The sequence below is a fragment of the Molossus molossus genome, unplaced genomic scaffold, assembly GCF_014108415.1.
Source record: "Molossus molossus isolate mMolMol1 unplaced genomic scaffold, mMolMol1.p scaffold_m16_p_14, whole genome shotgun sequence".
NCBI lineage: Eukaryota > Metazoa > Chordata > Mammalia > Chiroptera > Molossidae > Molossus > Molossus molossus.
In genome coordinates, this window is record NW_023425349.1 from 36171535 (window position 1) to 36238380 (window position 66846).

The 66846-nt window shown below is 40.3% G+C and overlaps 2 protein-coding genes and 1 non-coding gene across 3 annotated transcripts; 2 read left to right on the forward strand and 1 right to left on the reverse strand.

Moving 5' to 3' along the window:
- The first annotated feature begins 4408 nt into the window (after positions 1 to 4408).
- Positions 4409 to 27128, forward strand: SMU1 (SMU1 DNA replication regulator and spliceosomal factor). The gene is made up of 12 exons (XM_036261464.1): positions 4409 to 4537; positions 10188 to 10398; positions 11915 to 12067; positions 14223 to 14333; positions 16511 to 16639; positions 16856 to 16975; positions 19613 to 19729; positions 20346 to 20473; positions 20992 to 21118; positions 22546 to 22713; positions 25083 to 25235; positions 26929 to 27128. The coding sequence occupies exons 1-12, from the start codon at positions 4512 to 4514 to the stop codon at positions 27025 to 27027; spliced, it is 1542 nt and encodes a 513-aa protein (XP_036117357.1). The 5' UTR covers positions 4409 to 4511; the 3' UTR covers positions 27028 to 27128.
- LOC118630320 lies at positions 19218 to 19320 on the forward strand. Its single transcript, XR_004959566.1, has one exon. It is a non-coding gene; the product is annotated as a U6 spliceosomal RNA (small nuclear RNA).
- Positions 27129 to 32107: 4979 nt separating the features above from the next.
- On the reverse strand, positions 32108 to 46351 carry DNAJA1 (DnaJ heat shock protein family (Hsp40) member A1). Its single transcript, XM_036261648.1, has 9 exons — positions 46219 to 46351; positions 45020 to 45161; positions 44704 to 44881; positions 42317 to 42421; positions 40827 to 41054; positions 37047 to 37161; positions 35661 to 35776; positions 35002 to 35102; positions 32108 to 34178 (listed from the first exon to the last, which is right to left on the reverse strand). The coding sequence occupies exons 2-9, from the start codon at positions 45149 to 45151 to the stop codon at positions 33960 to 33962; spliced, it is 1194 nt and encodes a 397-aa protein (XP_036117541.1). The 5' UTR covers positions 45152 to 45161; positions 46219 to 46351; the 3' UTR covers positions 32108 to 33959.
- Between the last annotated feature and the right edge of the window lie 20495 nt (positions 46352 to 66846).

A 66846-nucleotide genomic window follows, 5' to 3' on the forward strand; every position in this document is an offset into this window, starting at 1 on the left:
AGAGGTCAGCAAGATGACGAAATTTTATGTTTTGTGTATTAAAAGGATATAGAAATTGATAGGTTCTACAGTTGGGATACAGAAGACATGTGAGCAGCTAGTTTAGGGGGGAAACCTTCCTAACAAGGTAAATATTGCAGTTTCATTACATATGGTAACAAAAATGTCATATTTAAGTCAGTTATTACAGAGGAAACATGGATGAGGAGATTTTGTGATGCCAGGGGCATTGTCTGCCAGAGACTAAAAATCCAGTACATCTAAGAAGCAAAAGATAAAGATACATCTGTGGATGCCAACTATAATGATAAAGTTTCATTTCTCAAGAATGATGTCTGATGATCTGACTGTCATGAATACATAAACCACAGACACAGCTTCAAATAACAAGTTCTGCCTTGAAACAGGCTACTTGGCACCAGGAATTGTCTCAAGCAGCAAGCAATGCAGATAAGATACAGTTTACACCCTGCCACCACCATTTATTTTATTTTCTTTAAAAAAAGTTGTATTGAGTTTATTGGGGTGGCATTGGTTAATAGAATGATATAGGTTTCAGGTGTACAATTTTATAATACATCATCACCCAAGGTCAAGTCTCCTTCCATCACCATGCATCCCCCCTGTACCCTCTTTTACCTCCCCCACATCCCCTTTCCTGCTGGTAATCCCCATACTGTTGTCCCTGTCCATGAGGTTTTTTTTCCCTTAATCTCTTCACCTTTTTCACCGAGCACCCCCCCAAACCCACTCCCCTCTAACAACTGTCAGTCTGTTCTCTGTATCTATGAGTCTGTTTCTGTTTTGTTAGCTTATTTTCTTCTTAGATTCCACTTATAAATGAAATCATATGGTACTTGTCTTTCTCTTACTGGCTTATTTCACTTAGCACAATACTCTCCAGGTTCATCCATGCTGTCACAAAAGGTAAGATTTCCTTCTTTTTTTTTTATTTTATTATTTTTTTATCCTCACCCGAGGACATTTTTCCATTTTTTTGTACAGATAGAGTGGGAGGGAGAGAGAGGAAGAGAGAGAGAGGGAAACATCGATGTGAAAGGGACACATCGAGTGGCTGCCACCCACACGACCAACCAGGGCCGGGGACAAACTGCAACCGAGGTACATGCCCTTAGCGGGAACCGAACCCGGTTCTCTCCGGGCGGCAGGCGGACGCCCTAACCGCTGAGCCAAACCGGCCAGGGTAGATTTCCTTCTTTTTTATGGCCAAGTAGTATTCCATTGTGTAAATGTATTGCAGCTTTTTAAAAAATCTGCTCATCTACTGATGGGCACTTAGGTTGCTTCCAAATCTTGGCTACAGTAAACAACACTGCAATGAACATAGGGGTGTATATATTCTTTTGGATTAGTGTTTTGGGTTTCTTCAGATATATTTCGAAAAGTGGAATTGCAGGGTCATAAGGCAATTCCATTTTTAATTTTTTGAGGTAACTCCATACTGCTTTCCAAGTGGTTGTACCAGTCTGTATTCCCACTAACAGTGCACGAAGGTGCCCTTTTCTCCACATCCTTGACAATACTTGTTTGTTGATTTATTGATGACAGCCTTTCTGACAGGTGTGAGGTGATATCTCATTGTGGCTTTCATTTGCATTTCTCTGATGATTAGTGACATTGAGAACATTTTCATGTCTATTAGCTACCTGTATGTGCTATTTGGAGAAGTTCAGGTCCTTTGCCCATGTTTTAATCAGATTAGTTTATTTTAAATCCTCACACAAGGATATATATATATATATATATATATATATATATATATATATATATTTTGACAGAAAGAAAGAGAAATAATGATTGGTTGCCTCCTGTACCTGCCCCAACCGGGGATTGAATCTGCAACCTAGGTGTATGCCCTGATTGAGAACCGAACACACAACCTTTTGGTGCATGGGACAACACTTCAACCAACTGAGCCACCCAGCCAGAGCAAAGAGACATTGTCTTCTAAAATATCTTTCTAAGGTTAAGCCCTGGCCGATTTGGCTCAGCTGTTGGAGCATCGGCCTGCTGTCCAGAGAGACCCAGTTTTGGTTCCCACTAAGGGCACGTTTATCCCCGGCCCTGGTTGGGTCATGCGGGTGGCAACCACTTGATGTGTCTCTTTCACGTCTATATTTCTCTCTCTCTCTCTCTCTCTCTCTCTCTCTCTCTCTCTCTCTCCCTCCTACTCTATCTGAATAAAAAAATGTCCTCGGGTGAAGATTAAAAAAATATATATCTTTCTAAGGTTAAAAAAAGAGAGTAAGAAGAAATAATAAGAGATTGGAGTTACTATGTTGGCATCATTTCTAATAAAGATGTTCCCAACATGTTTCAAGTACAAATTAATTCAAGGCCTTCCAGATATTTTACTTATTTTTTATCCTCACCCGAGGGCACTTTTGCATTTTTATTTTCAGATAGAGCAGGAGGGAGAAAGGAAGGAAGAGAGAGAGAGAAACATCCACGTGAGAGAGAGACACATCGACTGGTTGCCACCCGCACGATCCCAACTGGGGCTGGGGACAAACTGCAACTGAGGTATGCGCCCTTAGCGGGAATTGAACCCGGGACTCTCTGGTTCATGGGCCGATGCTCTAACCACTGAGCCAAACCGGCCAAAGCTCAGGTATTTTGTATTTTCTTTGGTGTCCAGAAATTCATGGATAATATAATCTACTTACACAGATATGAAAAAATCAATACAAAGCCTGACATATAAAAATAAATGTTATAAAATATAGTAATATGTATTTCAATATTTAAATCCTTTGGCATTACTACTAAAGACATAATGAGGCAATGGGATGCTTGCATCTACATATAATGAATAAGTTTAGATTTAATAAGAGTTATAAGAAGAAAAGCCATTCTATTCAAATGAAAGCAGAGGTGTGGTGGAAACTAAAATAAAACCTGGTTTTTAGTAATTATAGAGAAGATATTTGCATAAGTGAAAAAGGGAAGTAAACTTAATTAAAGTAAAAATAACATTACAAGTACTAGGTAGAGAAAATGAAGGTATAACTACTGTTGAAAATTAGCTGGCTCTTCTTTTAAGGAGGATGTTATAATAATTTTCTATATTGTGTCATGGGGTGGAATAATGAAAGAATATCCCAGAAATCATACACTCATCTAGATTATTTCACCACATGTTGGAGCAAACATTTAGAAGCCCAGAACACTGAGATCTTGGAGATCATTTCCTTAAAGAGTTGATGGGAAATATCTATATCTATATCTATATCTATATCTATATCTATATCTATATCTATATCTATATCTATATCTATATCTATATCCACACATATATGTCCTCATGTATATGTATATATATATTATATATATATATATTTTTTTTTTTTCTCACCTGAGGATATTTTTCTATTTATCTTCAGATAGATTGGGAGGAAGAGAGAGAGGGAGAGACAGAGAAAAATCCACGGGAGAGGCACACATCCTCTGGTTGCCTCCTGGACGACCCCAGGGGTTGGGACTAACTGCAACGAAGGTACCTGCCCTTGACAAGAATCCAACAAGCAGCTCATTGGTCTTCGGGCTGAGGCTCTACGGCAGAGCCAAACCAGCCAGGGAAGAAATATTCTTAAAAACTAAGCCGTATTTAAGAGGTTACAGAGAAGTTCTGTGGTCGATTTTTGGGGACAGTATCAGATAAGACTGAAAACCAACAGGAAATATCCAAATAAATAATTCCAATGAGTAATTTTCACAACAGATTTCTTATCATTGTGCTGCAAATATTTTTAAAATTTATATAAAATAATTTAAAAACTAGCCTTTATTTATAGAGTTCATTGATATCCCTCCATTTCATTTGTCTCTACTAATTTAATAATACGCAGTTTAAAGTCTATTAAAAGGAGTCTCAAATCTTCCTGTAACATTTGCATTTGGTTTCCTTGTTTTTTCAGTTAACCATACAACGGAAGTGAAACCCATTCCTACTAAATATTTAGTTGGAAAAGCCAGAAGTAATTTAGCTCTTCCCATTAGGGGTTATGAAAATCCTATCTGGGTTCCAAACTTTTCACAATTAATCTGATTAAGCTGTTGTGGATTCAAAGTAATTCATTCATTCATCATACTCAATGAACTTGACCTGCCAGTGTTGTCTACTGTTCCATTGCTTTCGAATGTATTAACCTCCCAGTATTGTAAACTCAATCCTGTCTTTAAATCTAACCAACTAATTGCACCAAACGAAAGCAAAATTTCCAGACAAGTGCTTCTAGCAAGAATTTTCATCAAGGAAGGCGACTGGAATTTCCTGGCGCAGGCGCACGAACTTCCGCTTTGACAGCCTGTAGAGGCTCCACCCCCAGGTACTCAGGGCCCCTCTTCCGTACACACAGCCTCCAGACGGGCGTCGGACGTCAAGCGGACGTGACGTAGAGCGGCCGCGACGTAGAGCGGCCGCCGCAGGAGTCAGTTGGTGTGTTGTGTGGCTAGGCCGAAGAGGGGCCTGCGGCCGGGAATATAGCGCAATGTCGATCGAAATCGAGTCCTCGGAGTGAGTCCTGAATTGGCGGGTGTATGCGAAGTGGCGGGGGCCGGGTGGTGAAGGGTGTGGAGTGGAATGTGCTCAGGGAGAGGCGTCCCGTAGGCTGGGGAGTGGAGGGACGTTTTCTTGCCCACAAAGAAGTTTCTTGGATCTGGTTACCTTGGAGGCGCCGTGGGAAGGGGTGGGGGGTCCGAGGAAGAATTACCTCGAGTTCTAGCCGTCGCCCACTTCTGGCGCGCTCTGTGGCTGATCAAATTACCCTTCCACTCTGGGCTCCAGTCTGATTATCTGCACAAGGGGGCTTGACTCTAAGGGTTTCTGCTCTTCCAGCCCCGGTTAAACAAGTGTGATTCGTGTCCTCTGTGCTTACATGGCCCTTTGCTTTTCACTGCACAGCACTTAACCCAGTATGGTCACCGTTTCTTTGTCCACCCCACTAACTTGTGTGGGCGCCTAGACTCCTTTTTCTCCGCCCCCCCCCCCCCATTTCAGACAAAGTGGGAGGGAGGAACGGACAGACAGACAGAAAGACATGGATGTGAAAGAGACACATCGGATTGGTTGCCTCTCGCAGGACCCCCACCAGGGCCGGGGAGGAACCGCAACCGAGATAGGTGCCCTGAACCCGAATCGAACCCGCGACTCTTTGGACCGGGGGCCCAGGCTCCAGCTGCTGAGCCATACCGGCCAGGGTGAGGCTCCTTTTTTTTCTTATAGCCCCAGTGACTAGCACACCCTAGTTGCTAGATCACTGCCTTTGCAATCGATGAAGGACAAGCTATTTTATCAGGCTATACCTGGTGCTGAATTTTGGTTAGTCTTTGAGATCTGTGTGGCCACAGAAGAAAGACATAATCTGGAGATTGGGCCAGAAGAATGATAGATTGGGGCAAGGAAGTCTTTAGTTAACTTTTCCAGGACATCATCTTCCACCTTGCCCTTGTCGACACTTAATTAAATCATCAGACATAACATTTGTATTTTGAATGTAAGTAAGGGAGAGGACTTTTCCTGAAGACCTACCATTGGATGAAAGGAGGTTGATTATTCAACAAATACTGAAGTTTACTATGTGGTGTTCTAGACTCTGGGGGATACCGTAGTGAACAAAACAAAGATCCTTGACCTTATAGAATGTACATAGTGATTGGGGAAAGCAAAAACAAGAAGTAAACTATGAAGGTCAACAGATGGTGATAGGTATTGTGGAGAAAAATAAAGCCAAGCGGAGTGATAGGTAGTGCTGGAGTTAAGAAAACTTAGTCAAGGGTAGGAGTTGGAAAGGATACCATGATTTGGGACCTGAATAATAGTGGACACTGACCATTCTCCCAGTCTTGGGCTGCTGTACGTTTTTGTTATCAATAATAACTACTATTTACTAAGTATTTTCCATGCTAGTCATGCTATACGCAATATAGTCAACCCTTTCACCAATCCTACAAGGTATGTATTCTTAATAGATGAGGAAGCAGGCACAGAGATAACTGACTTGCCTAAGCTCACAATTAGTAAGTGACAAAACTCTGATTCAAATCCCAGCCGATCTCCAAAAGTTTTAAACTCTTAATGTATCACATTGTGTTTGAAGGAAGTAAATTTGGTTTTGCTTATGCCAAACAAGAGGTCTTTACAGGGAGAGTGTCTTATTTGGGAGTGCAAATGGAGTGTGCTGAGGAGGACTTTAACTACTAGAATAGCAGGGATCTTAACTTGGATATCTCTTAAAGGAGCTATGAGAAAAAAGACTACTGCAAATAGCAGTAATCAGTTTCCTTCTACAGGGGATTTTAAGAAGAGGGTGTTTAGTTTGCTTTCCTGTCAGGGATATATGTCCAAGAGCCACACTGCCAATTTGAAACTTCATTTACCCACTTATCTGTTACTTGGTGAGATCTTCTTCTGTAAAATGGACATAATAGTAATAACCTACCTTATAGGATTGTTTTGAGGAGTAAATCAATTAATAGTTCTAAAATGCTTAAATTACTACTTGGTATTCTCTAAACACATACTAAACATTGGTTATTGTGTTACATTATTATCTCACCCCATATAGAATTGACTAAATTCCAATCTGAAATCCCTTCCCCATGACAGTCTGACCCTCTATACTAGTGCTGTCCAGTAGAACTAGTGTGAGCCACATATAAGGAAAGAGGAGAACAGTATATCACAACATCATACAGTGAACTTTTACAGCATATATGAATAGATTCTTCACTAGACTCTTGAAGTCCATAAACAAGTTTTAACTATAAACATATATTTAACTATAAATAATTTATAAGTTTTCTGTCACATGTTGAAAATGGTTGCTTATTCTCTCAATATTTGGCAATTACCTGACTCCTCTTCCTTGGGAAATTGAATTTATATATATATATATTTTTAAACTTACCTTTATTGTTGAATGAATTACAGATGTCCCTCCTTTGTTCCGCCCTTGACCCCCTTCTTCCCATTCCCCACCCCCTGCTTTCCCCACACTATTGTCTGTTTCTATTGGTTATGCATGTAAGTTCCTTGGTTTCTCTCTTCCCGCCCCACCTCCCCCCTTCCCTTTGAAGTTCCTTAGTCTAACAAACAGTTTGTACTTCCGAATTCCTTCATCTTTTTTTCCCTTCCCTTCAACCCCCCTTCATCTGGCAACCTACAAAAAGTTCTCTGTATCTATGAGTATGTTTCTGTTCTGCTTGTTCATTTTGTTTGTAGATTCAATTGTTGATACATATGTATCTATTGCCATTTCATTGTTCATATTTTTTATCTCCTTCTTCTCCAAGAACACTCGTCAACATTTTATACAATACTGTTTGGTGATGGTGAATACTGTTTGCTTTAGCTTTTCCTTGTCTGGGAAACTCTTTATATGGCCATCTATTCTAAATGATAGCCTTGCAGGATAGAGTAATCTTGGTTGTAGGTCCTTGCTTTTTATCACTTTAAATATTTCTTGCCACTCCCTTCTGGCCTGCAAAGTTTCTTTTGAAAAATCAGCTGACGGTCTTATGGGAGCTCCCTTGTAGGTAACTGTTTTTCTCTTGCTGCCTTTTAGATTCTCTCTTTGTTTTTAATATTTTGCATTTTGATGATGATGTATCTTGGTGTGGACCTCTTTGGGTTCATCTTGTTTGGGACACTCTCTGCTTCCTGGACTTGTATGTCTGCTTCCTTCACCAAGTTAGGGAAGTTTTCTGTCATTATTTTTTCAAATAGGTTTTCAATTCCTTACTCTCTGCCTTCTTCTGGCACTCCCGTGATGTGAATATTGGTACGCTTGAAGTTGTCTCAGAGACTCCGTATACTATCCTCATTTTTTCTGGATTCTTTTTGCTGTTCTAATTGAGTGGTTTTTTGTTTCCTTTTATTCCAAATCGATGGTTTGCTTCTTGGCTTCACCTACTCTACTATTGAGTCATTCTAAATTATTCTTTATTTCAGTTAGTGCCTCCTTCATTTCTGACTGGTCCTTTATTATGCTCTTGAGGTCCTCACTAAGTTTCTTGAAATTCTCACCAAGTTCATTGAACATCCTTATATGCAGTGTTTTGAAATCTCCACCTATTAGATTGCTTATCTCCATTTTGTTTAGTTCTTTCCCTGGAGTTTTGCTCACCAAATTTTATTTGGTGATAAAATTTGGGACATGTTTCTTTGTCTCCTCACTTTGGCTGCCTCTGTGTTTGTTTCTATGTATTAGGTAGAGTTTCTATGTCTCCTAGGCTTCCTAGGGTGGCCTGTTGCAGTAGGTGTCCTGTAGGGTCCAGTGGCACAGCCTCCGTGGTTACTCAGCTGGGCCCTCAAGGTGCACCCCTCGTGTAGACTTTACACCATTGTGTTGTAATTGCATCTTGATTGCTGTTGGCTCATCAATGGGAGGATTTTACTCAGGCCGAGAAGCTGCAAGGACTGCCTGTTCCCACTGATCACTGACCTCTGACTACCTTGGATGATCAGCTAGCTGTGCATGGCCCCATGACACAGAGCAAGACTTACTTCAACAGGGCTCTGGTACCCACTGAGTCTATTCCTTGAGTGTGTCACTTGTGGAGGTGGTTGGGTAGTGGTGCTTTGATGTGGTCTGAAGCTGTCCACTGGGTGTGCTGGCTCTGGGGCAGGGTCAGCCACTGCCTGTGTTCTACCGGGGGCCCACCAGGCTAACCTACAAAGCGACCAGCTGATGGCTGTTTCTTGTGCTGGGCTTGGAGGTGCCCAGGCAAAGCCAAGCTGTGAACCAAGGCTGGCTGCTTCTAGTGCCAGGCCTGGGGCCACTTAGCCAGAGGTATGGGGTTCACTTTAGCCAGATACTGCTTGTTTGAGAGAATTTAGGAAAAGCTCTTTTTTTGTGTGTTTTTTTAAAATATGTTTTTATTGATTATTTTTTTAGAGAGAGAGGAAGGGAGAGATAGAAACATCGATGTGAGAGAGAAACATGGATCGCTGCTGCTTCCTGCACGCCCCTCCTGGGTATCAAGTCCACAACCTGGGCATGTGCCCTGACTGGGAATCCAACCGGGACCTCTCAGTTCATGGGACGACACTCAATCCACTAAGCTGCACTGGCCGTGCTGAATTTATAATGTTTTTATTTCACTTGTCCTGAAAATTTGGTGATAAAGGCAGTAGGTAGGCGTTATTTTTGCAAATGGGGACACATGTCCTTTGCTTTACTTTTTTAAAAATCTGTTTTTATTGATTTTTACTAGAGAGAGGAAGTGAGAAAGAGAAAGAAACATCAGTGTGAGACAGAAACATTGATCAGCTGCCTTCTGCATGCCTCCCACTGTGGATCCAGCCGGAAACCCAGGCATGTACTCTGACCAGGAATTGAACCACAGCCTCTCAGTCAGTGGGATGTCTCTCAGTCCACTGAGCCACACTGACTGGGCTGCTTTACTTTTATATACAGTACAGCTCTACTTAATTTGTGTTCAGCAAATTCTTATTTAAAAAATCTTAATTCATTTTTTGGTTGTCATTGAAAAATAAAATAAATCATCCTACAAGCGTTTAGAGTATTTGTGTGGATGACTAGACCAGGTTTAAATATTTCACTAAAGACCCGGCTGGTGTGGCTCAGTGGTTAAGCGTCACCCATGCACCAAGAGGTTGCCAGTTTGATTCCCGGTCAGGGCACATGCCCAGACTGTGGGCCAAATCCCCAGTGGGGGGAATGTAGGAGGCAGCTAATCAATGTTCTTTCTCATCGATGTTTCTATCTCTCTCTCCCTCTCCCTTCCTCTCTCTCTAAAATCTCTAAAGAAAATAAATTAGCCCTGGCCAGTTTTGCTCAGTGGTTAGAGAGTCGGCCCACGGACCAATGAGTCGTGGGTTTGATTCTGGTCAAAGGCATATGCCTCAGTTGCGGTTCATCCCCAGCCCTGGTCGTGGTCATGCAGGAGGCAGCCAGTCGATGTGTCCCTCTCAGGTCGATGTTTCTCTCTCTGCCTCTCTCTCCCACTCTGTCTGAAGATAACTAGAAAAATATCCTCAGGTGAGGGTTCAAAAATAATAAAATAAATAAATAACATAAGTGGAACGTAGGAAGTGAAGGGAAGATGGTTGAGTAGGAGAAATAAGCTGGGATGGACTTTTATTTTGTGCCTCTCTGGTAAGTAAGGACCCCTGAACTGGATGACTTTCTTTGTTTTTTCAGTGTGATCCGTCTTATCATGCAGTACCTGAAGGAGAACAGTTTACACCGGGCGTTAGCCACCTTACAGGAAGAGACTACTGTGTCTTTGAACACTGTGGACAGTATTGAGAGTTTTGTGGCTGACATTAATAGTGGCCACTGGGATACTGTTTTACAGGCTATCCAGTCTCTGAAATTGCCAGACAAAACCCTCATTGACCTCTATGAACAGGTAAGTTTGGAGGTGATGCTGATTCCTGTGGGTTAGTTTATTGTGGGCACCCCGACTGGGAAGCATTAGTGAGTATTCCTCAAGCACCGTAGGGCTATAATATCCCTTAAAATATACACTGTCAAGGCTTGAATGCTACTTGTTTTTTTTCTTCTGTCTTCTTGGAAAAGCCAGGAGTTTCCTGAATTGGAAGTATTTCTTTAGTGATCATTAAATGAACTGTTCTGACACCAACTAGTGTACCGCAATTCAGTTCTGGCACTGACCACCCAAAATTAGCACAGACCCCATAAGTTAAGGGCCCAGTTCTCTATAAGATTGCCCTCACTTCAGATGCCAGTTATACTTTGGGGTCTCAGGGCACCCACAGTTCTAACAAACTAGCTATATATTTGGAGGTCTCAATAGCCCACCATTGGAATTGATAACTCACTAGAATGATTCACATAAGTCAGGATATATTATGACTGCAGTTTTATTATCAAGGATACAGATTGGTACCAGCCAAAAGAAGAGACATGTAGGTTGAGGTCTGGGAGGGTCCTAAACATAGAGCCTCCAGTGCCTTCTCCCTATGGACTCAGTGTCTTTCTCACCTGGCATATTAATGTGTTCACCAACCAGGAAGCTCTATTGGGGTTTTCATTGGGGCTTCATTGGATCTGCAGCTACCTGGAGATTGGGCTAGCACAAAGCCTCAACCCTACAGTCACATGGTTGATCATTCTGGTAACCAACCCCATCCTGAATTTTTTTTTTCTTTATTGATTTTATAGAAAAAAGAAGGGAGAGTGAGAGAGAGAGAGAAACATCAATGAGAGAGAATATTGATTGACCACCTCCTGCATGCCCCCCATTGGGGTTCTGGCCCATAACCTGCCCTGACCAGGAATTGAACCGGTGACCTCTTATTGCGTAGATTGATGCTCAACCACTGAGCCACACCGGCCAGACCTGAATTATCTTTTTAGCACAAACTAAGGTATGATGCAGGGGGCTCATTAATAACAAAAATATACTGATATCACTGGCAAAATTTTAGGGTTTCTAAAAGCTCCATGCCAGGAAACCGGGACAAAGATCATACCAGTTACATAGAACAGAGTGGAGTCTCTGGAAATAAGAGTGTAGTGTTATTTTTAAAAAATAGGGTAGTTGGTTTGTTTCTTTATAACCCACATGAGTTCAGCAGTTCCCCATAGAAAATTTTGGTACCTGGAGAAAGATTTCTCTGAAGTCCATGGAGATAGTCCCATCTTTTCATTTTCTTCAGCATCTATACTCTGAACAAATGGCTTGAGAGGAAATGAGATTGGTAGATAAAAACAGAGGTTGGAAGTTGAAGGGTTGAAGTTACTACGAACAATTATTTCAGTTGTCCATCTAAAAAGGAGAAGGGGTATTTCGCAATATAGGAAATCACTTTGAAAGGCCATTTCTGCATAAGAAATTGTACTGAGGAAGAAGTGTTACTAAGACAATGCATTGAAACATCCATTTTCTTTCTCTTGCCCAGGTTGTTCTGGAATTGATAGAGCTCCGTGAACTGGGGGCTGCCAGGTCTCTTCTGAGACAGACTGACCCAATGATCATGTTAAAACAAACACAGCCAGAGCGGTATATTCATCTGGAGAACCTCTTGGCCAGGTCTTATTTTGATCCTCGTGAGGTATGACTGTGGTAACAAAAAATATTTAATTTTGCAAACATGCAATAATGTATTCTTTTTTATTTTTATTTTTATTTATTTATTTTCCCTTTATTGATTTTACAGAGAGAGGAAAGGAGAGGGAGAGAGAGATAGAAACGTCAATGAGAGAAAACATCGATTGGCTGCCTTCTGCATGGCCCCCACTGGGGATCAAGCCCACAAACTGGGCATGTGCCCTGACCAGGAATCGAACTGGTGACCTCTTGGTGCATGGGTCGACGATCAACCACTGAGCCACACTGGCTGGACAATAATAATGTATTTTTAAACCATTTCATTGGATGCTTTTTGTGATTTTGATTGAGTTGTTGATAATACTTTTCTATTTATGTATGTTGGTTGAAATTTGCATATAATAAAAAGATTAATACACTTGTTCAGTTTTTTAAGTATTGGAGGGTCTTGCCTTCCCCACATAGCACATTTTAGAGGCTCGTGTGTCAGTTAGTAAAGAAGCAGAAAGTTTATTCTGATAAAATGTTTTCATTAGCCTAAATACTTGTCAGGCCCCAAAGTGCTTCCTGACTGCTGGCATATTCATGTGGACTTGTGTCCCTTGCTCCTGACAATGGCAGTTTCCTTCCAGCTCTTTCTTTCTCAGCTCTTAGAAGCTCATGTTTTTATTTCTCAGCTGATTATGCTTACTGGTACAGCATGGTGACTGATACTCTTATTTTTCAAAAACTTGTGTATATGTATGCTTTCCTTCTTTCTCACCCAGCCTTTTACTAGTCTAAATGGGAGAAAGAAATTTTTGTATATATTTTATTCATTTATTTATTTTCAGTTTACTAGATGAAACAGAATTGCAACATAGTCTGCATGAAAGCAAAATAAGCCATCTACAGCAAGTGATAAAGAAACTGGGCAAAAAGAGAAAACTGGGCATACAATGGGAAAAGAACTCTCTCGAAATAAAAAAAATCATACCATTATTATAAAGGACTTTACCAAGAACTGCTATATTTTCCCCACCCCATTTGCTGGAAAGTTAACAAGAGTATCTAGCACTTTGTGTTCATGTCAAATGTCAAATCACAGCATCCTAACGAAAAGCAAAAGGAAAAAGAAACAAAAAGGAAACCCCATAGCCACCCCACTCCCCAAACGATAGAACAGTAAGTCAAGAGTTCAAATTCAAGAGAAAGTGGTAATTGAAAGAGGTGATGGTGGCAATAATCCTATGGGGAGAAATAAATTTTAATAGACACTGGATAGTGGAAAGGAAGGGTAAACTCAAAGAAGCCATGAGGATAAAGGATTACCAAAACAGCATTAAAGTTAGAGTGGTTAAGAACTTCTGGGCTGGAGTCATTTGACTGAAAGAAATTACCAAAGGATATAAAAGAATCCTTGGCTCTGCAGATTTTTCAAAAACTGGGAAAACAACCCTGGCTTTGACGAGGTTTACTTGGACTCTTTTCAGAAATAACCAATGTGGATTGGCTGACCTCATTTCTCTCCCATCTTATACTTTTGAAATGCAAGGGGATTGAATTGGGAAGTCATTTTTTTTATCTTTATTGATTTCAGAGAGAGAGATAGAAATATCAATGAGAGAGAACATCGATTGGCTGCCTCCTGCATGCCCCCCACTAGTGATCAGGCCCACAACCTAGGCATGTGCCTTAGGAATTGAACCTGTGACCTTTGGTGCATGGGTCGATGTTCAACCACTGAGCCACCCCGGCCGGGCAGGAAGTCATTTTTAAAAAACGAATTAATTTAGCCCTGGCCGGTTTGGCTCAGCAGTTGGAGCGTAGGCCTGCGGTACAGAGACCCGGGTTCGGTTCCCGCTAAGGGCGTGTACCTCGGATGCAGTTTGTCCCCGGCCCTGGTTGGTCGTGCGGGTGGCAGCCACTCGATGTGTCCCTTCACATCGATGTTTCTCTCTCTCTCTCTACCTTTCTCTCCCTCCCGCTCTATCTGAACAAAAAATGGGGGGGGGGGACCTAATTGATTTAATTAATTATTAATTAAGAGGGTAGTTTCTTTTCATATTTTTCATTTTGAGTGTTTCAGCTTGATAGTTGTTGTTATTTCTTAATTAAGCATGCTCATATCTTGTAAACATTTCTTGGAAATGATGCTACCTACCCCATGTCCTTTTTAGGCATACCCAGATGGAAGTAGCAAAGAGAAGAGAAGAGCAGCAATTGCCCAGGCCTTAGCTGGGGAAGTCAGTGTGGTGCCTCCATCTCGTCTCATGGCATTGCTGGGGCAGGTAATTAAAGTTTGTGGAACTGAAATTACCCTTTATATAAACTATATGTACAAGTTAAAGAAATCTGATATCCTGTGTATTGGTGACTATCTATGGAGCTGCTTGTACTAACAGCTGTAACATGCCATCCTCATCTTTGCTGGGAGAGGCAGTATAGATGAGTGGTTAAGAGCATAAGCTCTAGAGTCTCCCTCTCCTGTCCTCTCTCTGAAATCAATAAAGAAGAAAAGGAAAAAAAGGCAGATTGGAGAAAAAATTCTTTTTGGCAAACATAAATAACAAGTAACTTGAGCACATTAAAAGCTCACAAATCACTAAGAAAAATAGTCAGTAGACCATTGAGCAAACAACATGAATGAATGGTAAGCAGAAGAGAAATTATATCTAGTTAATAAACTTGGAGAAACATTCAGATTATCAAAGAACTGACTAAAGCAGGCTATAACTTTCCACTCATTAAATTAGCAAAATTTTAAAATGATATCCAAAACTGTTGGTTTTCCTTGTATAACAAAGGGAAAAGGGAATACACATTGGCTGATGTGCCTTTTATATAGACTTGACATATATTATTTTGTTGTATTCTTTCAGCAGCTATAGGAATTAGGCTTTTAGTTTGTTTAGTTCATGAACTTGGGAGTCAAAATAATATTCGGCAAATGATCAGGACTAGGGCCATCTGTCTTCAATGTCCATGATTTTTTTACTCCTCATCACATATTGTGAGTGCTATTGAAGTTACAACTTTTTGGGAAAACAGTTTGTCAGTGTATATCAAGAGCCTCAACCATTCATGTTCTTATTTGGATTCAATAATTTCTATTCTAGGAATCTATTCTAAGGTAGGAATATCTTCAAAATAGAAAAAGCCTTATGTCCAAAGATGTTTGTTTAGATGAGTGAAAAATTGAAAGTGTGTAAATGTCCATTAATGTATAAATTAAATAAACTGTTAAACATTTACTGGATAGGATATGTTTTACAGCCATTGAAATGATAATTATGGGGTGCTAAGAACTCGAGTTCTCAGGTCTGCTGGTGTTGGCATCCCAGCTCAGATGTCCAGGCCACCACTGTGGTGGAGGGCACTTTCAAGGAGGGAAACTTTCCGACTACAGACTACATGGTCCTCTTTTTCTACCCATTGGACTTCACTTTTGTGTGCCCCATGGAGATAATCACTTTCAGTGAGCATGCCAAGGACTTCTGAAAGCTGGGTTGCGAGGTGTTGGGGGTCTCTGTACACTCGCAGTTCACCCATCTGGCTTGAATCTTCTTCCAGCTCTTATCCCACCCAGGCCCACAGGGGGCCTCTTTATCATCGATGGCAAGAGTGTCCTTTGCCATATCACCGTCAGTGATTTGCCCAGTGGATGAGGCTCTATGGCTGGACCAGGCCTTCCAGTACACAGATGAGCATGGGGAATTTTGTCCCGCTGGCTGGAAGGCAGGCAGTGAGTGACATGATCAAGCCTAATGTAATGGCAGCAAGGAATACGTCTCCAAACACAACTAGGCTCACAGACAGGCGCCAAGCTTGGGCTCTTGGCCCCCACCTGCGTGTCCTGTGCTGGCCCAGAAGAGGCCAGACCTGCCCCTTCCTATTCCACAGTCCTGGCCCTGAGGGGTTAGGCCAAGGGCTTCTCATATTCCTAGCTGAGTGGTGAATAGCAATCTATCCCTGGGGCCCTCCAACTGGGCACAGGCCTACAGGTGACCAATAAAGTATTAGGGACAGAAAAAAAAAGAAATGGTAATTATGGCATAGCATGATCTGATGTTAGGCAAAAACAGATTATAAAACTTTACATATAGTATAATTACAGCTGCATTAATTAAACACGTGTAAGGGGAGAAATACTAGAAGGTAATGTATAAAATGTGTTTTGAACTATGGGAGATTTTTTGTTTTCCAGATTTTATTTATAATAAAAGAGTCATACCTATGAGAAAATAGGTATGGAAAGATGGACCTGTTGGCTCTCAGAGTTCCCTTCACCCTGAGATCAGCCTGTACACACAGGCTCTGACACACAGAGTAGCATAGATTATGTTGTATGTTGTGTTTAGATGACAGAGATGGTTGGATCTAGCTAGCTCACAGTTTCCTGTGAGACTCAATCATGATAAGATGTTAAAGCACCCAAGTGGGTTACCATGCGTTTCTTTTTTCATAGGCACTGAAGTGGCAGCAGCACCAGGGGTTGCTTCCTCCTGGCATGACCATAGATTTGTTCCGAGGCAAAGCAGCTGTCAAAGATGTGGAAGAAGAAAAGTTTCCTACACAGCTGAGCAGGCATATTAAGGTAGGATCTTTAGTTTCAGCTGAGAGCCTAGACATAGAATTGGTCAGAGAAAATAAACCCACAACTTTCCTATGTCCAAGTACAGAAATGTCCGTTCAGTGCTCCATAAGAATAAGCTAGCTATGACTCTATGTTAAGGCAGGATTTCTCAAGAGATTTAAATGGGTATTGCTTTAAGGCCACTAGATAAAAATGTATCTATTTCATTTGAAACAGTTTGGTCAGAAGTCACACGTGGAATGTGCTCGATTTTCTCCAGATGGTCAGTATCTGGTCACTGGGTCTGTTGATGGATTCATCGAAGTATGGAACTTTACAACTGGAAAAATCAGGAAGGTAAAGTATCTAAAACATACTAACTTTTCCAGTGAAAGAATGATCTACAATTATATTTTTAATTATTTGATATTTTTACACTTTAACTTTATTTTTGGAATTGGTGATATGTACATCTGATACCATATTTTATAAAATAGATAAGTTGTTCAGTAAAGGGTCATATTCCCCCACTGTCCCGAAGCTGGTCAGTTTCTTTCCTTGGTCCACCCAGGTTACCAGCTTCTTGTGTAACCTTACTGGAATATTCTAGGTATGTATGTGTAAGCAATTATTTTTTATTCCCAATCTAACCTAATTGTAGTACTAATTGTGTTTCTCTTATTATGAGTAAGAGAATATCTCTTTATATGTGAAAACCCACCAATATTTCCTATTCTGTGAAGTCTGTTCATATCTTTTGCCCATTTTTCTTTTGGATTGTAATTATTGATTTGTTGGAGCTTTTTAAGGTTTAACCAAATCAGCCTTTATAATATGTATCACAAATAGTTTTCAGTTTTCACTTGTGTCTTTTGATTTTGCTTATGGATTTGCTTTATAGACTAAAATCTTTTGTATCATCATATTTATCCATCTTTTCTTTTTTTTTTTTTCTTTTTTTTTTTAATCCTCACCCGAGGATATTTTTCAATTTTTTGTACAGATAGAGTGGGAGGGAGAGAGAGAGAGAGAAACATCGACGTGAAGGGACACATCGAGTGGTTGCCACCCGCACGACCAACCAAGGCCGGGGACAAACTGCAACCGAAGTACGTGCCCTTAGCGGGAACCGAACCCGGGTCTCTCCGGATCGCAGGCCAACGCTCTAACCGCTGAGCCAAACTGGCCAGGGCTATCCATCTTTTCTTCCACAATTTCTTCTAGTTTTTTTTGTTTTTTTAACTTTTTTCTTTATTGATTTTTTTTTTTTGAGAGAGAAGAAGGGAGAGGGAGGGAGAGAGAGATAGAAACATTGATGAAAGAGAACATCAATTGGCCACCTCCTGTATGCCCCACAGTGCTAATTTGGCCCTCAACCTGGACCATGTGCCCTGACTGGGAATCAAACCAGCAACCTCTTGGTGCATGTGTCAGTGCTCAACTACTGAGCCATACCAGCCAGGCTCTTTTATTCTTTTTATGTTACATTTTATGTTCAATTTTTGATCCACTGAGAATTTGTTTAGGGAAATAAAATTGTTGTAGATCAAAGTTAATATTTTCCCCAAATAGCTATTTATTGACTATCCACTGATTTAAATTATAATCTTTTTCATAGAATACTAAATTCTACTTGAGTAGTGAAATTTATGAGTGATTTTCACTTTCTGCTTTATATCTTTTATTATAGTTTGTTTTTTTTTAAACCATGAAGCCGTCTCAGTTTATACTTAGAACAAAATAGATACTTCTATTTGAACAATAATTGATAAAATAAGCATCACAAATAAATCTATTAGTACAGTACATGGTTTGAGGAAAATAGCCAACCATTTAGAAGAAACATTACTTTCTCACATTATACCCCTAAAATAAATAAATTCAGATGTATGAAAGATATACAGTATGAAACTGTAGGCATAGCCCATGGACACAGGCAACAGTGTGGTGAAGGATAGGGGACCGATGGCGGGGACTGGGTTGAGGTGGGCAAAGCGGGGGTGAATGGCGGATGTCTGTAATAGTGTCAACAATTAAAAAAAAATAGTGAGCACTGGCTGGTTTGGCTCAGCAGTTAGAGCGTAGGCCCGCGGACTAGAGAGTCCCTGGTTCAGTTTCCACTAAGGGCAAATACCTCGGTTGTAGTTGTCCCTGGCCCCAGTTGGGGTTGTGCAGGTGGCAACCAATTTATGTCTCTCACATCGATGTTTCTCTCTCTCTTCCTCCCCCTTTCCCTCCCATTCTATCTGAAGATAAATGCAAAAATATCCTCAGGTGAGGATTAAAAAAAAAAAACTGTAGGGAAATTTTGCTTAGAAAAGATTAGTAAGTGTGCTTGCTTCGACATGACATATACTTTTTTTTTTTTTTATCCTCACCTGAGGATATTTTTCCATTTTTTGTACAGATAGAGTGGGAGGGAGAGAGAGGAAGGGAGAGAGAGAGAAACATCGACGTGAAGGGACACATCGAGTGGCTGCCACCCGCACAACCAACCAGGGCTGGGGACAAACTGCAACCAAAGTACGTGCCCTTAGCGGGAACCGAACCCGGGTCTCTCCGGACCGCAGGCCGACGCTCTAACCGCTGAGCCAAACTGGCCAGGGCGACATGACATATACTAAAATCGGACTGTGCAGAGAAGGTTAGCATGGCCCCTGCGCAATGATGATGTGCATATTCATAGAGTGTTCCATATTTTTTCATGTAATAAAGGTGTTTATTCTTTTTTAAAAAGGGGGTGGTGACAAACAAGATTAGTAAGCAAAAGATGTAGGCTCTTATGTTGGTGTTCTTTCTAATGTTTGAATTGTGTAATTATTTATTCCCAGCATTATCAGTTGTTCATTAGGAATGTGTGTGCATGCCACTACTATTTGCTTTGGAGAGTTAGAGTATGTACAAGCCATTATTCTGCTTTCAGAGAGTTAGCAGAGATCTGGGGAAATTGGATTGTGTGTTGTTTTGATAACTGCTTATCATTGTTTCCTTTAGGATCTTAAGTACCAGGCCCAGGATAACTTTATGATGATGGATGATGCTGTCCTCTGCATGTGTTTCAGCAGAGATACAGAAATGTTAGCAACTGGGGCTCAAGATGGAAAAATCAAGGTATGGATTAGTAGCACAAATTCCTCCTGTCTTTAGAGAGTTCTATAATGAGGTCGTGTCCTACCTATGATATGCAGCTTAATGACAGCTACTGTTTATTGAGCATCAACTTTGTGCTATCACTTTACTTTTTCTTGTTTAATCCTAATAACAACTCTGCCTAGTGAAGTTTAATAATTTGTTTAAGGTTACACAGTGAATAACAGTTCTGGGACTTCAGATCTGCTCATGCCTTTTCTGCTGCACCATCCTTGCTCACTTAATATGATGTGTTTGTTGTTCTTTGTTTTTTTAGCAAATGGATTTTTTTTAGGGAATGGGATTGTCTGCAGCTGATTAGATGTGGCTTGTATTTAATTGCTGGTAAAATGCCCCGGGCTAGGTAAAATACAGAAGTGGTCTCTGCTAAGTAAACTTAGAGTCTAAATTTTTGTTTTAATAATTGATAACTTTCAAAGGATTCAGTTATCATTGTACTGTGTGAACCAGACAGATCATATTCAGCTATTAGCATGCATTTTTTAATGCTATTTTAGTACATTAGTGAGCGTTGCATTTTGCTTGGCTCTGTGGACACTCTACACATTTTTACTATTCTTTTTTGTTTTTTATAAAGGTATGGAAAATTCAGAGTGGACAGTGTTTAAGAAGATTTGAAAGGGCACACAGTAAAGGTGTAACCTGTCTAAGCTTTTCTAAAGATAGCAGTCAGATCCTTAGTGCCTCTTTTGACCAGACAATTAGGTATGTAAGAATCCCCAAACTGTCCTCATTTGGGTTTGATGTGATGAAGCTTTAAAGGGAGGTACTAGTGATTCCTTATATACTTTCACCAGGATGGTATTATATGAAGAGTGAGGGTGTGTGAGATCTCACTTCCACAGTCAGAATACAGCTGACACAGTGCTATTATTTTTGTCTGTGTGAGTCTTTACCCACCTGCATGAGTCATGTTCAAGGACATATAACAAATACAGATTGCTGGGATCCAGCCAAGACCAGAAATCTGTCCCTGAACAGAAACCTCTATGGTATTATTGGCATATTTTCTTCTAGTCTCTGTGCCGAACTTTTGTTTTGGTTTTGTTTGACTGTTCGACATAATGAAAATTATGCTGCATGCATAAATGCATTGCCCTGTTTATTCACTTAATATTATAATAAGAGATTCTCTAATTCATCTAAAATGCATTCAACACTTGGTTTCAACCATACTATGTAGAATATTAATTGTTCTTTTTATTACCTTTTATGTGTGATAGAATTCATGGTTTAAAATCTGGGAAAACCCTGAAGGAATTCCGTGGACATTCTTCCTTTGTTAATGAAGCAACATTTACACAAGATGGACATTATGTTATTAGTGCATCCTCTGATGGCACTGTAAAGGTCAAGTATTTGCTGCTGGTTTATTTTGGGGTGTCCCATTTTTGCCCTTTGAGGAGTTTTCAGTGGCGGTAATGGTGATATTTGTGGTGGAGTAAACCTGTTTTTGAGCTATTTTAGTTATCATTGAGGTGAGTCTGAGACTATAGTAATACTCTGTGGGTCATTCTATTGGCCTAGGAACCTCAAATCTCAAACCTACAAAATCAGATTTTAGCATGTGTAGGAAAAGAGGAAAGGTGTGGAGTTTTAAATTTAAGTCATCCCCCATTTCCAGTGGTTGAATTTGATCTTGCCATAGGTGTGGTCCACTAGCAACAAATTCACAAAGGGCTTCGTGGCCAAATAGCTATCGTTTTTGTTGCGCAGCCTCATCCCACCCTGACCCCCACATTTAGGGCCTTCCTAGTAGCATTTCTAGAGGAACAGAGAAGTATAGAGCAGAACCCCTAGAGGAAGGGAAGAAGTATAAAGTAGAACTAAGCCTCTCTCAGATACTTACTTAATGCCCTCAGCGCTCAGCTGGAATTAATGGATCTTCAGTACCTTAAGAGAGGGCCTCATTTCCTAGAAAAGATGAGAAATCCATATAGTAAATTGCTGAGGATCTTTGAGATACTCCATTTACATTCTGGTCCTGCTTTTAAATTGCCTTGTGCAAGTGAGTGCTTTGTAGCAAAAGGCCTCCGCGTTTCAACACGAACACCTAGAAGTCAGACCATGCTCTCAGGTTTGTTCTGGCTTGGGAATCGAACCAGAAACCTGAGGGTAGGAGATACACTTTTCCTCGGGATGGAGGGGGAAATACACAGCGCTCTTAGTACTTTAGTCATGGGATTTGCCCTCTTTGTGCCATGTATAGGGCCTCATAAGATGTAAAATGGCCATTGGGGGGTGGATTATCTAGGCCTCTTTGTTTTGAGGTCTTTTCCTTTAGTTCTGCAATGTATGGGGTAAAGCATCTCACTGACTTTTTGGACAGAAAACACTAAAAGCCTCAGAACTCTTGCTACCCAAAATGTTGATGTCTCTTCTAGGCAACTGGGCTTTAGAGAGCGGATTGGGACAGATGATTACAGTGTTTATTAGGAATATAAATAATAGGGCAACTTGTGGGTAACTGTTTCTTCCTGTTTATGAGTGTTCATTATCTGTTTTGTGCTAAGCTCTGTTGAAGGCCAGAGAAGGCACAACATAGTCCATGCCTTTGAGGCTTTTATGCTTCATTGAGTGGTGTCCAGACAAGGCTTATGCTATCAATACTGGGTCCATCCCTTCTCTAAGTGCATCTCAGCTATTAATAACTGTTTCTTTTCTGACTCAATATATTCTTTTTTAGTCATCTGATTTTCATTGTTTTAAACTCCAAAACTAGAAATGTTTATGCTTTAAATTTATGCTTAAAAAAAATTTTTTTTTCCCGGTCATAGATCTGGAATATGAAGACCACAGAATGTTCGAATACCTTTAAATCTCTGGGCAGCACTGCAGGGACAGACATCACTGTCAACAGTGTGATCCTGCTTCCTAAAAACCCAGAGCACTTTGTGGTGTGCAACCGATCAAACACAGTGGTCATAATGAACATGCAGGGGCAGGTGAGTGCTCAGGAACTGCCTTTGCATGGGCCATTCCCAAATCAGCATGTCTTGGTCTTGCTTTTCCAGTAACCAAATATGGGTTCACCACTCTAAACTATATACACTGTATTTCTTATTCAAAGGCTTATTTACACTATATTCTTTGGCTTTGTTTGCTTTTAAATCCTCACCTGAGGACATTTTTTTCATTTTTTTGTTCAGATAGAGTGGGAGGGAGAGAGAGAGAGAGAAACATCGATGTGAAAGGGACACATCGAGTGGTTGCCACCTGTACGACCCAACCAGGGCCAGGGACAAACTGCAGCCAAGGTACGTGCCCTTAGTGGGAATCAAATCCAGGTCTCTCTGGACTGCAGGCCTACGCTCTAACTCCTGAGCCAAACCGGCCAGAGCTATACTCTTTGGCTTTTAAAAAGTTATCTCCGCCCTGGCCGGTTTGGCTCAGCAGTTAGTGTCGGCCTGCAGTCCAGAGAGACCCGGGTTCAGGTCCCGCTAAGGGCATGTACTTGGGTTGCAGTTTGTCCTGGCCCTGGTTGGGTCGTGTGGGTGGCAGCCACTCGATGTGTCCCTTTCACGTCAATGTTTCTCTCTCTCTCTCTCTTCCTCTCTCCCTCCTGCTCTGTCTGAATAATAATAAAAAAAAAAAGTTACCTTCTTTCCCCAGGGTTTTGTATATTCTCTTTCTTTTGCATCCTTTATATAAATGAGGCTCTTACCTGCCCTTAAGCCTCTACAGAATCTCATTGAAGGTTTTAAGATAACAATTCTTGTGTGAGGGAGATAGTATGTCAGTTACCAACTTGGGATATCTAGCTACCACATGATGTAAGGTAGAGCTCATAGGAGAAGGGCAAGCATGCCATAATGTGTATTTGTAATCAGCATATTTGCAAGGTTCCCAAGGAACCTCACTTTTCTAGTACCAGGGACATTCAAGATTGAGGTTCCCCGCCCTGGGAATATGTTGTGGTACTACTGAAATGTTGGATTGGGCATTTGATATTCTGCTGAGCTTGGAGAACACTGGTATATGGAACTCTCATTCCTTTAGTCCCTATAATTGATTAAAATTAGTAGTTTAGAACCCTTGGTTGTGGTACAACCCGTAGTCTGTGGTATCTGCTGGGTCCTGCGTAATAACTATAGCTGCATACTTCCTAGTTTTCTGCTTGATTGTGTGTGTGTGAATCCTCCCCAGAGGATATTTTTTCCCGAATTTTTAGAGCGGAAGAGAGGGAGTAGTGGGAGAAAGAGAGAAATATTGATGTGAGTGGAACACATCTATTGGTGCCCTCTCACATGACCCCAAACAGGACTGGGAATCAAACCTGCAACCCAGGTACGAGCCCTTGAGTGGAATTGAACCCAGGACCCTTCAGCCCACAGGCCAACATTCTAACAGCTGAGCCAAACTGGCCAGTGCTCTGCTTGACTTTTTAAAGACTTTTTATTAAACAAAAATAACTTTAGATTCATAAAGGAGTTGCAAAAACAGTACTGTGTTCCTGGGTACCCTTTCCCCAATAATAACATCTTACATAACCATAGTGCAATTCTCAAAACCTGGAAACTGGCATTAACATGTTACCCAGGTACTTGTTTACTCAAGTACAGCCTTACATTCACCAGTTTTACATTCATTCATTTTGAGGCAAGAAGTTAATAGTTCTATGAAATTTTATCACATGTGTAGATTTATGTAACCACCACCATAATTACGCTACAGAACTGTTTCATCATCCCCAAAGAAACTTCCTCATACTACACATTTATAGTCAAACCTCCCCATCAACCCTAACCGCTACTCTGTTTTCCATTATTATAATTTTGTTATTTTGAGAGCAGTGGATAAATGGAATTATGTAATATGTAACCTTTTATAACCTTTGCTATTTGTTTCTGTCAGATTGATTTGTGATGATTTTAAATAGTATATAAAATAGAACAAGCAAAGTCTTAAAGACAGAGGTCCAGCCTGCATGGAGAGAGCATCACATTCTGTTAGAAAGTAGAAACTGGGGAGTATGATTCCATAGAGCATTGAGAACCAGTGGTATATTGACTTCAAAATTGTTTTATTGGTGGTAATGAATTTGCTTCAGGGTACATGTCTCAATAGACTAAACACCAGGATTGGTAACTTGGGACATATGAAGTCTAAATTTCTGTCTGCCAGTGACTTTAGATAGCCTATTTGTTGAATATTTCTAAGACAAGAGGATTTAGCATATAATGAATGGAATTGGTGAACTAATTATAAATGTCAGTAAACCAAAGTAAAAAATAACAATGTAAAGATGTCCATTTAAACTTCTGCTAATCCAGATGTTTGTGTTTTTGTTTTTTTTATGTGTGCCTTGATCTAGATTGTCAGAAGCTTCAGCTCTGGTAAAAGAGAAGGTGGTGACTTTGTTTGCTGCGCCCTCTCTCCCCGTGGTGAATGGATCTACTGTGTGGGGGAGGACTTTGTGCTCTACTGTTTTAGCACAGTCACTGGCAAACTGGAGAGAACTTTGACAGTGAGTATTACTGACTTAAGGCCATCTAAAGAAATTTCATAATGCTTGTTTCTCTCTGAATTCTGAAGTAAACATTTTCTTCACTGCTATCATTGTCAACCTTGGTATAAAGAATATAAACGTTTTATCACTAAATAAAATAAAGGGCCCACAAGTAATTGTATGGAATTACGTCCTCTTTTGAGAAAAATCTTCTTTCATTGAGCCCTCAGCTTCAAGTGGATAGGGTGGATAGGTGTGCATAAAGCAGAGAAGAAGAAAAGGAATGTGCCTGTCTAGCCAGCTAGATCAGCCAAATGTTCCTCAGAGGGATTGGAGAGTAACAGATATAGCTGGTTCTATTCATGTCTTTACAAAGGCAAATTACTTACACATTATTCTATCAAATTGATTTGATTGTGATGTTTTGTTTTTTAATCCTCACCCAAGGACATTTTTGCATGTATCTTCAGATAGAGCAGGAGGGAGACAGGGGGGAAGAGAGAGAAAGAAACAGCAATGTGTGAGAGACACATCGACGGGTTGCCACCCTCACGACCCCAACCAGGGATGGGGACAAACTGCAACCGAGGTACATGCCCTTAGTGGGAAGTGAACCCAGGACTCTCTGGTCTTCAGGCTGATGCTGTAACTGCTGAGCCAAACCAGGCAGAGCTGATTATGATGTTTTTAAACAGCTTAGGTTGTAAGAGTCAACACAGGGAATAATTCATTCCAGCTGTTGTAATAACCGGCCCTCAAATTTCAGTGGCTTAAAAAATCAAAATTTATTTCTTATCAAGTGCTATGAGTTGAATAGTCCTCCTTCATCTTTCAGCTGTGTCATTTGGAATATATGGTCCCCCAAGCACTCAGGAGGACAAAAGATAGGTGAAGGGCTATATTGTATGTTTTTAAGACCCACATCAGGAATTGGCTTATATTACTTTGTTCCTCGTTCATTTTTGGTTAGAATTCAATCACATGGCCACACCCAAATGCAAGAGGGCCAGAGAAAATGTAATCTCTCTGGTCCAGGAAGAAATGGTATGGTGAACATATAAAATATATACATACCCATGTTATGAATAATCTCTTGTTTTCTATCAATCTTGAGTGAACTTTTGGTGCACCTGCTGTGGGAACTCCTCCACTACCTAAGAAGTGAGTAGAACAGGGTGAGGTGGAGTGCCCTCCTAGCTGGACGGCCTGGACAGTCCAGATTCACGGAGTTGAAGGAATCATTTGGTCTCAGCCATTGTCTTGGAACAAAGTGTTGTTTACACATTGTGAAAAACAGTACAAAAATATGAACAGCAGTGTAAGAGCCTCGTTTGAGTTTTTGGTTTGTGTGTTTAGCCCTCATTGAGCCTGCCTTAGGCTTGATTCCTTTGGTTAATTCTCACACAAGCATATTTTTTTCCATTGATTTTTTTAGAGAGTTGAAGGGAGAGAAGGAAGGGCTGGAGGAGATGGAGATAGAGAAAAACATAGATATGAGATAGATACATTGACTGGTTGTCTTCTGCATGCACCCTGACCAGGGCCAAGGATTGATCAAACTTGCAACCCAGGTTCATGATCTTGACTGGGAATAGTACCTATGACCCTTTGGTGTGCTGGTCAACACTCTAACCACTGACCTACACAGATCAGGGCAAGAGTGATGTTTTATAGATCTATGTGCCCTAACCCTGTGCTTTACATTTTCCAGGTTCATGAGAAGGATGTGATTGGTATTGCACATCATCCCCATCAGAACCTGATTGCTACCTACAGTGAAGATGGACTCTTAAAACTCTGGAAACCCTAGTTTCTTTAAACTAACTTGAGAGCATGTACTTAAATGAAGACATACTCATGCGTTGCTTTCTGTGTGCGGCTTTTCTGAGTAAATTGTCTGAATTAGGCACAAGTATCATTTTGTGAAAATTAATGTTTTAAGTGGCGGTTACCCTTTTTTTATATATTTTTAAAATATTCATTTGTCATTTTCTAATTGTGGTGGTCACTTAACGTTTTTAGTAATATTTTACCTGGAGAGTGAAATAATTGATGTTTCTGAAAAAAATTACAATCCTTTGATTATTGAAATGCTGATTAAAATGTGGCTCCTTGCAATAAACTTGTAAATAAGGACTATCTCATTGGCTATTTCATCTTTTTGTTTTGTTTTGTTAATAAGATGCTAATAAACTTTATATCTTTCTGGTGGCTTTGTTTTTAAATGTAAAAAAGTACTCATCTAGTTAACATATTTACTGAGAATCAAGGTGGGTGGGACATGGATATTATTATGCCTGAATCCTAAATACAGTAGGAAGTCAACTCTTGGGTGGGAGAAGAGACTGAATGTGAAAAGGTTGGATGTTGCATAGGATCTCATTTCACTGCCTTGACCCTTCCACTCATTCTCACTAGCTGTGCCTTCTCACATGTTCTGGCCAACTCCAGGGAATGTCATCTGAATCTTCTGGATAGGACTGGTTGCAGGATCCATGATAAGAATTCAGTTTTGGCCCCTCTTTTTGTCGAAGGAGGGTTTAGCATTGCAAGCATGCTGTTGTTCTGAAGAAAAATTAGAAAAGGACCTGAGATGTAGAAAAGTCTCTCTTGCCTTGTGCATCATCACCAGTTAGCCAAAGAAAAAAAGTTAAAAATCAGTTAAATCCTTGAAAATAGTTTGCATGAGGGTATTTCAACCAGAGCTGTTGGAAGATGGAGCATCTGTGTTGATGTATGAAGGTAGTATGCTAGATACTATTTCAAGAAAGACCTTATTAGTTTGTGTAGTCCTTTTATGCCCCTGCGTACTTTTAGCATTTATTAGGTACAAACTAGTTGAGTTTGGAGTATTTAAAAAGTTCTACAGTCTTACAATCTACCTTTGATTGTAACAGCCTAATCCTGTGACTAGCAAGTAATCATGTTCCATGTTGGCTGAATTAATTTTAACAGCAGTAAGAAATTCCTCTTTGCAGTCATATTCCCCAAACTAAAAATTTTTCCTGCAGCCTCAAAACCTGTGGCTTTTTTTTTTTTTTTTTTACAGAATGTCATATGCTGCCATTCTGAGATTTGAAACACGGCCATAAATCCATGAATTCATGTGATCGTAGCCTGCCATCACTATGAAAAGAAGACTTTGCTTAGGTCAAAGAAGTTCAAAGTAGAAAATAAACAGCTTATGCTAAAATTCCTCAGAAAAATCTTCAAGAAATTGGGTTTTTTATTTAACCCATGGCCTCATGAACTTGCAATTGTGAGATGCATGCCTTGTGCCCAGGCTCAAGGAGGGCAAGGGTCCAGTCAGCACATGTTTATCCCTTCTAGGAGTTTTTATCAAACATCACCTTCTGTTGCTGCTGCTGCTGCTGTTTTAAAAGGACCAGTTTCTGTCATAGGATAGAGAAGAGAAAAGCAAGTTAAAAGGAGTGATTAAAATAGTGAAGTAAGAATGGGAGGAAGACACCTAATCCACTCCTACTGAGTTAGGAAAAGCCTCCTGGAGTCGAGTACAAAAGGATCATCAGGAGCTGGAGGTAAAGGGGTCTGGCAATCCAAGGAGGCGTCTTTCTAGGCACTGCAGTATGGCATAGGCATAGTGGCAAAGAGTGTGCTGGACAAATGGTAGTGTCAGGGGAGACCAGGAAGAGAGGACAGGCCCGGGAGCCATTAAGGATGTATTTTTTCCTTTTTAGTAAAGTTATGCTTTAGAGAAACAAGTAAATGCAAAGCTGAAAAAGAAAATGAATTCCCACTTTTCCCAGTAACCCTTAAGGCATCTGTCCTAACCGAAAAACAGTTACTTTTATTCAAAAGTGTAAACACGCGCTTCCCCTTACTGTGCATTTAAATTTTCTTATGACCCATGTGACCATCTCTCCAGTAAGGAAGGCAGGGGGCGCCCCAGGGACAGAGGCCCAGGTGTGAGAAGGGCAGACCGCACGACATCTGCTGGACTGCTGCTCTCTGGGCAGGGAAGGGAATGGCGGCGGAGTGCCGGCGCATGCGCTAGGTCCCTGGTGCGCCAGGGCGGGGGTCCCTCGTCTGGACCAGGCCGAGCAGCACCAGCGGCGACCCTTACCAGCTGCCCGCGCTCCCTGCACCCTCGTTGGAACCAGCCGTCAGCGCTGGAGGGCGTCGGACTGCGCCAGTGGGCTGCTATTTACGTTACATATCAGCAGTCGGAGATCGTATTATTGGTTTCTCTTACCACAGTGCCAGTAGCAAAAGCTGATCCAATGGGAGCTGGATGCCCATAATCAGTGGGTACTCCCTTGTGAAACTAAGGAGTGCGTCAGGTTCCTAGGGAGGCGCTCTGCTGTAGCTCGCCGAGTTCACTGATACTGCTCTTTACATCTTCAAATTAAAATACCTGGCATTAAGGTTAACCCCACGAGAGAAAGGACCTGTGTTCCTATCTTCCACTCAGTTGTTGAATTAATAACTCTGGAAAACACCCAACTATTTTTTTCTTTCTGTATCTTCTTCAGACAGATTGAAATTTTTTTCAACTTGTAGTACTAGCACTAATAACCAGTAGTTATTGAGCCCTTCCTACATAAACATCCTTATTTAATTCTCAGAACCACTTTGTGAAGAACACATGAAAAAACAGGTTTCTGCCCCTTGTTCACGAAGCTCATACTGAAAACCAGGTGTGATGGCCAAAGCTCAGTTTTCCTCTCTTTGAATCAAACTGCTGTCAGTTTCTTCTCTAGGTTTGGGCAGAGGTGAAGAATCTATGAATTGTTTCTCCATATTCTGTTAAAACTTGTTTAAATTGGTCATAGGCAGTGAGATGAGTAGAAAGAACTAAATAACAAGAATCTGGATTCCAGTTTTGCTGTCATTTGATGTGTTTATTTTTTATGCCTTGCTGAAACAAGGCCGCCAAAAATTTGTGGGTGCGAAAAAAACGGGGGGGGGGGAGAGAGAGAGAGAGAGAGAATCATTGATTTATTTTTACTTGGGCCAGAACAATGGTTTTGTTACTTGGTAACTTGTATTAAAAAGCAAAATCTCAGGTCCCACCCTAGACCTACAGAATCAGACACTGACAGTGGCACTCAGCAAGCACACACAAATTTGAGAACCAGTAGACTAGAGAGGGCTGTTTCCTCACCTATGAAGTACAGCTGTCCCTCCGTGTCTGCAGGGAATTGCTTCTCAGACCCCTGACAGATACCAAAATACAGAATATGCCCAAGACCCTTATATACAATGACATTTTCACATAGACTACAGCAGGGTATACCTACACATCACATCATTCTCGTGGCAAACTCAAGTTTTCTATTTGGAACATCCTGGGATTTTTTCCCCCTGGATATTTTCAGTACAGTCTCTTGAATTGTGGATGCAGAACCTCAGAATATAGAGGGCTGACTGAGTTTCGATTCTCGTTCTGTCAGTCTCACAAGGTTGCTGAAAACAAATTAAGTGATAAAGGTACAAGACTCAGAAACCCTTGAGTGTATTTGTACTGCTGTAGCTTACTAGCTTTTTCATTCTCTGCTTTTAGAGCTTATGCTTCATTTTCCCACACTATTTTGAAAGAAAAATTTGAAGTGTATGTGTAAACTGGGACACTCTCTTGGTCTGAGCTTCAAATTCTTACTTGCAATAAATAGCAAGGGCTTCCATTACCTCAACTTCCACATTAATTTAAGTGGCATTTCTGTCCTAAGTGGTTTATACAAATGCCCCCATGTTAGTAGTGTTGAAACATGGCTGTACCTAACCATCCAGATGCTTCGGCTACACCCCAACTCAGTTACACCAGAATCCCTGAATGGTAGAACTCAAATCAATTTTATAGCTTCCCAGGTAATTCCACTTGTAGCCAAGGTTGAAAACCAGTGCCCTATGAAGAAAAGATCTGATGTTAATTCCACGTACAGAAGTTCAGGCACCATGTTACCCAGCACCTTCAAGGGACATAAATGGCCTCTATTCTTACTCCCTCAATGTGTGAATGGCTGGGGGTAAGCATCACAGAAAATACAATAGTATTGGGGCCAGGAACTTCATTTGCGTGGATAAATTTTATTTCTGATTACGGTGGTCAGTGTTCTAATAAATTATTCTTTAATAATTTTTTGATTTTAGAAAGAAAGGGAAAGCGGGGGATAAAAACATTGATGAAAGAGAACATTGATTGGCCGCCTCCTGCATGCCCCCCCCTGGGAATTTGGCCCACAACCTGGGCATGTGCCCTGACCAAGGAATGGAACCGGCGACCTCTTAGTGCATGGGTTGATGCTTAACCACTGAGGCACATTGGCCGGGCCAAGAAGCATTTTTTTAAAAAAGACTACAGACTTTTCCATTTCCGCTTCTCCAGGGAGGCTATAACTATTTTCTTTTAGTGATTTCTACTTTCTCTTAAAAGTTGTCTTATTGTGGTAAGATATGTAAAATAAAATTTATTTAGTTATTTTTAAATCCTCAACAGAGGATATTTTTCCATTTATCTTCAGATAGAGTGGGAGAGAAACATCGATGTGAGTGAGACACATTGATTGGTGGCCCCCTGAATGATACCCACCAAGGTGAGGGACTGAACCACAACCAAGGTATGTGCCCTTGGCCGGAATTGAACCTGCGACTCCTTGGTCTGCAGGCCGATGCTCTAACCACTGAACCAAACCAGCCAGGGCAATAACATCCACTTTAAATCATTTAGTAGCATTATACTACAACCATCACTATTTCCAAAACTTTTTAATGTATTTTTTAGTCCTCACTCAAGGATATTTTTTTCAGATAGAGGGAAAGGGAGAAACATCTATGTGAGAGGGACACATCCATCAACTGGTTGCCTCCTACAAGGCCCAGGGTTGAGGACGAACTGCAAGCGAGGTATGTGCTCTGACCAGAATCGAACACGTGACTTATTGGTTCGTGTGCCGATGCTCTAACCACTAAGCAAAACCAGCCAGGACAATTTCCAAAACTTTTGCACTGCTCCAGAAACAATTAAGCTCAAACTTTTTTTTTTTTTGGTGGTACGTGCCCCTAGCGGGAACTGAACCCAGGACTCTCTGGTCCGCAGATCGACACTCAATTGCTGAGCCAAACTGGCCAGGGCAAACTCGAACTCTTTATTCCTTTCTCCCCTAGGCCCCTGGTAATCTCTCTAAATCTGCCTAGATATTTCACATAGCCAGAAGCATATAGTATCTGTCCTTTTGTGTGTCGTATGTAGGGTGGGGAAAAGGTTTAGTTGTTCACATGAAAAATACAAATAAAAAAAAACTGTTTTGTGTAGTACTCACAACTGTAAACCCACTTCTGCTAACCCCTGTATACTATGTACCTCATCTCTGTTGGACACATGTTTTCCCTTTGGCTACTGTGAATAAAGCTAGAATAAACACTCCCATGCCAAGTATCTGAGTCAAGGAGTGTAATTACTGGGTCATCTCATAATTCCATGTTTGGCTTTTTCAAGACCTGTCCAACTTTTCCATAGAGGTGTACCATTTTACATTTCCACCAGCAATGTACAGGGTGCCAACTTCTCCATTCTTACTTGCTTTCATTTTGAATTAGATTTTTGATTACTTGATGTTTAGTAGCTCTCTGATTTTGATTTGCATTTCCCTCATGACTGATACTTTTTACTCTCCACCCGTTTAAAAGAAAACATTTAACTATATACAGTTAAAGTTACCGATCTCCATTAGTAAAAAGCTAATGCTTTCTTCTGGGTAAAAAAAGCCTGTAGTGACACACTGGAAATGCTTTGTAATCAGTATATTAAGGAGCCAATTCATACATTTCAATTGCTTAAATTCTGATACCCAGATTTAAGCTTGTGAACATATGATTTTTAAACATACAATTAAAACTATTCATAATTTGCTACACTACCAACATTAAATTACAGTTACTTTGGAGCATAAGTTAAATGGTTTGAAGTAAGCCTGTAACATACCTAAAACACCTTCCTATTTCATACATGCAAATTACTTCTCCAGGTAAAGGTCTCATCACTCAACTTCTAAGTTAGCCTGCTCCAGAAGCCACTACTCTAAGGCTTATGGTCCAAAGAGAAGGAAAAAAATGTAACCAAGGATTGATATATGGTTATATATATATTTAAAAAAAAATGGCATCGCAGAAGGGAATGCAATTCTACAAGCGCAAGCCCTCAAGAAGCAGCTTATTATGATAAACCTCTTCTTTAGAAAAGTATCTTTTCTATCACTGATACCACAGGTTAAATTATATGGCATGCCATCTTCAAGTAACAGTTGAAGCAATAGAATAAATGCAGAGACATCACAATGAATCCCACTTAATACAACTATACAAACTAACACTTCTCTACAAATTAAGTCCTTTGCCAGTTAAATACAGAATTTTAACTTCATAGCTTAACAATTAAGAATCATACACCAAAGTCAATACACATACCTAGCATTTCAGTCTAAGCTATTCCAGGTACACAGCTGACAATTAAAAAGTACAGCCTAACAAATGCTAGGGGAAAAATTTTTTAAGTCACTTTTTACAGGTATTGAACTTATCTTGCACACTTAAGTCATCATACATACAGGGCAAAGTCAGAGCTTTTATATTTGAGTTTATTCTTCATTTAACTTTTAAAACACTACTATAGTTGAATATTAAAACAAAAACAATAGCAAGTAGTGAGCATACTATGATTACAGTCCTTCACTCGTTCACTACTGTATATAAAATGCCAGGAGTGAGTGTTATTCACTGGCCCCATTAAGAGGTCTGACACTGAACACCACCCCTAGGATGATGTTCATCATCCTCATACGCTTCTCCATTGTAATGGCGCCGTCTTTCTTGATTCGGATCAAAGTCCACCAGTTCTACCTGGTCCATTTCATCAGTCTCTTCTACTTCCTTCCTTTCAGGTAAGAGTTTTTCTAGCAAAGAGAGTTTATCAGGAGAGAGAAAGCCATTCTCAGGAAAGTTTACCTACAAAAAGAAATTTTAACTGTTAAGTTCTACTTGATTTACTTCATCATTCGCTCCTTAAATTAGTTAACCCATTTCCCCCAGAAAAACACGTAACCACACAATTTTTCTGTGTATTTGCCAATCCCAGATTACAACACTTTTTAAAAAAAAATTTTTTTTCTTTATTGTTTAGAGAGAGAGGAAGGAAGAGAGAGAGCGAGATGGAAACATCGATGAGAGAGGACAATGACTGGCTGCCTCCTGCATGCTCCCCAGTGGAGACTGGGCCCACAACCTGGGCACGTGCCCTAACTGGAATCGAACTGGCAACCTCTTGGTGCATGGGTGAGGCTCAATCACTGAGCCACACTGGCTGGGCAGAACACATGTTCTAAAAAGGCACAGCATCTAGTGCTCTAGAGTTTAAGGCATATGGCACAAGTAAAATTGCACTGTAATAACCATTGTTCTAGTCAGCAAGTATGTTATAGTAAAACCCTTCCTAAAACACATTTCATGAACCACCCTATTAACAAACCAACCATTGTAGTATTTTGCCAGAAATCCCGTTATTTTACGCCCTCCTGCTGAACTTTAAGATCAGTTATAGCCTTGCAAACCCTCCCCCCACCAATCTTTAAATAGTCAAATAATGATGTGAACAAAACCAATCCCAACTTGTTAACAATGATCAACATGACAGTAGTAGTAGTATTAGATCAATGCATTTCCTCTTGAACAGGGGAGAATATAAATTTGATTTTTCTTGACATTCAGCAAATGTAACTGTTATCGGATTTTAGTAATCACTCAAATATCCCTAGAGTACTTTATAGCTTACCTTAAATTCGATGATTAGGCGACCCTTTTCATATGGTCTACGATAAATTGGCATGCCTTCGTTTAGCACACACTTGATATCTCCATGCTTGACAATCTGACCTAGAAACATTGAACCCAAGTTCTTTCTTAAATACAGCTACATTTTCATGAAGTAGAGAAAATAAAGAATAGAGGAATGTCCTACACTGACAGGAAGTTATGTGAAGCAATCCTTTACTTTTCTTGTTTTTTGTTGTTGTTAATCCTCACCCAAGGATATTTTTCCATTGATTTTTAGAGGGGGATGAAAGGAGGGAGGGAGGGAGAAGGGAAAACATCGATGTGAGAGTTACATCAATTGGTTGTCTCCTGCACCACCCTGACCGGGGATAGAACCTGCAACAGGTACATGCCCTTGACCAGGATCAAACCCATGACCTTTCAGTCCACGGGCTGACGCTCTAACTGCTGAGACAAACCAGCTAGGGCGATCCTTTAACTTTTTATGTATAGATTTTCTATGGACTTCCAAAAGAAAGCCAAGACCATACAATTTGAACTCAGCTCATAAGGATATGTAACTGAGCAAGTAAAATACCTTCTTGCTTTGTGCCTATCTGCAGACTATGGAAATAAATTACTAGAACAGAAAGAGAAGCCCATCTATCATTACCATACCTGGATGAGAGGTGATGACTATGGTCCGATTGTCAAGAGTAGCTATTGGCTTCTGGAAGCCACACAATGCTTCAACCAGCTGTATGTCCATACACATGAAAAGGTCTTCTCCTCGTCTGCATTAACATAAATATACCACATAGAGCTTTCAAATTACCAATGATTACAAGTACCACAGCAGGCAATGCTGTTTTCTTATCAACACCAAGATATCTTTCACAAAGGTGCCCTTTCTTCCCCATTTTAAAAAGAGCTGAGAACTGGGAATAGCAAATATATGGAATCTGTCAGCCCCACTTCCTAGACAAGGCTTCAGAATCCTTCCACACACTCTAGGTTGTCTCCACCACCTATCATCCCTGAATTGTTTCATCACTTAATTTTAAATCTAGTTTCTCACAAAGAGAAGAAAATATTCTCACAACAGTGAGGTTAAAAGAAAAAAGCAAACATACACACATACATAAAGGATAGGACATTAAAGTGTAAGTTGAACAGACTTCAGCAGGGTCCTGAATTATGGGATCTCTAAAATTTATTGATGTACATAAATTAAGTAATATAGTGCTTGGCACATTATAAACACAATCTTTTATATTTAATAACAGCTGATATCTTCCTCTTCATGTTTAGACTTTCTTCCTTTTCCAATCCATATTAGTAACAGAATACTTTCCAGAAAAACTCCTGAGAATTTACCTCAAATGATAGATAGCATTAAAATACTGAGCTTGACAGCATTTGCCATTGTTGGGACACTTGGGGGATGTTCTATTATAATTCATTTAAAACCAGTTCCTTCAGATATCATTCCCAATAAGATTAGAACCCTAATCCAGTCCAAAGTTTTAAAGTCAGCTATGGGTATATATTTAACACACATTCACTGTTACCATCAATTTTTCTTGTGCTTATTAGTTCGTGGTAAATTTCATTAACTATTTTGCAGCAATAGACCTTAATTTATAGTTTTTAATAGAGATGGTTCTAGACACTTATTTACAATAAAAAACAATTGAACATAGCATGAACTCAGGGCTGAAAACGGTGAGAACTTTAGGGCAAAATTTTGTCTAGGCAGGTTTCCCCTAATCCACCTGTTTACTATAAAACATCAGATTAGGTAACAATTTACCTAAATTTAGACAAAATGCAAAAATCTGATCCCTTTTTGTTTTCAGCCTCTTTTCAGATGGAAACATTAATGATTAACAACACTTTAAAAAAGGTAATTATACACAACCTAACCCTCCCACTATATTTTTCCAGGGTGTTTCTAGGAAATATGTTCTAAGAGTTAAGGAAAAGCTCATTTAAATTTTTAGAAAACACTCCAAGTATGCAAGATGCAAGATGCCAGTTTGAGTAGTTGATTAAAATTTTTACCGAGTGAAAACAACATGGTCCTTCTGATCTAGAACAATGATAATATCTCCTGGCTCCAGTCCTGGTTCTTGGTCTCCTTCACCATGGAATGTTATCTTCTGGCCATCTTTCATACCTAAAAACAAAAGGTTTTTATACTCTTTTCTTTAAAAAATAATTTTCTTTATTGATTTTTTAGAGGAAGAGATAGAAACATCAATGAGAGAGAACACTGATTGGTTGTCTCCTGTATGCCCTCCCCTGGGGATTTGGCCCATAACCGGGCATGTGCCCTGACTGGAAATCGAACTGGGATCTCAGTCTATGGGATGATGCTCAATCCACCGAGCCACACTGGCTAATTTTATACTCTTATTAACATCTAACTAAGGTTAGATTTTCAATCTATTAAGGAACACATATAAACGTGTGTGTGCACTTAAAAAAAGTTCAAGTTTTTGTGGATGCTATATAGCTTACAGAGATGACTAAAAATGGCATGATTAGATCAGTCCAATTTCTTACTGAAGAAAGCTATCACGGTGGAGAACGTAAACTCTAAAGGAAAACAGATCAGGCCTCAAGTCTCAGAGCTGCTATATACTACCAGCTGGATTATCCCAGGGGAAGCAAGTTGCATAACTTTCCTAAGCATCAACTGTCCCAGAGACCTACCTCATCGAGACTGTCGTGAAAATTCAATAAAAAAGCCCATGCTGGCAACAAATCAGTTGACTGGCAAACACTATAACCATAAATGTTAACTATTTCAATTTCTTCTCTTCTCTTTTCTTTTCATCCTCACCCGACATTTTCCACTTTTGTTCAGATAGAGTGGGTGGGGGAAGGGTGGGGGTAGACATCGACGTGAAAGGGACATATCGAGTGGCTGCCTCCCGCTGCAACCCCAACCAGGGGCAGGACAAATCGCAACTGAGGTACATGCCCTTGACCAGAATCGAACCCGTGACTCATCGGTCTGTGGGCAGATACTCTAACTGCTGAGTCAAACCTGCCAGGGCATTATTTCAATTTCATTACTTACTTAAAAGAACCCATATAAAATTATTCTTATTAAGCCTAACAGTAACACAAACCAAGACTTTCTTCTATTGCATTAGTATTTACCTGTTGGAAATCCATATATAAAACCTAAATAATTGCCCTGGCCGGTTTGGCTCAGCGGTTAGAGCATCGGCCTGCGGTCCAGACAGACCCAGGTTTGGTTCCTGCTAAGGGCGCGTACCTTGGTTGCAGTTTGTCCCCGGCCCTGGTTGGGTCGTGCGGGTGGCAGCCACTCGATGTGTCCCTTTCACGTCGATGTTTCTCTCTCTCTCTCCCTCCCTCCCACACTCTAAAAATGTCCTCGGGTGAGGATAAAAAAACAAACAGAAAAACTAAATAATTGAAAAATCTGTGTCTTTCTGTTGAAGAATGATTTACTTTAGCACCCTTAAAAAAAAAAAAAAGGATAGCTCCTTGACCTGCCCGGTTTTGCTGAGTGGTTAGAGCATCGCCTGCAGACCAATGCGGGTTCGATTCCAGTCAAGGGCATGTGGCTTGGTTGCATTTCATCCCTGGCCCTGGTTGGGGTCGATGTGTCCCTTTCATTTTGATATTTCTCTTTTTTTCTTCCTCTCCCTCCCTCCCACTCTATCTGAACAAAAATGGAAAAATGTCCTCAGGTGAGGATAAAAAAATAAAAATAATAGCCCAGCTGGTATGGCTCAGTGGTTGAACGTTGACCCATGCACCAAGAGGTTACTGGTTCGATTCCCCATCAGGGCACATGCCCAGGTTGTGGGCCAAATCCCCAGTGGGGGACATGCAGGAGGCAGCCAATCGATGTTCTCTCTCATCGATGTTTCTGTCTCTCTCTCCTCCCTTCCTCTCGCTCAAATCAATAAAGAAAAAAAAATTTTAAGAAAAAAAAAAGGATAAATATGCGACACTCCCTTTAAGCCTGTGTGTTGTCAAAAGTTTAAGTATTTTTCAACAGGCAAAAATTTCTTAAAGGCCAACATATTTTACTGAGAATCCCTCTCTTCTATCTCTGGCCCATCAATTTAAACTTAACTTATGTCATGTGTTTGCAGATTATACTGCAGCAGCATACCTCCTGATAATTTCCTAAACTAATCAACAAGGTCACTCAAAAAAGAGCAACTTTATTTCACTTTGTTATGGAAAATGTTAAACCTATATAATATACATACACAACCAGTACAATGGATCTCTGTATCTCCATCAATCTAGACCCAACAGTTACTAACACATGACTAATATTTTCATGTATTCCTCCACCCTTGTCCACCTCCCAACAGCTGAAGCAAAACCCAGACATACAAAAATTAGTCCACAAATACTTTACCTCTAGAAAAATAAAAACTCAAATCACAGTACCAGATTTATACAATGACAAAACTAAACATACTCTGGCTTTAATCATCATGAGGCAATGTGATTGTCTCGCAAACTATTTTTAACAAACTCAGCTGTTTTGCTGGTTGTTTTGTTACTATAGAGAGCATGGGTAAGGGCAAAATAAATGGCTTTACTCAAAATTAATGCTATTGATAACAAGGGGGACATCTTACTGGAACAAAAAAAAACCCCCAAACCCTACTAAACATGGGCCAATTAAGGGAGGGATAAATGGAGAGAGGGCAGTATCATGACTCACATGTGAAAGCACTATTGTAGGGCTTAAGTAATGTTGATCTATGTATTAATATGAGATGTTCATGATATTAGTGGTTCCAAATTTACGTTCAGTATAATACTAGTCGCAAAGTCTGAAGATTACCATGTTTATTATTTCAGAATAGCAAAATTAGAGACTTTAATTTTCTCTGGAGTTAATATACATTTCAAAAATTTCTATAATAAATATGTATTGCTGTAATAAATTTGAAAACTTTTAAAAATAAATTACCCATCAAGGAATTAACAAAATAACATGAAAAAAAGTTAGAGTTACAATCTAGAACCCCAGAGTCAGAAACTGACAGGTAGGTTTAGTCCATGAGAAACATTTTTAAAAAGCAATATTCTTTTTTCTTTTTTTTTTTTTTTTATCATCCTCACCCGAGGACATTTTTCCATTCTTTGTTCAGGTAGAGTGGGAGGGAGAGAGAGGAACAGAGAGAGAAAGAAACATCGACGTGAAAGGGACACATCAAGTGGCTGCCACCCACACAACCCAATCAGGGTCGGGGACAAACTGCAACCGAGGTATGTGCCCTTAGCGGGAACCGAACCCGGGTCTCTCCGGACCGCAGGCCGATGCTTTAACTGCTGAGCCAAACTGGCCAGGGCGAAAAAAGCAGTATTCTTAATCTAAGTTCTTACAAATCAATTAAAAAATAAATCATTTCATTAGTTTAGGAAAATTTCAAGAAATATTAATTTTAACAAGAGCTCCCAATTCACCTAAATCCCTTCCTGCCAAGTCCTTGAAAGTACACATATCCCTTAACCTAGCAGTTCCTAAGGAAAGTACAAAAGTTAATTACAATTTAAAAAGAGGAAGAACTAGTAATTTAATGGAAGAGAATTAGGTTTAGAACACAATCATTTACTGATATTACTGTTATATTAAGAGGAGAGTCCTAATGTATTCCCTACAAATGTGCAAAAAATATCCAGATGGAAAAAAAATTTTCAGTTTGTAGCTAAGATATATCTGGGTGATAAGACCTTATCATACATATAACCCTATTGAGAATCATTTTTAACAACTATAAAATGTAAATATTCTTGCCGTAGCACTCAAGAATTCAGAAGTGACTGAGAACTTACCTTTATCAATATGAACTTCTAGAATCTTCTTCTCTCGAACTATCTTCCTTCCATTGCAGCTTTTACATCTGTCTTTAGGACTGATCCGTTCCCCATGGCCCTGGCACTCCATGCACACAGACTGAATTTGCTGAACCATTCCCGGTCCTATCTGATGAATTCTTATTTGCATTCCAGTACCTCGGCAATTGGGACAGCACTCTACTGCTCCTTTCTTTCCACCTCGGCCTAAACAGTATAAAAAAATCAAGTTTGAACTTAGTGTCCGACACAGTAATGAATGTTTTAATAAGACAGTTCCTAAACACTGCATTTTATCAACATTTACAAGGTGTGATGAAATGCTGCCCTTAACAACTATAATTCAGCCTTTTAATTTGATTAAAAAAAAATACAGCTGCAGTCAGCTTTAGTTATCTATAAACATATTAACAATGACTACTATTTTCCCAAGGAATCATTTTAAAATTTACAATTTTAAACATGAAAACTGTGAATTTTAAATCACAAGTCATGACATACTTTATCTGTGAAACGAGAACATTAAGGAGTTTATTCTCTTTAGAAGATACCATATTTCCAACAAATAACTTGTACTTATAAAAAGCTTACAGGTTCATAGCCAGTAACTTGTCTCTATGTGAAACAGGTGAATGTCCAAAAAGAGGACACTGTTTAAATCATACTAGATTATGAAGCCATTGGAATGATTATGTTTTAGAGATAATATGAAATGCTCATTTGAACAACGTTGAGAAAAAGGACAGTAACTTGGATTGATTCCAACAGCATTTAAAATATACACATAAAAAAGTGCTGAGATGCCCTGGCCGATCTGGCTCAGCAGTTAGAGAGTTGGCCCGCAGACCAATGAGTCGTGGGTTTGATTCCAGTCAAGGGCATGTACCTCAGTTGCCTTTGTCCTCGGCACTGGGGGGCGGGTCATGCAGGAGGCAACCAGTGGATGTGGCTATATGTTGATGTTTCTCTGTGTCCCTCTCTCCCTTCCTCCCACTCTATCTGATAAATAGAAAAATATCCTCAGGCGAGGAATAAAAAAAAAGTGCTGAGCTCTGGCCAGTTTGGCTCAGCAGTTGGAGCATTGGCCTGTGGATCATAGTCACAGGTTCAATTCCAGTCAAAGGCACGTCCTTCAGTTGTGGTTGGGTCCCCTGGCCCTGGTCGGGGTTGTGTGGGAGGCAACCAGTCAATGTCTCTTTTGCATTGATGTTTCTCTCTCTCGCTCTCTCTCGCTCTCTCTCCCTTCTATTCTCTCTGAAAATAAATGTAAAAAGACCCTCAGGTGAACATTCAAAAACAAAAAAAAAAAGTGCTGACACTTTGCTAATATTTCTCTAGATGGTACGTTTAGGTGGTTTTCTTTATACTTGCACTCTTATACTTAGGCAGTGTACCATTTATCAGTTTCATATCTCCAGAAAGGTTTCAGTTCCACTTTCAGGTATATTTAAGATGTTGAAAGACCATACCTTCACATTTGTCACAAATCACATTCTTTTGCAGAGCTAGTTTTCTTGTTGCACCATTATATAAATCTTCTAAGGTTACTGAGAGCTGATGCACAACATTTTTACCTAGAACAAAACATTGCTCATTAAAAATCTAAGATCTATCTTATTTGTATTCAATGCACCATAGAAACAGTAAAGAATAATGAAAGATGAGGCTCACAGGGTACATCTGTTGAGTACCTGTTCTATACACAGAATACTGGCCACATGATCCTCAAACTGTAATGTAGTTTCCGATGAGAAAAATTGGGTGAGATTGAGTAATTTGTCTAGGAATGTATTTGTGGCAATCTTACGAATTTGGCAATCAAAAACATTAACTGCAAAATCACTTGAGAGAACCAATGCCATTTACATAGAGGCACATTTCACAAGAATTACTCCAAAGTGCATTTCCGTTCAAATATATTCTTTGAATCTTTCACTTACTAAGATATTGAGCAACATGACCCATTACTTCATCTGAACATTCTTCAGTACACTAAGTTCCAAGTTACAATCAATCAAGATTAACCAGGGAAGTTGATATATTTATTCAGTCTCCATAGAATACCAATTCCTACTTCTACCTGAAGTAGGAATAGCACACATTTAATGCTTGGCCAGCACTAGTTTTATTTTGAAGACTAGATTTCTCATATCCTTTATCATAGTGTTGTCCAAAAAAACTTTCTGCAGTGATAGAAATGTTTTATGTTCGTGTTATCCAACACAATAACCACAAGTCACACGTGGTTTTTGAGTACATAAATGTGACTATTGCAGATGAAGAACTGAATTTTGGTCTTTGTTTTGAATCTAAATTTATTGCGGCCAGTAGCTACAAAGGAGTGCCACATCTCATTTCTGAATGGAACATGGAAGCTGGGGATCATATGAGGACACTGAGGCTACAGAAATGAAGTCACCGGCCAATGGTTAATAAGTTCCTAGCTAGTGATTCTTCACAAGGACTTTATTCACCATAAAACAGTGTTGCCTTATGCCCAAGTGAAATAATTCTCACTCTTATCTGTACAATACACCTGTTGTGAATATTTTTAGTTTCCAATGAAGTATGAAGTTACCATTAACTATATCCTTTTCCTAGCTCCACCTTTGAGTTCTATATCACAGATGTAGTCCCATGCAGTTGGTTCCAGCACGCTGAAAGCTGCCTTCTTACTTTAGCTTTATAGATTCGAGAGTATAAAGACAAGACAAAAAAGCTTCTTAAGTTTGGTTAAGCAAGTATTTTCTGGTATCCCACATACAGACCTTTTATTGATCTAAATCACACAGAAAAGTTTGCCAGTTAATTAATTACTGAAAAAATAATTAAGCCCTGGCCAGTTTGGCTTAGCAGTTAGAGCATCAGTCCTCAGATTGAAGGGTCTCAGGTTTGATTCCCAGTCAAGGGCACATACCTGGATTGCAGGTTCAATCCATAGCCCGTTAGGCATGCAGGAGGCAACCAACCGATGTGTCTGTCTCTCTCACACCGATGTTTCTCTCTCTCTCTCCCCTCAACTCTTTCTAAAAAAACAAAACAAAACAACACTACTACTTTTCTTCGGAACAAACCATCCTAAACAATTGCTTTTGATTGCAAACCATTTTAAGGTAAATTTCTTTAAATAAAAACATACACCTTTCCTTTTAGGAAAAGCTGAGGAAACAATTTCCAGTCTTTCTGAATTTAAAAATGTTCAATGCCTTCCCTATTCCTTCTAAAATGGACCCTACCCATTGGCCCTTATTTGTGTAAACTATCTGGGAAACAAGTGAGATTGACTCTGACCTGAACATGGCTTTCCTGTGAAGAATATTTCTATAACCAGGAAATGACATTTCTGATAAATAATAAGGGCACATATTTTGTTGTAATAAAGCTGAAGCAAAATTAAACATACCTATTTGGAAGCAATGAATCTATGTTACAATCCTGATTACTGATGCCTTGCTGTATTACCTGGAGGAAAGTTAAGGTTTCTGAACTTTAACTCACTTTCAACTAAGTACCTCCCACTGGGTTGGGGGAGGGGTGTCAAATAAGATCTGTAGAAAGAGCTTTGAAAATTATGTTCCTATACTTAGTTCCTTTAATTAATGCTTGACAACCTTATTGAAGTTTGTGTCCTACTCCAGGAGCTTTAGAAGCATTCACTTGTTAGCACTTGATTGCTTTAATTTTAGTTACATCAAACCTCATCTTAAAAAAACTATACCATAAATCAAAGTGGCAGTTTACAGTTTGCAAAATTATACCAACATGTAAGCCAACATTTAAAATAGGTTGATTCTCAAGAATTTGCTTTGACCAAGGGGCTACTCTGAATTGTTGCATGTGGACTAATTATTCTTACCTCTTCTTTCTCTCTGCATCCTTCCTCCTCCTCCAAAAAACATATCAAAGATGTCCATAGGGGAGCCAAAACCACCACCTGCTCCACCTTCTTTAATTGCTTGTTCTCCTCCTTTGTCATATAATTCCCTTTTCTTTGCATCAGAGAGCACTTCGTAAGCTTGAGAAATCTGTTTAAACTGTTTGAGAAAAGAATAAATCTCACTTTTTAAAAAATTATTACAAACCACAGACACTGTATTAGACATACCCAATTTCAGGTTGTAATTAAACAACCATACACCTGGTAAGATACTATTCAAGCTGTTTGAACTTGCCTTCTCTCCTTCATTTGGATTCTTATCAGGGTGGTACTTCAAGGCCAGCTTCCTGTAAGCCTTTTTCAATTCTTCCTGGGTGGCATTGGGTTTGACCCCCAAAACATCATAGTAAGTGGTTTCTTTCACCATTTTTGACAGCCTGAAATAAAAAAAAATGCAATTTAACCGGCTTTCAACTGGTAATTATAATTAGTTTAAGTCAGACAAATTGGGAGTGGGGAGGGAAATCTGATTATAAGAACCCTGCCTCCCCTAAACTTCAGAGAAGGTAATGATTCCTTTGATAATCCAGTAATAGATTCTAACAGATTAAATATAAGATAATAATTATCAGGGAATAACTCAAAAGCCTCCTATAGCAGCTGGTTCCCATTCTCCTACAGGAAAGCCTCCATACTAACTGCCACTATTATCGAGATTCTTCCTGTTTCCCTTCCCCAGCAGGGACAGGTAATCAAAAGGAGCACGAACTGATTCAGTCCTGGTTGTTACATTGTCATTGGTAAATCCGGGAAGACATACTCTCCCTAGAAAAAAACACATTTGGGTACAAAGAGGACAGGGAGTGGTTTACGAAAGTGATTTAAAAACAGTCCTAAGTATGTTTCTCAATTACAGGACTTACGTCTCCACACAGACCGCCGCCGAACCCCTCTCCCCGCCAAGCCAGCGTAGCTTACACGTCGTTAGGTTTCCCCCTGCACTTGGCGCTGATCGTTAAGGTTTCCTTCCTTCCCCCCGCCCCCACCATGGACAGAAGGAGTGGGAGAAGCCCAGCCCGCAACAAAGAGGAGGGGAGCCCGGAGAAGCGAAACCGTGGCCTCCGCCCCGCTCCTCCCGCAGCCCCTCACCCTGAGCTCTTTCTGCGCGTGCGCGCGGGTCGCCCACCCTCGAGGGAACGCGAGGGAAGAGGGCGCACACGGAGAAAAGCCTCAGGCTGCAGATCCTTGGAGCCTTCAGGCCAGATGGGGAGAAGGGGAAGCTCTGTGAAAGGTCTCGGACCCACTCACTACATGCCGGGGATGGCTTGCCGGGGCACCCCCCACACACCCCCAAAAGGGAACCGTGGATCCTAGAACCGATAACCCTCCCACCCACGCGGAGCCAACCGCCTCCGACAGCGGCTCCATCCAGCTCCCCAGCGAGCCAATGGCGCCGGCCTTGGGCCGAGGGGAGGCGTGAGGGCTGGCACTCACCGGTGAGCGGGCCGAGACAGGTGTGGAGGAGCTGCAAAGGGCGCGTTACTGCGCGCAGCTCGGAAAGCCGCCGCTCCTCCACCTCTTACCGAGTGTTCTGGAAAGTTCCGCCCGGCGAGCCGCAGCCGCCGTCTTTTGTAGCCGAGCCCAGACGCGTCACCCGCAGGAAGTCCCGCCCCTCCCGCCGTTGCCACCGCCCTGCGGTTACCCGGGCAACGGTGCGAGGGAGCTCGGGTTGAAGTGGGCTGTGCCGATCGGCCTTGTGGGGGTGGGTCTAAGCCTGGGTCCTGGCGCTCCTGGAACTTTCTGGAGCCCTTTCTTCCTGCGGGTCGGTCCCGGAGGACCGGAGTGTCAAGCGGGAGCGGGAGTTACCCAGGAGCGTTGCCATGCTGAGCGAACTTGAGTTCCCAAATTGGTGAGGAGGCCGCCGAGCCGCCGCCGCCTGCGAGGACCGGGAGGGCTCCGGGACGGGACGGCGCTGTGTGCAGACCGGGCAACTCGCAGAACAAAGCCCTGCAGCACCTCCACCCCGCTGACGCCCCATTTGCCACTTTTGATAGTTCTTTAGCGCTGAGGTTCGGGGAACCACTGGGCAGGAAATGCTGAGCAAGATGGGCCTGGGCCCCAGAACAATCTCACAGGCCTTGGATCTTGCTCCTTTTCACGATCAGCGCCTGTCCTCGTAATTCAAACTGTGAAGTTGGAAGAACTCTTTTTAAGTCCAGACTCCTATACACACGTTTCTGCCTTGGGCCTTGCTGTTCCCTCTACATTGGGCCCAGGGAAACGTTCGCAATGCCTTTGGGCCAACTGAGGGCCGTGAACTCTTTTCTGGCCGGGCATTCACCCGGTTTGGCTAGCCGGGGACACAGAGTAGCACCAAGAGTAACTAACAGATTGTTTTATTTGATTTTTTTTAAAGTACTCTCCAGTCTGTGAACTTGGATCTACAGTTTGCAAAGTGAGTCTCCAGGCTTTCAAATGTTGGGAGGTTGGCACATTGGGAAAAGGAGGATGTTTTCCTTATTTATTAACACAACAAACTTAAGAGAGCTATAGATCTCCAAGGAAGCTGAAATTGAAAGTTTGAAAAAAACAAACAGGTTCACATACTCAGATTTTAGTAGGGAGCCAATCAAATCAACAAACTATAACCACAAGATAGAGGTCAGCAATATAGAGGCTTCTATATTCTAATCTGATGGAACTGGGAACGCTTCTCTGGGAAAGTGGCAGTTGAGCTGAGTTGAAGAAGGGAGAAGAGGTTTGCAACAAATGAGAAAAATACAAGGGTACTTTTTTTTTTTTTTTAGTCCTCACCCAGGACATTTTTTGATATTTTGTTCAGATGGAGTGGGAGGGAGAGAGAGAGAGAGAAACATCCACGTGAAAGGGACACATCAAGTGGTTGCCACCCACACGACCTAACCAGGGCAGGGGACAAACTGCAACCACTGCAACCGAGGTGCATGCCCTTAGTGGGAACCGAACCCGGGTCTCTCCGGACCACAGGCCGGCGCTCTAACCGCTGAGCCAAACTGGCCAGGGCACAAGGGTACTTTTTTAAGGTGTGGAAGAATATGTTGTTTTTAGGAAATTGCAAGTAATTGGATATAGCCAGACCTAAGGGAGCTAGAGTGGCTGGAGGTGAGGAGGATTCAGAGCCAGTTGGAGTACACCTCTTGGTATATATTGCTAAACTAAGGATTCTGAACTTTACCCTGGAAGCATCCCCATGTGTGTCTTCAGCTGTGTTTCCTATTTATTTTTTATTTTTAATCCTCACCTGAGGATATTTTTCTGTTTATCTTCAGATAGAGTGGGAGGGGGTGATAGAGGAAAACATTGATGTGAGACACATGGACTGGCTGCCTCCCGCAGGACCCTGACCAGGGCCGGGGATGAACCATGTGCCCTTGACGGAAATCGAACCTGAAACTCATTGGTCCATGGGCCAATGTGCTAACCGCTGAGCCAAACTAGCCAGGGCTTCAGCTGTCTGTCTGTCTTTCTTTCTTTCTTTTCTTTCTTTTCTTTCTTATCCTCACCCGAGGACATTTTTTCCAGTTTTTGTTCAGATAGAGTGGGAGGGAGAGAGAGGAAGAGAGAGAGAGAGAAACGTCGACGTGAAAGGGACACATCAAGTGGCTGCCTCCTGCACCATCCAACCAGGACCGGGGATGTGCCCTTAGCAGGAACTGAACCTGGGTCTCTCTGGACCGTAGGCTGATGCTCCAACCACTGAGCCAAACTGGCCAGGGCCAGCTGTATTTCTTTTATTTAAATTGTGCACGTCAAAAATAAATTGTGCACGTAAGTTGCACTGAACTATTTGCAGTTTCCCAAATGCACTTTTTTACTTTTCTGTGTTTTAGTCTGGCTAATGAACACTTAATTTTCCTGAACTTAGATGTTACCTTCTCAAATGTAATCTCTGGTGCACAGTTTTGTTTTGTTTTGTTGTTTAACTTCTGACCAGCAGTTACTGAAAAGTAACTTTTTTTTTTTAAACCTCACCCGAGGACATTTTTTGATGTTTTGTTCAGATAGAGTGGGAGGGGGGGAGAGAGAGAGAGAGAAACATCGACGTGAAAGGGACACATCGAGTGGTCGCCACCCACACTACCCAATCAGGGCGGGGGACAAACTGCAACCGAGGTACGCGCCCTTAGCGGGAACTGAACCCGGGTCTCTCCAGACCGCAGGTCAACGCTCTCACCGCTGAGCCAAACTGGCCAGGGCTGAAAAGTGTAATTCTGCCTGGAAGGGCACTAGGTCTTGATAATATAAAAATCAGGCAAGTCACGGTTTAAGGAGTTCACCGCATAAAAAAGGAGGAGTTATGTGTAAATGTCAGTATAAAAGAGTATATTGAAATACTCAGTAGGGAAGCTTTGCACAAGCTAAATAAATATCCCAGGCTGAGAGACCAGCAGTTGTGAAAGCATGAACAATAAAGAGAAGAGTATACAAACAACTACATACCTGTTCATGTATTACGTAGGCATTGTAGTTCTCAAGTCCCTACTCTGCTGTAAACTGTACGTTTGTGAACACTGGTTAAGCGTATGACATAAGCATCAGTATAGCAAAACACTTGAAGAATTTCCACAATAAATATTACCATGTCTGGTGTTTCTTAAATATAACCATATTTAATGTTTCTTTATGCCTGAAGAACCCAACTAAAATTCCCACAACTTTTAGAAAGATGGAAGTGTGATGCAAATATGAAGATACCTTTCTGAGATCACCAACATAAAGCTATGAAATAAGATATTGAAAATATTTTTAAAATTTGCAAGCTCACTGACTTTAATTTTTTATTAAGAATATAGATAATGGCCCTGGCCAGTTTTGCTCGGTGGTTAGCGCGTTGGCCTACGGTTCAGAGAGACCCGGGTTCGGTTCCCGCTAAGGGTGCGTACCTCGGTTGCAGTTTATCTCCAGCCCTGGTTGGGTTGTGTGGGTGGCAGGCACTCGACGTGTCCCTTTCACGTCGATGTTTCTCTCTCTCTTTCTTTTCCTTTCTCTCCCTCCCACTCTATCTGAACAAAAAATGGGAAAATGTCCTCTGGTGAGGATAAAAAAAGAATAAAGAAAATGGTCATACCACATTTTAAAAAAGGAAAACTATGTACTTATTTGCTTGTATGTGCATAGAATATTTCAGAAGGTTAGCCCAAAACTGGTAATGTGGTTCCCTGTGTGGAGAGCTGGGCATCAGGGAGAGGCAGATAAGAGGGAGACATTTCACCTAATAACCTTTTGTGACTTTGGAATATTTAACTCATTTGAATGTAGTACTTACATTACATGATTTTTAATTTTTAAAAATTAAAATAATCATTACATATACTCTGACAATTTTTCCTTTATAGAAAATTATCCCAGTGATACTGAAAATATGTCCTAATGAAATTCTGGTTTTTCGGTAATAGAAGTGTAACACTTCTAAGAAGTATTCTTATTTACGTAAAATAGAAAAAGATGAACAATAATTATGTGATCTTTTTTTGTAAAGAAATGTGATCATATACATGCTGTTTCCTCGCCATTTTCACTTAATTTATTGTCATCATGTTCGAATAAAAAAAAATCTATATTTTTGACAACCTCATAGTATGTAGGATGCAGGCACTATAATTTAACCATTGCCCTAATGATAAACATTTTGGCAATTGCCAATGTTTTACAAACAATGCTAAATAATAAATATTGTTTATTGTTGAAAATTTCTCAAGTACAGCTTTGGGCATTCAGGCAAGTATTTCTATAAGATGGACATCTTGAATTGAAATCGTTGGACCAACATAAATGCAGATTTTAAATTGTAATAAAATAATTTTCTATACCAATTTGTATTGTTGCCAGCAGTGTGTGAGTGGGTCTTGCAATATGAAGGATTCTGTCTGTATTTTTAGTCTTTGCTAACCATAGAGATTAAAGTGATATTTTTTGTTTTAATTTGAGTTTCTCTCTCTCTCTTCCCCTCTCTCTAAAATATCAGTAGAAACCTATTTTTTTTAAATAAAGGTTTTAATTTTTATGTAGATAAGTTTTTTTAATTTTTCTTTATTTATTTTTAGAGAGAGAAGGGGAGGGGAAGAGAGAGAGAGAGAGAGAAGGAAACATCAATTTGTTGTTCCACTTAGTTATGATTCATTGGTTGAATCTTATATGTGTCCTGACTTGGGATTGGACCCGCAACTTTGGCATAGCTGGACATTGCTCTAATCAACTGACCTACCTGGCCAGGGCTAGATAAGTTTTGACACTTCCTTTTTTTTTATTCGCACCCAAGGACGTTTTTGCTTTTATCTTCAGATAGAGCGGGAGGGAGGAAGGAAGGAAGGAAGAGAGAGAAACCTCCATGTGAGAGAAACACATCAAGTGGTTGCCACCCATACGACCCCAACTGGGGCCAGAGACAAACTGCAACTGAGGTACGTGCCCTTAGTGGGAACCAAACCCAGGACTCTCTGGTCCACTGCCTGACACTCTAGCTGCTGAGCCAAATCGGCCAGGGCAACACTTTCTTTTTGGCTTTTGCATTTCTTCTCCTCCCTTCTTGTCCCCTCCCTCTTTTTCTTTATTTGTTATACATGGAAAGCCTTCACCAATCCATTATAAATATATTCTCCCAGGTTTTTTGTTTTTTATCCTCACCTGAGGACATTTTTCCATTTTTTTGTTCAGATAGAGTGGGAGAGAGGGACGGGGAGAAAGAGAGAGAGAGAAACATCGATGTGAAAGGGACACATCCAGTGGCTGCCACCCGCATGACTAACCAGGGCCGGGGGACAAACTGTAACCGAGGTAAGTGCCCTTAGCGAGAACCAAACCCAGGTCTCTCTGGACCACAGGCTGACACTTTAACCTCTGAGCCAAACTGGCCAGGGCAATTCTCCCAGGTTTTTTTTCTAGTACTTTTATGGTTCCTTTTTTTTTTACATTAAAATTTTTAATCCATCTGAAATTTATTTTGGTGTAAGGGCTGAGGATTAAGTTAACTGAGCTTTAGTTTTGTCCAAATGGAGAGGTAGTTTGTCTAACATTATTTTACTACTTTATTTTTTCTGACTAATGTGAAATGCCACTTTTATTATATACTCAATTTCCATTAAAATGCATTTTAATTTCTGGAGTTCCCCTCATTGTTCTTCCTCTTTACAATTTCCTGGCATTTTTGAGTGTGTTCATTCTTCCAGATGAATGTAAGAATATTTCTGGCAGAGTCCCCCCAATACCACTGTCATTTTTATTGTGATTACAGTGCTTTTATATAGCAATCAACTTGGAAAGAATTAAAGTGTTTTATAATGTTGAATCTTCCTACTCATGAACGAGGTATATAATGCATCCAACTGTATAGTCACTTTTTTTTTTTTATCCTCACTCGAGGACATTTTTCGATATTTTGTTCAGATAGGGTAGGAGGGAGAGAGAGAGAGAGAGAGAGAGAGAAACATCGACGTGAAAGGGACACATCGAGTGGCTGCCACCCACACGACCCAACCAGGGCCAGGAACAAACTGCAACCGAGGTACGTGCCCTTAGCGGGAATCGAACCCGAGTCTCTCTGGACCGCAGGCCAATGCTCTAACCGCTGAGCCAAACCGGCCAGGGCTATAGTCACTTTATTGTGTTTATACTTTTTAAACTAGATCCTGATTATTTCTTCTTCTTTTTTAAAATTTTTTTTTTTTTTTTTTTTAGAGAGAGAGGAAGGGAGAGAGATAGAAACATTGATATGAGACAGAAGCATTGATCAGCTGCCTCCTGCACACCACTCACTGGGGATCGAGCCTACAACCTGGGCATATGCCCTGACTGGGAATTGAACTGGCAACCTCTTGGTGTATGGGTCGATGTTCAATCACTGAGCCACACCGGCTGGACCTGATTATTTCTTCTTAAAGATGTCACTAGACATTGTCTAGTCTCAAATGGCCTCTTTTCTTACCATTGTATTTTATTTCAGTGCTGTGCTTGAATAACTCTCAGTAACTGTGTGACCAGATCATAGATGTCCATGCGGGTAGCTGGAGATGGCTAGAGGCATGGCAGGAGCCAAGTCATAAGGACTTGAGCATGTATGTTATTAGGTTTAATTTTATCTTGAAAGCTCTAATTTTATCTTAAAATCTTGAAGATTTTAGAGATGGGGTGATATAACCTCTAACGGCTGACTCTTTTTTGAGCACCTATCAGGCACTGTGCTAAACTCTCTACAAACGTTGTTATATTTTAGTTCTCATGACAAGTCTGTTTTACATATGATTTAATCATATTTACATTTTAGAACAATCATTTGGGTGCTAATGTGAAGGATGGATTCTTAGAAATCTTTTATGATGAGAGATAAGATTAGTAAGTGAGAAGGCCTAACCAGTAGAAATGCAAAGGGAGGGAAATATAAATACAAAGGTGAAATCTACAGGTCTTGGTGACTGGATGCAGGGGTGAGGGAGAAGGAGTCATAGCTGACCTCCTGCCTTCTGGCCTGAGCAGTAGAATGGTTGGGGATACCCTTCCTGAGATGGAAAGCTGAGAAAGAGGAGGTTGTGTTGGGGGCAGAATTGGGAAAGAGGGCAAGACGAATCCAGTTTTGGTTATGTAGAATTACTGCTATCTTCTTTAATTTAAAAAAGAAGCATTTTATTGGAAAACACAAAATGGAAAGTAAATTATAGCCAAAATGCTATTTTTATGCTTGTATAAATTAATTTGAATTTCTTGTAGCATTTAGATTTTAATTAACTTTGAGGCCCAGTGGGGCTGGAATTTTGAGTGTTGTCAATTTGTTCTTGTTCTCTTATCACTGTGAGTACACACAGTATCAGTCTTCTTTATGAGCTGTTCTCCTCCCCTCCAAACCCCACCCCCCAATTGTTATTTTTTATTTTATTTTATTAATTTGTTTTTGTTACAGATGTTTCTCCTTTTATCCCCATAGATACCCTCCTCCCCATCCCCGCCCACCCTGTCCCCAGCTTTGTTGTCTATGTCCATTGGTTATGCATACATGCATATAAATTCTGTGGTTTATCCCTTCCATACCCCCTCCCTCTCTTCTGAGGATTGCTAATCTGTAGCCTACTTCCATGACTCTGGGTCTATTTTGTTATTCAGTTTGTTTAGTTCATTATATTCCTGAAATAAGTGAGATCATGTGATATTTGTCTTTCTCTGTTTGGCTTGTTTCACTTAAAATAATACTTTCCAGGTCCCTCCCAGTCATCTCAAAGGATGATAGATCTTTCTTTCTTATAGCTGCATAGTACTCCATTGTGTTCATGTACCACAGCTTTTTTATCCATTTGTCTACTGATAGACACTTGGGCTGTTTCCAGATCTTAGCTATTGTAAATAGTGCTGCTATGAACATAGGGGTACATATATTCTTTCTGATTGGTGTTTCAGGCTTCTTAGGATATAGTCCTAGAAGTGGGATCACTGGGTCAAATGGAAGTTCAATTTTTAATTTTTTGAGGTAACAACACCACAGTGTTTTCCATAGTAGCTGCAGCAGTCTGCATTCCCACCAATAGTGTACTAGAGTCCCCTTTTCTCCACACCCTCACCAGCACTTCTCTTTGATGAATGGCAGCCATTCTGACAGGTGTGAAGTGATACCTCATTGTTGTTTTAATTTGTATCTCTCTGATGATTAATGATGTTGAGCATTTCTTCATATGTCTCTTGGCCATTTGTATGTCCTGTTTGGAGAGGTGTCTCTTTAGGTCCTCTGCCCATTTTTTTATTGGGTTCTTTGTCTTCCTTTTGTTGAGTTATGCAAGTACTTTATATATTTTGGAAATTAACCCCTTATCTGATGTATCATTGGCAATGATGCTTTCCCATACAGTGGATTGCCTTTTCATTTTGATGGTTGTTTCTTTTGCTGTGCAGAAGCTTTTTAGTTTGATGTAGTCCCACGTGTTCATTTTTTTCCCTTTGTTTCTATTGCCTTAGGTGGTGTATCAGTGAAAATTCTGCTGCATATGATGACTGAAATTTTGATGCCTGCATTTTCTTCTGGAACTTTTATGGAATCATGAGTCACATTTAAGTCTTTTATCCATTTTGAGTTTATTCTTGTGTATAGTGTAAGTTGGTGAACTGGCTTCATTTTTTTGCATGTAACTGTCCAATTTTCCCAACACCATTTATTGAAGAAGCTGTCTTGACTCCACTGTATGCTCTTGCCAACTTTGTCAAATATTAATTGAGCATATTGTCTAGGGTCAATTTCTGGGTTCTCTGTTCTGTTCTATTGATGTATGCGCCTGTTCTTGTGCCAGTATCACGCTGTTTTGATTACAGTGGCTTTGTAGTATACCCTGATATCTGGTAATGTGATTCTGCCTACTTAGTTCTTCTTTTTCAAGATTGCTGTGACTATTTGGGGCCTTTTTTGGTTCCATATAAATTTTTGGAGTATTTTTTCTAGTTCTGTGAAGTATATCATTGGTATTTTGATGGGGATTGCATTGAATCTGTAGATAGCTTTGGGTAGTATAGACATTTTAATGATGTTCATTCTTTCAATCCATGAACAATGTATATGCTTCCACTTTTTTATATCTTTCTCTATTTCTTTCTTCAGTGACCTGTAGTTTTCTGTGAAGAGATCCTTTACTTCTTTGGTTAAGTTTATGCCTAGGTATCTTAATTTTTTTGCCACAGTGGTAAATGGGATTGGTTTTTTAGTTTCTCTTTCTGTGAGTTCATTGTTGGTGTATAAGAATATGTTAATTTTGTATCCTGCTGCTTTGCTAAATTCATTTATTAAGTCTAGTAGATATTTGATTGAGTTTTTAGGGTTTTCTATGTACAATATCATGTCATCTACAAATAATGACAGTTTCACTTCCTCCTTTCCAACTTGGATCCCTTTTATTTTTCTTCATGTCTAATTGCTGTGGCTAAGACTTCCAGTACTATGTTAAATAAGAGTGGCGAAAGTGGACATCCCTGTCTTGTTCCCATTCTTAAGGGAAATGTTTTTAGTTTTTGCCCATTGAGTATGATGTTGGCTGTAGGTTTTTCATATATGGCCTTTATTATGTTGAGATATGATCCCTCTATTCCTTCATTGCTGAGTGTTTTTATCAGAAATGGGTACTGGATTTTGTCGAATGCTTTTTCAGCATCTATTGATATGATCATATGGTTTTTATCTTTCATTTTGTTTATGTGGTGTATCACATTTATTGATTTGTGAATACTGTACCATCCTTGCATCCCTAGGATGAATCCCACTTGGTCATGGTGAATAATTTTTTTGATGTATTGCTGGATCCGATTTGCTAATATTTTGTTAAGGATTTTGGCATCTTTGTTCATCAGGGATATTGGTCTGTAGTTTTCTTTTTTTGTAGTGTCTTTATGCGGTTTTGGAATTAGGATTATGCTGGCCTCATAAAATGAGATTGGAAGTCCCATCTCCTTGGATTTTCTGGAATAGTTTGAAGAGAATGGGTATTAGATCTTCTTTGAATGTTCGGTAAACTTCCCTGTGAAGCCATCCGGGGCTGGGCTTTTGTTTGCTGTAAGTTTCTTAATTACATCTTCAATTTCCTTAGTTGTTATTGGTCTGTTCAAGTTTTCTATCTCTTCCCAGTTCAGTTTTGTGAGACTGTGTGTTTCTAGAAATTTCGCCTAGATTGTCCAATTTGTTGGCATATAATTGTTCATAGTATGCTTCGATGATCCTTTGTATTTCTGTGGTGTCAGTTGTTACTTCTCCTCTTTTGTTTCTGATTTTGTTTATTTGGGTCCTCTCTTTTCATTTCTTGGTGAGTCTGGCTAAAGGTTCATCGATCTTGTTTATCTTATTAAAGAAACAGCTTTTTGTTTCATTGATCTTTTTTTTTTTTTTTTTTTTATCCTCACCCGAGGACATTTTTCCATTTTTTGTTCAGATAGAATGGGAAGGAGAGAGAGGAACAGAGAGAGAGAGAAACATCGATGTGAAAGGAACACATCGAGTGGCTGCCACCCGCACGACCTACCAGGGCCGGGTACAAACTGCAACCAAGGTACATGCCCTTAGCGGGAACCGAACCCGGGTCTCTCAGGACCGCAGGCCGACGCTCTAACCGCTGAGCCAAACCGGCCAGGGCTCATTGATCTTTTTGAACTGTTTTTTTACTCTCTATGTTGTTTATTTCTGCTCTGACCTTTACTATTTCTTTCTTTCTACTTGCTCTGGGTTTTTATTTTTCAATTGTTATTTTTTAAGTAAATTTTTCATCTTAGAGTAGTTTTAGATTTATGGAAATGTTGCATGCATAGTACAGAGAGTTCCAATATATCTGGCACCAAGTTTTCTGTAATATCAATATCTCATGTTGAAATGATACAGTTGTCACAACTAATGAACCAATGTTGATACATTATTATTAACTAAAGTCCATTCTTTATTTGAATTTCCTTAGGTTATACTTATTGTCACTTTTCGGTCCCAGGACCTTATCCAGGGTCTCACATAACTTTTATATATACATCTAAAAATCCTCACCTGAGGATATGTTGAGAGAGAGAGAGAGAGAGAGAGAGAGAGAGAGAACAATATGTAAGACATAAACATCAATCGGTTGCCTCCAGTAAGTGCCCTGACCAGGGATCAAACATGCAACTGAGACGTGTGCCTAGATCAGGAATTGAACCCACAACCTTTTGGTGTATGGATGATGTGTCAATAAACTGAGCCAGCCAGGGCAGAATATCACATTAATTATAGTCATCATGTCTCTTTAGGCTCCTCTCGTCTGTGACAGTTTCTTAGATTTGCCTTTTTTTTTTTAATGACCTTGACAATTTTAAGGAGTATTGGCCAGGTATTTTGTAGACTGTCTTTCAACTTGGGTTGCCTAATATGTTTCTCTCATGGTTTGCATGGATTTATGGGTTCGGAGGAAGACCACAGAGATAAAGTGCTAGTTTCATCATATCATATCCCAGGTACATGCTATGAACATGACATCACTATTGATGTTGACCTTGATCACCTACCTGGCTGAGGTACTGTTTGTCAGGTTTCTCCATTGTAGAATTATTCTTCCCCTCTTCCCCTGTTTCATACTGTCCCGTTTAGAAGAAAATTGTATTCATCTTGATGTCATCAGCTTGTAGGCATGGTCTGGCACAGAGTAGTATTTGCTGAATTGAACTGGGTCCCTATTATTTTGTGAATCTTACAAAAGTTCTGCCAGATAATTTTCTCATTTTATCAATAGGAAAATAAAAATCAGAGAATTTGAGTAACTTGTGCAAGGTAACACAGTAAGTAGTCAAATTGGAATTTGAACCCAGTCTTTCTGAATGCAAAGCCTGTGGTCTTTGCCCACACCATCTGGCTTTACAGAGGGTTGTATTTACTTTGGCCATCTTCCATAAGTACTTGTAATGCAAAAATGTCCATAGATATTGTGGTTAGATCCTTCTTTATGTGGAAATTTAATTCTTCTTTTCAATTTAAATTTTTACCTTAGACTCTCAGCCCTGAATTGGGCAGGTTCACTATTGCCCAATCCAGTTTTAATTTAATAGCTTCTCTTCAGAATTGTGAAGAGTGGGTTACAGCAGGGCCTTACTGGAAAAATGGGTACTGGTTAGGATGTCATTACAGTAGTATAGGACTGGCTATATAATTTGTGAGACAGTGTAAAATGAAAATATAGTGCCCTGTGTTCAGAAATCATTAAGAATTCCAAGACACTGACACCAGAGCATTAAACCAAACATGGGGCCCTTATAAGCATGAGACCCTGTGTGACTGTACAGGTCACATGTACATGAAGTTGGCCCTGCAGTAGTAGAAGTAGTAGGTAAAAAGGGCCATTATTAAAGTGGTGGAAGTGGTAATGGAGAATAAAGAGTGGTTATACAATATGTTGAAGAGGTAATCTATAGGAATTGATGATTAGTTGTGATGGGTTAGTAGGTGAATAAAATATGGAATGTAAAATTTCTCATTGGGTGATGACATTCACTGACACAGGAAGTCAAAGAGGACCAGATTGGTCCTGAGGGGGAAATGATGAGTTCAGTTTTAAACATTTAACATCCAAGTGTATATATTCAGGAAGCACTTGGATATACAGTTTAAATATTCATAGAAAAAGAGCTGGGGTATACACTCCAAAATGATAGTGCCTCTTATTTATTCTGAGGTTGAGGACCAGGCTGAAGGGGGATGTTGCTTGGGGACTTTAAGCTTTTAAAGAAAGTATTCATGTATTTCTTGTATAATTGAGAAATAATATTTTTATTAATGAAATCAAGTCACAAAGTGTTATTGTATTTGTAAGAGAAATAGAATCAATCTGAGAGTAAACATAATAAACATTTATAGTAAAAACAAAGGCATTTATGATAGAAATAGATTTGCAACCACATATTTTCTGTTGCCAGTACCACATTACATATATTTCAAAATAGGCTCTTAGTTTACTGTTTTATAACTCTTTTTGAGCACTCACAATTATTTGCTTGCTCTATAGGGTGTATAACTTAAAAAACTTACGTTAAACTTTAGTTTTACCTTGTATCTCCATGGTTTTTGTTTTTGTTTTTTTTAATCCTCACCAGAGGACATTTTTGTATTTATCTTCAGATAGAGCGGGAGGGAGAGAGGAGGGAAGAGAGAAAGAGAAACATCGATGTGAGAGAGACACATCGACTGGTTGCCACCCACAGGACCCCAACCGGGACAAGGACAAACTGCAACTGAGGTAGGTGCCCTTAGTGGGAACCGCACCCGCGACTCTCTGGTCCGCAGGCTGACGCTCTAACTGCTGAGCCAAACCTGCCAGGACTCCATGTTCTTTGATAACTGACATTTGAGCACTTCCATATTTTAGTAGTATATTTTATAATGCTCCTTTCTATTACCTGTGTGTTTTTTCTTGGAGGAGGTGATAGGGAAAGCCTGAAAGTGGAAGTCAGAAGCTCACATTTAAGTTCTGCCTCTGCCTCTTGTTGACTGTGTGATCTTGGAAAGTTTACCCAGCTTCTCTGAGCATGATTTTTCTTATTGGTAAAATGAAGATGAAGTTAACCTGATTAGAGATGTGAAAATTAAGTGAGACTATATGTGAAACTTGTTTGTAAACTCCCAATTTTATAAATTCATACCCTTTTTTAGTTCTGCACCAAGGGTCTTTCTTAATGAACCTCCCACCTCCTTTCCAGAATCATTTCCAATAACCTACCTTCTCAAACTTGTTTTCTCACCATCCCCAGAACATGCCTTGTATTTTTCTGCCTCCTAAATACTGCTCTGATTTATTTATTTGGTCAACAAATGTTTATCGAGCACTTCACTTCCTTCAAGTCTTTGTTTAAATGTCACTTTCTTAGTGAGGTCTGCAATGTCTACTGTGTTGCAAGTTGCAATCTGCTGCTCCTCAGCACTCCCCATCCCCCTTAACCTGCTCTACCTCCCATTACACTTATCATGTAACTCAATATCCACCTATTGTCTCTTCTCTCTACACCCCCCTCACATAGAATTTAAATGTTATTTGGGCCCTGGCCGGTTTGGCTCAGCGGTTAGAGCGTCGGCCTGCGGTCCCGAGAGACCCGGGTTCGGTTCCCGCTAAGGGCATGTACCTCGGTTGCAGTTTGTCCCCGGCCCTGGTTGGTCGTGCGGGTGGCAGCCACTCGATGTGTCCCTTTCACATCGATGTTTCTCTCTCTCTTCCTCTCTCCCCCTCCCACTCTACCTGAAAAAAAATAGAAAAATGTCCTCAGGTGAGGATAAAAAAAAAAAAAAATGTTATTTGGGCAGGGAATCTTTGTTTTGCTTTATGATGTATCCTGGGCATCTAGAACACGGCCTGGTAAAGAGTAGGAACTGAACCAGAGATAATTATTAAACAAATGAATGAATACACATTGTGCCAGACTTTTAGTCAGGCTCTAGTTATATAGTTGTGAAAAAGAAGAGCTGGGTTCTGCCCGGTTTGTGTAGCTCAGTTGGTTGAGCATCATCCCATGCACCAAGAGGTCACCGGGGTTAGGGCACATGACTGGGTTGTGAGCTTGATCCCCAGTGGGGGGCGTGCCGGAGGCAGTCATTCGATGTTTCTCTCTCACTGATGTTTCTATCCCTCTCTCCCGCTCCCTTCCTCTCTCTCTAAAATCAATAAAGGAAAAATATTTTTAAAAATTCTAATAGAAGGGCAGGGTGAAAGTAATGCATTCTATTTAGTTATTCTGAGTAAAAAGTCAGCACTTTTTCCCAGTGCAAAGAAAGAATACAGTATTTCCTTTAAAGTGCCAGGCCTTTCCCTGGCCGGTTTTGCTCAGCGGTTAGAGCGACAGCCTGCGGTCCAGAGAGACCCGGGTTCAGTTCCTGCTAGGGGCACATACCTCAGTTGCAGTTTGTCCCTGGCCCTGGTTGGGTTGGGCGAGTGGCAACCACTCCATGTGTCCCTTTCACGTCGATGTTTCTCTCTCTCTTTCTCTCTCTCCCTCCCACTGTATCTGAACAATAAATGGAAATATGTCCTTTTTAATAAGGATTAAAAAAAAAAGTGCCAGGCCTTGCTGATAGGAAAGAGGTCATGGGGGTATATCTGGTTTAATTTCCTTCCTACCATCACTCCTTTCTTCTTCTCTCTCTCTTTTTCTCCTTTCATCTGAAGGAAGATGGTTGTAATTTTTCATATTATTGAAGAATGAGAGGATGTTCAGTAAGCATGTTTGTTGCTATCTTTTTGAAAAATTTTAGAATGCTTCATTCATGAGATCATGACCTATTTCTTGAGGTCTTCTTAATGCAGTTTGTCAATAAGAGTTTTTATATTGCTAGAACTCTTTCTTGAAAAAAAAGAGAAAACAAAAGGAGCTTAAATAGAGTGTTTTTAAAAATAATCTGCTGGTACAGCACACTTGAAACAGAATGTCAACAACTATTCTTTCTCTTTCCCTGTTCTCAGTCAACCACACAACCAGGGAAATTCTGTATACATCAGCAAGATGGAGTAAAGACTTAAGGAAGAACACTGCTTGCACATATGCAACTGAACTAAGTGATTTTTAATATCCCTTCCAAATCTGAGACTTTTGATTTAGATAATTTAAATTCCTAAATCCTATTGTCTTCATTTATTTGAATAATCCAGTTGATAATGTTTTGTGTATATATATTTTCTAAATAATTATTTTAATGCTTTACCTCACTTTGCTAGCAAATATCTTCTAACTTAAGTTTTATATTCCATTTGAATCTTCTCTGAACACAAATTCTGATGCAGATATAAATTGTTTGCCCTGTGATCTTTTTGTCAGAAAAAAATATTGATAAAGGAAACTCATGTGGCAGTAGTCTCCATTTGTTGTAAACGATTTCTGTGGTGTCCCATAAACCCATGATATGATATAAAAAAATCTACTCTGCAAGATTATTTTTAGCATCTTCTTGCATTTGGTAACAACTTAATTTTATTTAATAATTGTTTCATTGTGAATAAACTCTAAAACATCCTCAATAAAATAAAGAACAAAAGAAAAACTCAACTCAAGCAATGACCTCTATGCAAGATCTCCTATAATGCTTTTGACTGATTTATAAGCCTTCTAGTGTGCTTGCATCACCTTGTGAACACACCTCTGTCATTGTACTTATGTAAATATATATACACATTATAAACATTGATGGTGATAACTTCTTCCAGAAAAGGTTCATAGCCATTTCCAAAGATACAAGAAAAACCCCAAAACCAAAAAAATCACACACACACACACACACACACACACACACTACACAATCACAATTCAAGATGCCATAAATTAAAAGTGCAGAGAATGAAAGAAAAGAAGTACAGAGAATGAAGAAATAAAAACATGGGTAAAGACAAAATGGAGCTAAGGCCCAAACTAAAAATGAATATAGGAATGACCTATACATTTGCTACAGCTGGACCATGAATTTGTTTCTAAGCTGACAGCCTCGTTGGTTCCTCTATTCATGATATCTGTGGATAAAAAGCAAGCCCGTTACTTTGGCGAAGTAAAACTATTCCCGGAACTGAGATCAGATTGGACTATCTCCCAGAGACTCTCATAAAGAGAACATTGTGTTATATGAGCAGCAATGTCCTTGACAGCATCCCTGACAGGGTGACCAGTCCACAGGAATGCCTCTTATTGCCTGATGGCAACACACCAAAAAGCGATTCTATAAGTTCAATACTTCTGAGGTGGAGGACTGTCTCAGTGATCATGGCTTCACAATGTTTTATCTCCTGCACCTACTACAGTTGTTGGCATATCGCAAGTGTCAAGAAGTACTTTTTGAGTGAATGTCAAATGGAGCAGACTTAGTTCAGACTCACTCTAAAAAAGTCCCCTGATTACCAAGACCTAAAATTCTGTTCCCCAACACTGCACCCCTTTTGTAGCTATCAAGCAATACAGTTATGAAATAATTCTATGCACACGCTTGGTGGTGGTGGAGGTGGAGGTGTTAGGTCAAGAAAATACTTTATTCATCAAACTGGGAGGACAGTTTGCAGGTCAGCTTGAAAGTACTATTGACTCCCACATCCAGGTTATCCTTCAGAGCAGAGGCAGGGTTGGCCATCGTGCCACAGTGGGCCTTTGGCCATGGGTCTCTGTGCTAAGCAACAAGAAGATCCAGTCATAGGTCATAGTATCACTGGCATTAAAAGAGACTCAGTACTGAGCTAGCAGCTACTGACCCAGGACTCTTTATAGTTCTGTAGGGGAACTGAGGTTGAGTTAGTTCACAGGCAGAGCTAGAGGCTTGGGGGTAGGGCTTGGTGTTAGGGCCTTTTTTCCTGGTGGGTGTCACCACCTCTCAGTTCTGACTGTTATCTTCCTGTTGTCATTGACATTGTAAAGGTGTTTCAGAGCAGGAACTTGGTCCCTATGTGCAGCTTTCTACCTGGAGTCACAGTGATGTCTGTATCATAATGAATGAGGATGCTCATCTTCTGGCATGTAACCTTACCTTCTTGTTGCTTCAACAGCAATGGATCTGCCAGACCTGGGACACAAAACTGGGAGATGGTGTATTGTAGTTAAGAAAATGGATTTTGATGGAGGCTTGCTCAGGCCCCAACCTGTCCAGGGCTTGCGGTTACTATCTGCCTCATAAAGCAAAGTAGAGGTTTGTCTTTTGGGAAGACAAAATTGTCTTATCTGAAAAAGCATCCTGCATGATTGGCTTTGGCATCTTCCAGGAATAGGAGGGTGGGGCTTGAGGCCTCATGAGATTGGGTTTTCAGTTGAGGTAGAGAGAAAAGACAGGGGTTGTAACCAGAAAATTCAATATGGGGTGTAGCTACCTGTAGAATTTATCACTGTTAACCCAGCCTGGGCTCCATGACAGTCTAGAAGTGGATTCCTTAATGATAAAATTATAATACAGTTTAAAAAAGGAATATAGATTCTGGAAACTGAGTCCCTAGGTTTAAATCCTGGCCCTGCAACAAGCAAGTTATTTATCCTTTTTGTACCTCAGTTTCCTCATCTATAAAAGGGGATAATAATAGTACCTAGTTTATATAGTTATTATGAAGACTAAATGAGTTAATACAGGTAAAGTGGTTAGAACAGTATCTACAATAATAGATATTTTTGCTAATAATAATGGTCATAAGAATTACTATCCTATTCAAACAGAGGAACTAATATAGCTAGTAAAGCAGCAGTGTTGATTTACTAAAATATTGATTGAGTGCTTACTATGTGCTCAGGTTTTTTCTAGGTCAAAGAAACAATGCTGACTATGACAGACATAATCCCTTCCATATGGAATATACAGATGAATGGGGACACAGACATTAAACGAACAATTACACAAGTATATAGGGCAGCTTCCTTTTTTTTTTTTTTTTTACATTTTCAATTTTATTATTGGGAAATTGCTGCAGGAAGCAAATACAAAATATTCCCACTTTCCATTATTTTGAAAAGCACAGAGAGCATAGTTTTCCAGACAATTTCAGTACTTTACAAAATGCCCAGAAGCAACAGACCTCTGCAGAAGGGGTCACACACTCATAGGTTCAAGATATAAAGCAGACAGATTCCAGTCAATAGGAACATCAAGGCAGCATCTTATTAGGGAAGTTGACCCTTAACCCAGAGTTCAGGTATTTCAATGTTAAGAATTCCAGCATGAAGTAAGAACAGTGCCTCTTTAAAAAAATAAAAAAATAAAAAAAAATAGAAAAGAGTGTTTTGGTTATCTAATGCTATGTGACTACCCCCAAAATTAGTGGCTTAAAGTTACAACAATCATGCATTTGCTCAAATATCTGCAGTTAGGGCAAGGCTTAGGAGAAATAGCTCATCTTTGTTCTGTGTGGTGACTGCTGGGATAGCTTGACTCAAACTAGAGGATCTTTCCAAGCTCACATGCTGTCTGTTGGCTGGAGGCTCAGCTGGGATGTTGGCCAAGACCCCATTTCTCCTTCACATGATCTCTTCACGTGGCTGAGTTGGGTTTCTCACAGCATTGCAGCTGAGTTGTGAAGAGGGTCACCTCAAGTGTACAGGCCACAATGTGTAAGCACCTTTTAAGGCTCTGCTCACATCATACTTGTTAATGTCCCATTTGCCAAAGCCAGTCAGTCTGTTGGCGAAGTCCAGAGTCAGTGTGAGAGGGGACTGTGCAAGGGTGAGAATTCTGAGGTTAGAGTCAATAGGGTTTAGTAAAGTAATAGATTACCACAGAGAGAAAGGCTAAAATTTCTAAAATGTTTTTCTTTTTTCCCCCTCCTTAATTGCATATTCCATATTCCCTATCTCTAAGACATCAGGAGAAGTCACAGAGATCGGCAGTCAGGTTTTTTCTGTGTCAAAAGCCCTTTGGAGAGTGGTTAAAAACTTCTATTACATGCCATCTAATTTAGAGTATTATTCTATGTAAGTAGATGCTTTCCTCTGGTTAAAAGTATGTGAAGAAAGAAAGAGTAAATTTAATTAACTGTGTTATTTTGACATACAGAGCTGGAGCTTTGCTAGTGAAGTGTGACAAGGTAGGAGGGCCCCAGGTTATCTGAATAGTATAAAAGCACAGACATACTTTTTGGGGGGGACAAGAATAGGCAAACCATAGTCAGGAAAATGCCACTGGGCATCCAGTCTGAAGTATAATGAGAAAGACATGTGGGAGACAAAACAGCTAGGTCAGTATCTGAAAGATTGGCAGGAAGGGTACTGACATGTTCAGGAAAGTAGACTAGCTCAAAGGTAAGTCTGTGAAAAGTGAATGTATGTGGGAGTTGTGCTCACCAGACTGAAAATTCCTTAAAGGGAGGGGCTGTGTCTGGTTTCTTGACTTCAACACCTAGCTCATTGTCTAATACAGAGGAGGCACTTTAAGTGGTTGTTGAATAGATATAGACATCAAGGTCTGAAGAAAATGCAGAGTTGTAAACCATTCTCTTTAAGATCCTGGTGCCATAAAATAATTAGAATGATCCTTTTGAAAAGATGTCACTTTGGGATGGTTGGAGGTGGCAGGGCTCAAAAAAAAAGTCACTCCTGCCCTGGCAGGTTTGGCTCAGCGGTTGGAGCATCGGCCTGCGGTCCTGAGAGACCCTGGTTCGGTTCCCGCTAAGGGTGCGTGCCTCGGTTGCAGTTTGTCCCCGGCTCTGGTCGGTCGTGTGGGTGGCAGCCACTCAATGTGTCCCTTTCACATCGATGTTTCTCTCTCTCTCTCTCTCTCTCTCTCTCTCTCTCTCTCTCTCTGTTCCTCTCTCTCCCTCCCCACTCTATCTGAACAAAAAATGGAGAAGTGTCCTCAGGTGAGGATAAAAAAAAAAAGTCACTCCTTTGATGGTGTCACATCTCACCTAGACACGACTTCTTTCTTTCTTTAGGTCTGTGCTCAAAAGAGGCCTTCCACGGTTCCATTTCCCGCTGGCAGGGTGCTGGGCTCCAGAGAGTTATTGCTGCAGTGGTGGCGATGGGAAAGTCAGATTTTCTTGCCCCTGAGGCCATCACCAACAGGAGCAAATCCAAGAGTCTTCAGAAACTGCGCTGGTATTGCCAGATGCTGCATTCAAAATGATCAGAGGGCCCCGGGCTGGTTTGGCTCAGCTTTTAGAGCGTCGGCCTGCAGTCCGGATAGGGGCA

Bases quoted from the DNA above. Each gene is read 5' to 3' on its own strand.
- SMU1 (XM_036261464.1), top strand. From the start codon at position 4,512: ATGTCGATCGAAATCGAGTCCTCGGA. The intron at 10,399-11,914 runs GTAAGTTTGGAG...TCTCTTGCCCAG, and splicing joins TCATTGACCTCTATGAACAG to GTTGTTCTGGAATTGATAGA. The intron at 16,976-19,612 runs GTAAAGTATCTA...TGTTTCCTTTAG, and splicing joins CAACTGGAAAAATCAGGAAG to GATCTTAAGTACCAGGCCCA.
- DNAJA1 (XM_036261648.1), bottom strand. From the start codon at position 45,151: ATGGTGAAAGAAACCACTTACTATGATGTTTTGGGGGTCAAACCCAAT. The intron at 41,055-42,316 runs GTATGGTCTTTC...TATACTGTTTAG, and splicing joins GATTTGTGACAAATGTGAAG to GCCGAGGTGGAAAGAAAGGA. The intron at 37,162-40,826 runs GTAAGTTCTCAG...TTTTGTTTTTAG, and splicing joins AGAAGTTCATATTGATAAAG to GTATGAAAGATGGCCAGAAG.